At 38.8% G+C, this 60,948-nt stretch overlaps 5 protein-coding genes and 1 non-coding gene across 6 annotated transcripts; 3 read left to right on the plus strand and 3 right to left on the minus strand.

Moving 5' to 3' along the window:
- The first annotated feature begins 3,289 nt into the window (after positions 1-3,289).
- On the plus strand, positions 3,290-4,617 carry LOC149816357 (protein PHOSPHATE-INDUCED 1-like). The gene has a single exon (XM_089987533.1). It carries the CDS (start codon positions 3,377-3,379, stop codon positions 4,295-4,297), a length of 921 nt encoding a protein of 306 aa, XP_089843659.1. The 5' UTR covers positions 3,290-3,376; the 3' UTR covers positions 4,298-4,617.
- Positions 4,618-22,684: 18,067 nt separating this feature from the next.
- LOC149816358 (small nucleolar RNA SNORD24) lies at positions 22,685-22,766 on the plus strand. The gene has a single exon (XR_016427776.1). It is a non-coding gene; the product is annotated as a small nucleolar RNA SNORD24 (small nucleolar RNA).
- Positions 22,767-23,834: 1,068 nt separating this feature from the next.
- On the plus strand, positions 23,835-24,897 carry LOC149816359 (small ribosomal subunit protein eS6-like). Its single transcript, XM_089987690.1, has 3 exons — positions 23,835-23,931; positions 24,010-24,282; positions 24,620-24,897. The coding sequence occupies exons 1-3, from the start codon at positions 23,850-23,852 to the stop codon at positions 24,856-24,858; spliced, it is 594 nt and encodes a 197-aa protein (XP_089843816.1). The 5' UTR covers positions 23,835-23,849; the 3' UTR covers positions 24,859-24,897.
- A 304-nt stretch (positions 24,898-25,201) lies between these two features.
- On the minus strand, positions 25,202-27,125 carry LOC149816360 (peroxidase 17-like). Its single transcript, XM_089987191.1, has 3 exons — positions 26,871-27,125; positions 26,583-26,774; positions 25,202-26,041 (listed from the first exon to the last, which is right to left on the minus strand). Exons 1-3 carry the CDS (start codon positions 27,093-27,095, stop codon positions 25,442-25,444), a joined length of 1,017 nt encoding a protein of 338 aa, XP_089843317.1. The 5' UTR covers positions 27,096-27,125; the 3' UTR covers positions 25,202-25,441.
- An 8,877-nt stretch (positions 27,126-36,002) lies between these two features.
- On the minus strand, positions 36,003-41,248 carry LOC149816361 (2-carboxy-1,4-naphthoquinone phytyltransferase, chloroplastic-like). Its single transcript, XM_089987954.1, has 11 exons — positions 40,753-41,248; positions 40,571-40,674; positions 40,404-40,475; positions 40,153-40,291; positions 37,274-37,380; positions 37,081-37,180; positions 36,959-36,997; positions 36,750-36,860; positions 36,594-36,659; positions 36,418-36,516; positions 36,003-36,144 (listed from the first exon to the last, which is right to left on the minus strand). Exons 1-11 carry the CDS (start codon positions 41,113-41,115, stop codon positions 36,025-36,027), a joined length of 1,320 nt encoding a protein of 439 aa, XP_089844080.1. The 5' UTR covers positions 41,116-41,248; the 3' UTR covers positions 36,003-36,024.
- A 1,112-nt stretch (positions 41,249-42,360) lies between these two features.
- On the minus strand, positions 42,361-54,120 carry LOC149816362 (ras-related protein Rab11A). Its single transcript, XM_089986746.1, has 2 exons — positions 53,750-54,120; positions 42,361-43,052 (listed from the first exon to the last, which is right to left on the minus strand). The coding sequence occupies exons 1-2, from the start codon at positions 53,977-53,979 to the stop codon at positions 42,608-42,610; spliced, it is 675 nt and encodes a 224-aa protein (XP_089842872.1). The 5' UTR covers positions 53,980-54,120; the 3' UTR covers positions 42,361-42,607.
- Positions 54,121-60,948: the final 6,828 nt, after the last annotated feature.

Consider the following 60,948-nt stretch of genomic DNA (forward strand, 5'->3'; position numbering starts at 1 on the left):
GCGAAAATGCCCGAAGCTCATCTACACACAGATGGATCTAAGACATTTGGGAGCCACCTGAAGAAAATGGTAATTCATCAATATATAATATTAATTTTATAAGTATTGTTGCAAACTTGTGAACTAAATCTTTTGTCCTTTAACTTCGCACGAAGCAGAAAAAGGAGGCATTGCACCATATAAGGATGTGTTTGTTGAAACACATAAATGGAAGACCACGGGAGTCTTCGTATCAGAGAAGGCAAAAACGACAACGGTATGTATTTATTCTATTAATAATCATTGTAATATGTAAGTTATGATAATGTTATCATTAATTATTAATGTATACTTTAAACATTATTTTGTAGGAGGCATATGAGCAACAGATAGTAGAGCGATATGGCGATGACGCTACTCAGCATCCATCATTTGATCTTGCAGCATGATTGGCTGCAGCAGGTGAACCCAAAAAAAGTCGCGTGTTCGGGTTTGGGAGTAATCTGAACAATTCACCAGTTGTTGCTTCTTCCAGTTACGGCTCACAGACTTCTTTCGCCGACATAAGCTCCATGCAGCAACCTATTCTTTCCGATGATGATGTACGCTAGATCATTAAGGACACAATGAATGACTACTTCCATGACACTGTCGCCTCCTTTCTTCGAGATGAGATCAACAATCTTGTGCTGAACAGAAGATCTTCGATTGTAGATCCCTCTCAGGTATAATCACATATTCAGTTTTTTGTCTGCCTTATAACACATATGAGCATAATCGAATCACATATATAACTTTTTGCCTGTCTTAGAGCACATATGAGCATGATAGAATCACATATAGAGTTTTTTGCCTGCCTTAGAGCACATATGAGCATGCTATAATCACATATAAAGTTTTTTGCCTGCCTTACAGCACATATGAGCATGATAGAATCATATATAAAGTTTTTTGACTGCCTTAGAACACATATTAGCATGCTATAATCACATATTCAGTTTTTTGACTGCCTGAGAATACATATGAGCATGTTATAATCACATATTCAGTTTTTTTACTACCTTAAAACACATATGAGCATGCCAAAATCACATATAGAGTTTTTTTACTGCCTTAGAACATATATCATTCATGATAGAATCACATATAAAGTTTTTTGCTTTGCCTGCCTTAGTGCATATATGAGCATGATAGAATCACATATAGAGTTTTTCTGTCTGCCTTAGAACACATATGAGCGTGCTATAATCACATATTCAATTTTTTGACTGCCTTAGCACACATACGAGCATGATCGAATCCCATATATATCTTTTTGCATGCCTTAAAGCACATCTGAGCATGGTAGAATCACATATAGAGTTTTTCTAGCTGCCTTAGAACTCATATGAACATGATATAATCGCATATAAATTTTTTTAATGCCTTAAAACACATATAATTCATGATAGAATCAGATATAAAGTTTTTTTATTGCCTTAGAACACATATGATCACATGATAGAATCACATATAGTGTGTAATTTATTTCATTATATTTTATTTATCAATATTGACTGTTCTTTTCTTGTGTAGGTTGCTAGCGATAATCAGCGTAGCGGAGCTGAAGGGACAGATAAAGGCAATGAACAAAAAGACACACAAAATCTTGGCGATGATTAGAGAACTGTGTTGAAGAAGTTCTATTTTTTTTTGTTTCCTAATTGTAATTGTTGAATTGTAAATAATTAAACTTGTTAATTTTAAGGTGGAACGATTAATTGTTGTAGATTCCTTTTATATGGAATTTTTTATTGTAGTTTGTTTTTTATTTACAGGAAATATAAATTATACAGAAAATATAAATTGCACCGTTCTCGGTATTTAATTTCCAAATAATTTTTTTAAGTTTTTTTTGTGTTTTCGACGGATTAGCGACGGAAACATCTGTCGCTATGCATATAAATCTAGCGACGGCGTAGCGACGGACGTAAATCTGTCGCCAAGCCGAGGTTTCCGTTTAATATCGGCGGATTGGCGACAGAATATGTCGCTCGTTATTCCATCGCAATTAGCGACGGACCGGACGACGAATTTATTCCGTTGCCAGTTAGCGGCAAAAAATTTGTGACGTAAGCATACCGTCACCTCATCATCGCTAATCTGTCGCTAAGCCTGTTAACGATGGATTAGCGACGGAATGTGATCGTCGCTAATCCACTGCTTTGTTGTGGTGGTTGGCCAATTTGAGAATGGATTGAGTCTATCCAATGACTAATGCAACGACTTAATTTTACAGAGAGGTTAACTTTTGACTCAGTATTTTCTGTAATGAGATTGCCTAATACTAGCACTCACAACCCTTATTAAATAGCTTGAATCATGTGGGTTTTTCTTAAATCTTATTCTGGCAGATTATTTTTTTTTGTAAAGAATAAATAATATGAATAAAAACTTCGAGTACAAAGGCTGAGGATGAGATATCCTCAAAGCTGATCAGATGTGGTTGGTATCTACAGATCATTTAAAACTGAAAGATGCTCGATCAAGTCCAGCTAGGTGCATTATCAGTATTGATGAACCAAGGATGGTCTGCATGAGTATGCACCCAAGATTGACCAAAGTTTGACCACGAGACACGTAGAGGACTTCACTTCTGATTACATGAGCAACTTTGCAAGGCGTTGCTGACGTACCTCTGAATACCCTGTTTAAATCTTATTCTGACAGAATTAAAATGCAATTTCTGTGGATCAAGGAGACACTTTTAGGCAAGTAAGATAAACATCAAACCATTGATTAGGGAATTTATATTGACACTAAAAATCAAAATCATTAAACAAGTAATTTAATGAGTACAACCACAATGGCTGTTATAAAAAGAAGGGTAGGCTGTCCACTTGATCTTATCTGCAAGCAAGCAATAAATGTTACTAATATAGGTTATATTTTGTGAATCCTAAGCTAGCGTGTTAGAGCAACTCTAGCCTCTAGGTGATGCTTAGAACAAATGTTGGGGAGGTTCCATCCGCACGAGTTTGTGTTATGAATTATTAAAGATCATTTTCAATGGGTTCACGCCTGCCAGCAATGAAATGAAGATGACAGTTTCTGTCTTTTATTTGGATATTAATAAAGATATTTTGGACGAGAGAAAACTGTGTGCCAGGCTGCCAAGTGGGTCCCATACCATCTGCGCCTAACAAGGAAGACCAAACCCTGTGAAGGGTCTAGTCACTAGTGTACCTTCAAGGAAAAGAGCTGTAGGCCTGCATCCTCCAGAACTTCTATTTAAGGGCCCTTCACTTACACTCAAACTCAACCCATCCCATCTTTCCAATAGTCTGTCTCCCAAACTTCTATTAGTATCCAGACTCTCTCATCCCTCATCTCAGAAGAAGCAAAAGAAAGGCAAGAAATGACTCTCATAGTAAAGATTGCTCTTCTTCTTTGTTTGGTTGATCTATGTCTTGGAGGGAGGAAGCTCGCTGCTTTAGTGCAGCAAACCCCCCTTGTTCTCACCTACCACAAGGGTGCTCTGCTCCAAGGTAACCTCCCCATCAACATTGTTTGGTATGGGGAGTTCACCCCAGTTCAGAGGTCCATTGTTGGTGATTTCCTGACCTCTCTCAACCAACAGAAGCAAGGGATTAACCCTTCTGTGTCATCATGGTGGAAGCTTATAGAAGGGTACATGGTCAAGGCAGGCAAAACAGGTACCGGTACAGTGGTGCTAGGAAAACAGGCCTTTGATGACAAGTACTCATTAGGGAAGTCACTCAAGAGGACACAAATAGGTGAGCTGGCGGCTAAGGCTGCCTCCCCTAATGGAATCACTCTTGTCCTCACATCCAAGGATGTTGCAGTGGAGGGATTCTGTATGAGCAGCTGTGGCCTCCATGACTCTGCTCCACTGGCTAAAGGTTTGAAGGAGAAGTTTGCCTACATTTGGGTAGGTAACTCTGAGACCCAATGTCCAGGGCAGTGTGCCTGGCCCTTCCATCAGCCCCTCTATGGGCCTCAGACCCCACCATTGGTGGCACCAAATGGTGATGTTGGTGTGGATGGTATGATCATAAACATTGCTAGCATGTTGGCTGGTACAGTCACCAACCCCTATAAGAATGGCTACTTCCAAGGGCCAGCTGCTGCTCCTCTGGAAGCAGCATCTGCCTGTCCAGGGATATATGGCAAGAATGCATACCCTGGGTATGCAGGGGAATTGCTGGTGGATTCGGTCACTGGTTCAAGCTACAATGCAAATGGGATTAATGGGCGTCGGTATCTCCTGCCAGCATTGTGGGATCCCAAGACCTCTACTTGTTCAACTCTTGTGTGACGTTTCCTGTGAATGAACAGCTCTTGTACATAAACCGTACATTGTCCTTTTGCAGCTTTTCCCTACCTGTAGTAGTCCTCAGGCAGATGCTGCCTTGTTTAATATTGAATAACTTTACCTTTCAAATTTCTCCTGTGAACTTCACGGTTCAGTTGGCAAAATCCTTGACTACTGCTAACATTATGTGTTGGATCAGTTTATGGAAGAAGTTGATGCATTGTTAGCTCCAAATTGCAGAAAAATTTGATGGGTTGTTAGCTCCAAATTGAAGAGCTTAGAGGATATGATCCATATTAAACTGAGATTGTTTTTCATGCATATATTTGTTCACCATGCCTCAGTTTTCTTGTTAAAATTGGCTACCCATCAATCTTGATAAGATATACTATAAAAACTGATTAATGGTCTAAGCTATCCCAATGCCATGTTCCTGATCATTCACAGACACATGCTAGAGCTTCTAATGAAACTAGAACCGATTGGGTCTTTGTTTGCCATGGATATAACAATGATACTGCTTAATATCCTTTATCTATCTTGCTTCCTTAGACCATTTGCTGTAATTCTTTGGGCAGTGCCAACTTGAGCATATGTACTGACATAGCAAATAGCAAAAGAAGAGTGTTTGTTCCATATATTGGGAGCTGATCTTGGGACTATTAATCTTCTCATTCAAGTTTACAATAAGAAGCTCTCGAGGGTCTTGTTGATGGAACAGTATGCTTCATAATTTTTTATTATGTTTTCTCTCTTCTTGTACAATAATTTATTGCTCGCTTGGTTTTCACTTTTCTCAAGCTTCTGTAGTTGTTACTTTTCCTCTTATCAAGGACAGATATTTCACACTCGTGCTTCCCACATCATATACGCTCGCAGCTTTCTTTTGCAACTTTATTCACTTTATTCTCTGTGAGCTCTAGCCACAGGGCTTTTTTCTGCTGTCCTGTTAGATGCAAATGGTAGAGGATGAAATTCCTGTTACATACTGGTTGATGTCTTGATGAAACATGTCAAGTACAGTAACTGTAAACAGTAGGAAAGGGTGTTTAAACGAAGGCAACAGAGGAAAAAAAATCTTTGACAAGCTGATCTGCTCGGAAGACAGTATAGTAGTGCTGCGTATGCCCCAGTTAATCATTAAGGCTCTGTTTTGGTTGTGGTCTCCCCGTGCTCTTATGCTCCCTCTGTTTGGGAGTTGTTGGCAAAACACTGCAGTGGGATTGAAGTACAGTAGGAACACCACATTTCAACACCATGCATTTCCAAGAGGATGTTTTTGTCCATTCCATCCTTATTAGGGATGGCAGTGGACCGGGGGAAAGCGGGGGCCCGCCCCTCCTCACCCCGTTTGGACCGGGGATGAAGGGTATGAAATGGGGATGGAGGCGGGGACGAAGGTTAAAATCCATCCCCGCCCGGGGGTGGAGGCGGGGATGGACATGCACTTTTCCCCGCCCCGATCCCCTCCTCGTCCCTGCCCCGACCACTTTTTCCCGCAATATCCCTGCCCCGCCCCGCCTCATCCCCGTTTGAACCGGGGATGGAGGACATGAAACGGGGATGAAGGCGGGGATGGAGGATAAAATTCATTCCCCGCCGGGGATGGAGGCGGGGGTGGAGGATAAAATCTTGAGGTGGGGCGGGGGTGGAGACCTTGTCCCCCGCCCCACTGCCATCCCTAGATGGCAGTGGACTAAGTGAGGGGCGGGGGACAAGGTCTCCACCCTGCCCCGACCCAAAATCTTGCATCCATCCCCGCCTTGGTCCACTGCCATCCCTAGAGAAAGATTGCGGACGGCGTGGGGCAAGGAGGGGATTGGAGAGGATGAGGAGGGGTAAGTCCACCCCGCCTCCCTTCTCACATGGGTTTTGATTTTAACCTCCATCCCTGTTTCATGTCCTCCATCCCCGGTCTAAACAGAGTGAGGCAGTGCGGGCCGTTTTCCCTCTGTCCACTGGCATCCTCACCACGATATTGTGGCAAAACATATTTTGGCAACACATACAAATTGTGTTTCCATCTCAATACAAGTTTCCCAAACGGAGCCTAAGTTTGCATTATGCGCGTCTGGCATTGATCAAGACGATATTAAAGCGATAAAGCAACCGCAGAGGGCACGTGATAAGAACCAACCTCCATGGGACATTTAGTAAAATATCTTGGTATTTTGCCAAATGATAAGAACTTGAATGATATCATGATACATTAAAAAGTATCACACCATTATTGTTAAAACCAATGTTTCGTAGCAACACATCTACTTTCAATGGCAAACTCTTTTAATTTGAGAAATTATTGTTTTTATTTTTTATATTTTAATGCATTTAGCGATTTAATTTTTGTGAGATTTGTTTCTGAAAAACCTGAGAAAAAAAAATTGAAAATCTCCCTCCATGAAGAAATGCCATTTTTTTGTCATTTGGGAACTAACGATAATGCAACTCATCCGTAAAATTTCTATGGGAAAAAACGTAATAGTATATTCTAAAGTAGTTTACAAAAAGTGCCTCAAATTTTTTATTTATTATATTTTAGCCGCTCAATTTTTTCCATTTATGATTCAAAGACACTCTTGGACCAAACATCACACCGCCGATCTTTGCTTAGCTAATATAATGACAAATGCTCTTTATCCTTGATATCCTTGGGCGAGGCCCAAGTGAGTCTGGATCGGGTGCAATATGATTGCACAAAATTTTGTGCATTAAGCTCTCCATCGCCCTCCATCAGGTCTTGGATCCTACACCTGACGGACCCAAGACGGAGTGTGATCAGGTGCTTAATGCACAAATATTTATACAATCATATTGTACCTGATCTTTTCACGACCCAACTGGCGACTTCACTAAGGGGGGTGGACACATCAGCAGACATGGTCTCCCCTACTGTGGTCAAACCCACATGTCAGCGACTCCTCTTAATTCAACTCACTTCACCGGGATTTGTCACCTAACCTTACTCTTACGAAAGGGCGCATCAACATTTCAATTATATGTTATGGTTGTGTCTAACAAGAACATGAGTGTGGAGCCTGTTTCCTACTCGAATATAAATCTCTAGATTCTTTGTTATTTTCAAAAACACTAATAGACTCCTTGTAGAACAAGTACACTCCTTCTATTTAAAGGAGACAATCTAGCATATCTCAATCAATAAAGAAGAAGGCTTAGTTTGATCGTGAACGATAGGCAATTCTTATCGAACCATGCAAAATTCTTGTTTTTTTGTGTTTTTTTTTTGCTTTTCGTGCTTGTTTCTTCGACCCATCGGTAGGTCGAAGCATCGTTATCCAACAGAATAACCTCCTGAAAGGCATAAGTTTCGAAAATTCATCTCAGCAAAATATTGTCTCCAAATCCCATAGACATTATAAGGCTAGTGCATTTAAACGATCTCGTCCTCCCTTATGTGAAGTAGGATCCTCACAACCTTACGTCTATTATAAGAGACTACAACATCGATGTTGTGATTGGGGTCAATACTTTATTAGGTCAGGTTTCTCCCTCTTTTGATCAGTGATAACGCTCTAAAATCCCAAACTTATAAAATTGTAGAAAAAATTTGAAATTTTAATCACCAATTTTTTCAGAATTAAAAATGATAATTCAGAGAAAACAATATTTGAAAAGAACAAGTTGGTGAACCTTGGGCAAATTACAGGAGAAATTTTCAGCCAACAAATGGAGTCCCCAAAATGCCTTGGATTTGTGTTCGCATTTTTATACATCTATTCAAAACCATGAAGATTCAAAACAAGGTTTTAGATAGAAATAATGTTATGCAAAAGTCCTTATACAAAATTATAAAACATGCTCAGAAACAAACAACAAAGAGAGTGAATTCTTAATATCATCGTGTCATCACGCTATTACCTGCAACATCCGTCTATTCATCACTTGTATCCCATAAAACAGGTTAAAATAATAAAAACTTAGTAGGTGCAATGATATCGGACAAGAAAATAAAACTATCATATGCATTATCATATTTTATAACATTCAGTTTTGAAAAAGCAGAGTGAACATTATAATCTTGTTTCAATAATTATTGACCTGTGGGTACTCACAGGACAAAACGTAGAAACAACTAAGACCATTTGAGGGTTTATTATTTTATGTAAATTTATAACCTGGATGACTAATTGAGTCTTCTTCAAAGGGAATGGTTTTAGAGACTCAGAGAAAATTTTTCAGAGGCAGAAAATAAATGGAGGATGCATCTGAACTACTACAAAACCTATCTCCTAATTTCGATGACTGAGGACGTCGAGACATTGCCAATCGATGAGCGTAGTTGTTAATAACATTATCTTTCAAAGTTTGTACCTCTTATCCTCTATCTTGACAGAGCTAAAGGATGAATGTGTGTGTCAGGTCTTCTTTTATCCAACAACCCATGCATTATGCTCTAGTATTTTAAACTGAATTGAGTTTCTTGCCTGTGAAAGTGATCTTATATGTTTACATGATTTTCTCATAATATGGTGTATTATCATAAAATGAGATTTGTCATAAACCTTAAATTCATTCATCGGCGTACAAGCATATCTGATAGTACAAATATAATGAGAATATAATTGGTTTATTAGAAAGAAGATTAATCTCAACTCTAAAAATTTAGAGTTTCTTGCACCTTAGGCCAGGTGCATACACGGGTCATTCTAGATGCAGGATGAAAGGACCTGATATAAGTACGATCGAAGTCTACGCAGTTGAAGTCTTTGTGTTTTATTGGTTCGACGAGAAGATTAAATTATGAATACCTAAGTTATGCTAATCTCAACTTATTTTAAAGACTGAATTAGGTTGGAATGGTGTTTCAAAAGACATTCCAACACTTAAGAATTGTTCTATCAAAACGGACATAACAACTTTAATGCAGGCTAGCATGAAAGCCTTATTTTGTTTGTAGGATAAGCAATGCTTGTTTACACCGAATATCATGAACGTACAAACGTAAAATACTTATTTTATTTTACAAAACATCAGAAGCATGCGAACTTGAAATCTTGCATGAAATCTCTTTTAAAATTGAACTAAAACAAAGGTGCATAAATAAATCTATGACTTTAAATAAATACTCGCATAATTAAAATATAGTAAGAGTATGCAAAATTGCATACTCTGAATAAATTTTTATGTATATATATATATATAAATTTATATATATATATATATATATATATATATATATATATATGTATATATAAAAGTAGCATCCGCCAAAAGACCATCATAAATAAAGCAAAAGTACGTGAAACCATGTACTTAAAATAAATCATAATTTAAATAAGACAAAAATATATAAAACTGCATATTTTGAATAGTTATATACGTATCTCTAATACATATATATTAAAGCAGCATCTTTAAAAAGGCTATCGTAAATAAAATAAAAGTAGGTGAAATCACATACTTAAAATAAATTATAATTTAAATAGAATACACAAACAACAATCTTGAGTTAAATGCATAATTTAAATGTGACAAGAATACACAAAACTATATTCTTGAGTTAAATGTGTGTGTGTGTGTGTGTGTATATAATGTTCAGCATTAGTTAAAACAGTAGTTATAATTATTGTTCTTGGGATATTCTTGGCAAAGTAGTACCTCATGAAATAAAGAGAATGTTTTTTTTCTTAAAAAATGTTAGCAAGAAAAGAAAACTTCCTCGTATCAAAACATAAAAATCATAAAAAAATACACATAAAAATAAAAAATGACTGTATTGTATGACAAAAATGACGTCTTTTCAGAAAAACCCTATAATTTTAAAAATATGCCCCATGTCCAAAAGTATAACTTTTCAGATGTAAAATGACTTTTACACCCTCACACACATGAATTTCCTTCAAATACACAAACTTTCCGCTTAAATATCTAAATATGAGAATTTTCTCTTTTATTTGTGATTTTTCTCCCAAATATGTGAATTTTCTCTCACACATTTGCAAATTTGTTCTCAAAATATGAAAATATGTGAATGTCGTACTTTTGCGATTTTTCCCTTCAAATATGTGCTTTTGAATGCTAAAGGCCCATTGCATTTTTGAAGCGTCACTTAAGGTTTATCAGGCTATTAAAGTGTATGTTTTTTCAACAAACTCTTTTTTACTAAAAATCACATAAAGGGCATAGACAGAAGGACGTTCACAAATGTGGAAGCATGCAGGAAGACATTTGCAAATGTGTGAGAAAAATCACATATTTGGGAGAAAATTCACAAATACAGGAGAAATTTACATATTTGAATATTTGAGAGAAAAGTTCACATATTTGAAAAAAATTTGCATGTGTAAAGGGTGAAAAGGTTCTTTTACAACCTAAAAGTTACGATTTTGGGCATCAGATTGTAGGGTTTTTCGAAAAACACATCAGTTTTGCATTGTTAGAGCATTGAATCTTGAATGCTCGTCCATCAAGTCATCTTCAGATACTGGCTTGGATGCAACAACCAATTGGTGCAAAATTATTTTCACACGTTGGATGTATTTCTCGATATTTTGAGAACATTTCTTCTAACTCAAACAATTGATTTTTCAATTGCGTAATTCTGGCCCGAGACTAAGCCACATAAGTAAATTTCAACAAATTCCAAACCTTATAAGAAGTCAAAAGCCCAACAACATGGGTATGAATAGATTCAGACAAAGATGAGAGAATCCAACTAAGTAAAAGTTGGTCTTAACGTTGCCATAATGTGAAGTCAAAGTTAATTTCATTTGAGTCCATGATCATAAAAATCAGTATGTTAAGGCTATATACCTTTTTAACATTCAAAAGTTTATCGATTTATTCTTGGTTAATGAATTCTTTATAGAAATACCAAGAATAATCTCGAAACATTTTCAGAAAAAACCTAAAAAAGTTGAGGACTTGACATCAGACATAGGAAGTCGTTCTGATGGCTTCAAACACTCCAAGCATCGTGTTTCTTAATGAAACTCATTAGCTGGAATGTTCGTGGGCTTGGGCGATCATGGGCATGTTGCCATATCGCTGACACTCTCTCCCGCCATCAATCAGACATGATTTTCTTGTTGAAAACAAAAATTACAATGGATTCAATGCAAACCATTCATGGAAATTTCTCCAGTTACGAAATTGTCAACAATTTTTTAAAGTGTTAGCTCTTGCAAGCAGGATATTATGCCTGTGGCATAAGAACAGTGTTCAGGTGGAGGTTATATGGAGTTCAGACCAAGTTATGACTGTGATGATCGATCATGGCTATGACATTATCCTAGTCTAGAGAGTTTGTGATTGTAATAGCTACCTTGAATGACACTCCCTTTGTCAGTCCCTCCCCCAATATTTAGCCGATTCTCCATGACTGGTCTTTTGAGATTGGAATGTCACCTGTTTCCTAACCGATTGATGAGGATCTTCATCTCATCTTATAGGAGTTGAGGATTTTAGTCAATTTATTAGTGAGGCAGGTCTGATGGAGGTGGACGATCCCTCATGTAAATTCATTTGGCATACAAGCAGTTGGGTACTCACTATGGGGCTAACAAGTTGGATTTGTGTTTCGTTAACAATCACTGGCTTTTGAAATTTCCTGCCACTACTATTGTGGCCCTACCTAAGGCTATTTCAGATCACAATGCTCTCATTGCGGCAAACTTTCGTACTTTTGCTCTTACCAGAATCCATCAAGTTCTGAGTGTGACGATGCATGGACAGAATGTTGGCCAAAAACATGAATAAACACAACTTATCGGAATCTGTCATGATTGATCCGGTCGAAACTTGCGTAGACGTGAGTGGTCGGTGTTTTCCCTTGATGAGCCTAGGCCGGTAAGGTGAGCAGGACCCTTGAACCTAAAGAGAGAGATCACCTTGATAGTTTTATAAATTTATGCACGCCCACCTCAAAGAGTGGAGGTGATGAGTTGTGGAGCCTGATTCAAAGTTTTTGCCCTTGCAAAAAGGGGGGTCCGGGGGCTCCCCCGGCGGAAGATTTTTTTTGGAGGGCTTATGTTTGAGATCTGGTTTTTTATAGGATCAGACACGATTTGTTTAGGTTTAGGGTTGTCGCTCTTTGCCTTGTATAAATTCTTTCTTTTCTTTTTCTCTTGTAACAATCGAAAAAGAGCAATAAAGTTTTCTTCTGGGCGGTTGTGGTTTTTTACTCTCTCTCGGATTTGAGGAGAGGTTTTTCCATGTAAACTTGTGTGTTCTTGTTGTGTTTGGTTTGATCTTTCTTGTTTATTATTTCTTTCAGTTGTTTCTTGCTTGTGATTTTCCTAACAGGAGGAAGTTCGCAGTCGGGGACTTGCAAACTCGAAAGGACTATTAATAATGTGATTGTGAACTCACAACCCCAGGTAGATATCGAAAACATTGCAGCCATTGAAAAAGAATCAATCCTCCAAGATGAACCAACGAATATTTTACTTCTAGGGGAAGCTAATTAGTGCCAAAAATCTCGTTGTCGATGGCTCAAAGAGGGAGACCAGAACTCCCATTTCTTTAATCTCTTGGCGAACAAGAACATGCAGCGCAAACAAATTCAATGGTTGCAAAGGGAGGATGGGTCAAATATGTCGGACAAGGAGTTTATTTTCAAATAAGCATTTGATTTTTTCTCCAAACTTTTCAAAATAACCAATGTGATCACTAATAGTTTTGATGGTCCAGCAGAGCCAGGAGTGAGCACAAAGGAGAACTTGCTACTTCTCAAGTCTGTCACAGATGAGGAAGTCTCCAAAGTTGTATTTGATCTCGATGGCAATAGTGATCCTGGGCTAGATGGTTTGCTAGGTAGTTTCTTTACTTCCTTTTGATCCATTTTAGCCATGGATGTATGTGTGGCGATTAAAGTCTTCTTTAACAAAGAGAAAATTCTTTCTAGTATCAATGACATGCATATCATTCTTATCCCTAAAGGAGAGGGGCCTACACTCTTTCTAAATACAGACCCATTAGCTTGTGTAACGTTATTTGTAAAATTATTACTAAGATAATGGTGAACCGTATGACTCTCATTCTTCAATGTATAATTTTCCAGAATCAAAGAGTCTTTTTGAAGTTGCATAATATTCAGAAAAACATTCTTATATCCCAAGAGTTGTTGAGTTTGATGGCTCATAGCAAATCCTCTTCTATCATTTTCAAAATGGATCTTGCTAAAGCCTGGCGTTTATTGGAGGACACTTTGTGAGGATTTGGCTTTGCAGAGGCATGGATTCAGCGTATTATGCATTGTATATCCTCTTTAAAATTTGTAGTGGTGATTAATGGGGAACCAGACCTTGAGTTTTTCAGCAGTAGAGGGGTTCATCAGGGAGACCCTCTCCATTTTTGCCTGTTTGTTGTGGAATGGTTAAGTCGTAGACTGCATTAAGCGAAACATGATCAGTCTCATAACCCTGATCTCATGTATGGGCTTCTACTGGAGTCACTCGTTATTTGCAGATGATGCACCATTTTTTTACATGATAGAGGACATTGATTCAAAATTTTCTGAGCATCATTCAGGATTTTGAAGCCAAATCAAGACTCTTTTAGTCCAGAAAAATCAGTGTACATTCCTTTCAATTTGTCCAGTGACCGTATTTACCAAATAAGAATTCAGAGTGGTTGGCAAAGGGGTTCTCTTCCCATCACTTACTTGGGCTTGCCTCTTTTCAAAGGCCAAGAAGAAAGCGCATTGTGACTTTTTGGTGACAAAATTTGGCAAGAGAGTTGGAGTTGCAGAATGTTATGTATGGCAGAAAAATTAACTCTCATCAAGTCAGTCATCAACTCCTTTTCCATATATTGGATGTCATGCTTTTTATTGCCAAGCTCACTGACATCTCAATTGGAGTGCATTATGAATCTGTTTTTATGGTTTGATTCTCCTTCAAATTGTCATGTCTATTTAGTTGCCACAGACATAGTATGCAGACCCAAAGAGGAGGGAAGGTTGGAGATTAAACCCTTGTGAGAGCACAATGCGGATTGTGCGGTGTGCCTTGCTAAACTAGGTTGGGTGATCCTCTAGAGAAACACAAATCCCTAGGTTAACATCATTCACAACAAATATCTACAGATGAATTCTATCTGGTTTCCCAAATTCATTATTGGTTCTCATGGATGGAAGTCTCATCCATGGATTGCACACAATCCTAAATGATATCAAGTGGAGTTTGGGCAATGGTCAACACACATCTTTCTGGTTAGACCCCTGGCTATCCCCAACTCCTTTGATAGAATACCTTAACTTGCTGATTTCCAGAATCCCTGAGTGTGGCAGATGTTCTCACTAGGGATGAACCGCAGCCAAATATAACATTGGTTATATACTGTCACAGGCCTAATTCTTTCAATAGGCTAGCGTGGTGCGACGGTCCTTCCTCACCGCCACAAGCCTACTTGCCAGCTCGCTTGCCAATTGCAGAAGCTTGTAATCAGAGTGCAAGAGAGAATAGAGGGAGAAGAATTGCAATCACAAGACACAACGAAGGTGAACAAAAGAAAGCTTAATGCATTTAATTCATTTACAATTTTGCCCGCAGGTTATTACAGTTCAAGTATATGAGCTTTCCCTTAGGAGTATTGATTCACTTGAATCGGGCAGCTTACATCAAACTCAACAAAAGTAAAACAGATTCTAGACTCAACTTTACAATGTAAGTCACAAGGGAACACATACAATCTATTAGGTGATGCATGAATAGGTGAGAATTCTCTCATTGATAGGGTATACACATTTGCACTCAAGACCCCTCTCTCTTTCTCTCATGTGTGCAGCCGAGCGATCATTCTCATATGAGCCATAGCCCATACATCAATCTCCATAATGATTTGCATCTAAAAAAAAAATTTGGTTTGGTTTCATATCAAAATCTTGTGATGTAGTTCATATTGAATGTCTGATGTGAAAGGGGACACACCCAAACGTCCCTTATATAACAAGGTCAAGATCTTTGCACCTCCATGCTTTGAATTTTAAGTAACAACGTCCCTTTGAATTTTACATTGCCAATAATGCACTGTGGTCCCTAAGGGTCACCTTATGACACAATAATTTAGTAGAGCCTAGGGCATAGAGATCCATTACCCTCATTGTTTTCAAAATGTTGGTCTTTACCAGTGAGGAAAGGCCAGACGAATCATTTTATTTTGGAGGCACAAAAGGACCAAAGTTGGCCTTATGAATAATTTTGAGTAGTCTTAGCCTCCGTTGGGTGCATGTCTTTGGCTTCAAGATAAGGACTAAGTGGCATTTTCTATACATGGATGGAGAAGAATATTGTGAATCACTTTGGACCCACAAAACCTAACCATATGACTAGACAATAATCACAGAAAAGTTTAGTGTTCAAAGATAAGCAAATTCATGAACTCCAACGTTCACAGGAGAGAAAAACACCAGATTCCTGAACTTGGTTATATTTCCCTCAGCCTTCAAACATGGCCTTATAAGTTGTCTGTTTAAATTTCTGAGTCCACCAGGAGCCATGGGAATGAGTAGCAGTTCACTCAGTTTCCCCTCAAGAAGCAAAATGACATCGAGAAAAAACCAAAGTGTTTATGCTTCAAATCATGAACTCCAATGTGTGTACTAACTAGTGGGATATTTTGCTTATTATGAGTTGCAACGTGTGGATTAAGTAGTATGAGACCTCGTGTCATGGGCATAGAATTTTTTGCAAACTCGCGACGTGCCAAATTACTCAGTTTGACCAACATAACGGTCAAAGGTCACGCACCAACACTTTTTCATGTACTGAACAATTTTATTGGCCCTACGCACCACCTCGTGCTCAACTGTCTACCGAAAGCTGATCAAGTGCATCTCCAAATGCGTATTCTATCTGGTCCATATCACTTTGTGTATAATCATTTCATACCAGCTATGACTTCAAAAAATGACACCGACTTGCCTTAGCCTTGCGTGCCATAGAGCATATTGTGACTCCATGCGCACATTACAACAAAACCTCACAACTGAAGGAACAAGACCTTTTGACCTACAGTTCGAAAATCAATTGATGATTGAACACCATAACGAAGAGTGTCACCCAAACTCATTCATCGACGCCTAGGCATTCACGCGCCTAGCCCCGAGTACCCATACTCGGTTGGAATCACCCAAGGTGATCTTTAGGAGAATTATCTCTAACCCACACGCACCTCTATGCGTTCAAATGTTATGCGTAGGAGATTCCTCTAAGTCGAGAGGTCCTTAACCAAATCTCCAAAGAAAATATCTTCTGATCCGCTGACACTACTTAACCAAACAACGCTCCATGTTTGTGCCACCACACACTGACGCATTAACAATGATATTGTTGCATATCGTGTGTCAGGCTATCACCTTATGTCACCGATCAAGCCAATGCATATTTTACGTTTCTACACTCGATGCATTTCTCACTCGGTAGAACTTCGTACTACACATGCCCCATTCTGAAGGCTCAATCCTAAACACCTTGGTTCCTATAAGTTAATGCCCTAGGCAGTCTAAAACCTCCTCTTTCAATCAACTAAATCTACCACTGTTTCTTTGGTTCTCTCCGTGCTTTTGCTGTGACTTGTGAACATATCTTAGAATCTACACATGGCCCTACAAATAAACAACATACTTGTCCTTTTACAAACGGACCTGCTTTTAACATTATCTTTGGATACAACAATACTCGAACCCAACAACATTATGTTTACTCGATATTGTTCAAATCCAATCCCAAATATGGTCTCAACTTTCTGTTTTTGTTTTCTTGTTTTTACATCAAATAATCCGATGGCAACATTCAATAACATGAACATTTGAGCTCATGTTTTGCTTAAGACAAAATTAAGCTCAAGTTTAACAAATAAAAAAAAATGCTCTGATTCTGTATGTCGATTATTGGCTGTTAAATTTATCCAACTCTAGGCCAAACCAGTCCCATGTCAGCTCCTTCTCTTCAAACTCCAATAGAACTGATAGTTTTGCAATAAAATTTATTAAAAAAACAATGATCAACCAAAATCTTGCAATTTATGAGCTTGGCTATGCTTCATGTGACGCCTAGCCCACCCTGATTAGCAGACAAGAAATTGGACATAATCCCCCCACCGAACAAAAACTAGAAGACTACAACAAGCCCATTCACAATAAGTGAAACTTGAAGACCCTTGTTTTGTCTTGCTTGGTGATCTATATAGAATACATTTTTCCTTGTAACTTTGTGATCCATCCATAACTTATCAACTTTGTGGGCTATTGGGTAGGTTCCGGGTGTTCTTGATTAGTACAAAGCAGCCCTTGGACAGGTAAAAGAGCCAAGGCTGTTTTGAAGATCTTGAGAGTAGAAAAAATGGGGCCCCGTGTTAGGAAAAACCACGAGCAAGAGACAATCAAAAGGAAACAAAGAACAAGAACGATCAAACAAAACACAAAAAAAACACAGATTTACGTGGAAAAACCTCTCCTCAAATCCGAGAGAGAGTAAAAAACCACGGCCGCCCAAAGAGAAATTTTATTACTCTTAACAGACAGTTACAAGTTCGGGAAAGAAAAGCGAGAATATAAACAAGGCAAGGGCGACAACCCTAACCCTAACCAAATCGGGTCGGATCCACTGAAAACCGGGTCCCAAACATAAGCTCCAGAAAAAATTTCTTCTGGGGTGGCGCTGCCCACCTATAACCCCCCGCCAGGGGCGGCCCCCCCTGACCCCCGCGCAGCGGGACCCGCGCCGGGGGGAGCCCCCGGACCCCCCTTCCCGCAGGGGCAAAAACAGTGAATCAGGCTCCACAACTCATCACCCCGTCCTGCCTTGTCCCGTTTGGACGGAGGATGAAGGTGGTGATGAACATTAAAATCAAAACCCATGCAAAAAATGAAGGTAGGGATAGAAGATAGGATTTTGAGACGGGGTTGGAACGGAGACCTTGTTCCTGCCCCGGTCCACTGCCATCCCTACTTAAAAGTTGAAGCTAAAAGTTGGTGAACCACGTAGCAGCACATCAACTTTTCAATCACCTTTCATCATCATGCCTTCAAAAGATAATAATGAGAAAATTTTACAAATACCCGGCTAACTTTTGATCTATTTACAAACTCAGCCTAATTTTTAGAATTTTACAGATACCCCCCACCTGAGTTAAAAAAACAATGCAAAAATACCCGCCTGCCTTAACATGGTTGAGTCTACCAAAGCATAGTTAGTCATGACAATTACGAAATTGGCCTTTCTCCCTTTTTTTTATCACTAAACAAATTTTAAAGAACCCCATGTGTTTCCAAAATGGGTTTATTATTCCCAAGGCATGTGCTTTTGGACGTAAGTAATGAGAAGAGTTGGGAAATTCTTTCAAGGCATCATTGGTTGTCATGACCGTCTCCTCTCTAGCATCAATCACATCCCAAGTGCCCAAGACCCACTGTTTAAATGAATAAAAAGCAAAAAAAAAAATGATAAATCCGTTTAAAATTTAGTAATGAAATTATATTTTCTTCTTCCCCAACAATTCAATAGACCGTTTAAAGAAATTCTCAAATTTCTTTTACTTGAAAAATCTACTTAAAGGGTTCATATTAAAATTGAAATTTTCAATAAAATTTTGGCTATGAACACAGACGTTAAAAGCAAAGAAACTTATCATGGAAATCTTCACCATGAAAGCAAAAATCCGTGGAGACTAGCCAAACAAGTTAAATAATATAAGACGGGTAATCTAGTGGTTTTATATGACTGACCATGATTTTTTGACCAATGTTATCAGTTTCGGTGTGTATCTTATCAGCCAATACACATAGTATCAGCAGAAAATCAATACAATTCACCTTGAATAGGTTATTTTTAAACAAATGCAAAATTATACTAAAATTTGTTTTTTTTATTAATATTATTTTAATAGTTTTAACACGTGCCACGTATGATTATCACACAATATTTTTTATTATTATTTTCTAGCCAATAAGAATGATTCACTTGAGTATCGATATCAACCTATACAGATGAATCGGTGGCCCAACGATTCAAGGTAAGTTAATGTTCTCATTATCGGAATCGAAACTGTATAGTTTGGCCAACGATTCAAGTGAATAGGCCGATACCGATTCTCAAGTGAATTGTTTTGAATTGGCTAAAAAATAATTAAAAAAATATTATGTAAGCCATTAAAATAATATTAAAATTTTAATTTTAAGCTATTTTTTATATTTATTAAAAAATAGCCGATTCAGGTCAGTATCGTATACAGATCGGCTGTAAACCCAAACAAGTTAAGGTAGTAGGCGGTGTTTGTGAATTATTTTCTTAACTCTAGGAGGTAATTGTAAAATTTTAAAAGTTAGGCATGTGTTTTAAATAGGTCAAAAAATAAGTGTGTAATTGTAAAATTTTCTAATAACAATAATAATAATTTAAATGAAAACTTACCACATTACCCGTGTCTTGACTGATATGACTTGTGTTCGGATGCAAATAGATCGGATCCGGGGCAGCTAAATACATAAACCAGACAGATTTGGATAGGATCAAAACAGCTAAAAATTACAAAACCGATCTATTTGCATCCCTAGCCTTGATACAGTGATTTGGTGGGGGTTTAGGAGTAGAAAGAGTGACATAGAGGACCGAGATATTGTAATTAAAAAATATACAGTTTATATTATAATAAAATTATTAAAAAAGGGTAGCTAGTAAGGATTAAAAATAAATAAAAGTTTTGTTTTCAGTTAAATGCATTTTTAAGTAATTTTAATAAAAAAAAACTCATTATATATGTAGGTACAGTAATAGAAACATAATTTTTAAAAAGAAAATAGGATTCTTCATGAATGGTGCATTTTCAACATTAAGGTTGCCCAGATCTATAATGAAAAAGCAAGATTTCTATTCTTTGCTAACAAGCTTATCATAGGGTTATGAAAACATGAAAGGAGTGTGTGCATTAGCATTGTCAAAGCAAGTTTCATCAGAAGGTTTTTAGAATCTTTCAGTTTTACTGTGTGATCTAATATTAGCTTCTTGTGTCCACCAGCCCCAGGACACCAGTTTTGACCCGTATTGCGTTTGCCAAAATATGTCCTTGATTCCAACTATTCATTAGGCAAATCGTTAACTTGAGGTGTAGGGATGTCAGTGGAAATGGGGCTTGCCCCGCTTCGCCCTCGTTTGGATGGGGAATGGAGGACATGAAACGGGGATGAAGGCCGGGATGGAGGTTAAAATCAAAACCCATGCGGGGATGGACTTAGGCTTTCCTCCGCCCGTCTTGTCCCCGTCTCGATCCCTGCCCTGTCCCTGTCCCTGTCCCAAACTTCTCCTTGCCCCACCCTGCCTCGCCCCGTCCCGTCCCCAATCCTTCTTTAGTGATGGCAATGGACCGAGGGAAAATGGAGCCCCACCCTGTTTAAACCGGTGATGGAGGACATGAAGCGGGGATGGAGATTAAAATCAAAACCCGTGTGGGGATGGAGGCGAGAATGGAGGGCAGGATTTTGAGATGGGGCGAGGATGAAGACCTTGTCCCCCGCCCCCGCCCCACTGCCATCCCTATTGAGGTATTATGGATAAACATATGCAGCAACCATTAGTGGGCCTGCTGCTCTAGGTCATTGGACCCGGTTACTATCTTTGGGTGCGCAGCCCCGAGATGCAGTGCCAGGCAAGTGCACCTAGCCATTCCAAAGGCTCGCCTATGTGCTGTAGATCTGGCACTTAGCCGAGCCAATGTGGATGTGAGCTTGGACGGCATGGTCATTGACGTGGCCACTTTGTTAGCAAGACCTTAATTAACCAACCTCTTTGTTAGCAAGTACTTCTAGGTCGGGATGCAAATGGGTCAGATACAGGTTGGAGGTTTTGCAGTTTTTGGCTGTTTCAGATCCGATGTGGATCCAACTCCTCATATGTTTTGCTGTTTCAATTGGGATCCGACTCATTTGCATCTATTTATAGGGTCTAACCATTGCCACTTGGGGCGGTCTTATTTTTCACCAAGTATCGAAGGGCATATTCTTGTGCTACCTTGAGCTTTTTTTTGGATAATGGGAAAAAAGCTCATCTCTCACCAAGTACATTGTCAAAAATGTGATTAATTTGACAAAAAAAAATAGGAATTCATATTTTTTTATATACAAATGCTTTAATGGGTATCACATTGGATTCAATTATGAAAATATGTAAAAAAAAAAAAAATTATGCATCTCTCTTAGGTTCTTATCAGCAAAATTTTGAGAAAATGAAAAATAAATAATTTATCAATAAAATCTTGAAAAAAAATAATCATAAAAACCCTAATCAAATCAAACCCTAATTCAAAATCCCTAATCAATCAAACCCTAATTTTAAAACCTTGATTCCAAAGCCCTAATTAATCAAACCCTAATTCAAAAGCCTTAATCAATTAAACCCTAACCAACCACATATACACCTAAAGAAACAAAAGACAAAAAGAGAGAGATGAATGAGGGAATAAGTTGAGGAAATAACCCCTTCCCTACCCGGGCTTACTTTTTGTTTACCATGAAAATCGTCCATGCTCCTATCATTTCAGGGGGGTGTTACAGTGTTTTCACGTACCAAAGGACATGTGAACGCACAATAGACACATCCACAACATCCAATATTTGATTACAGGACCGTCACGCACGTCTGGTGCAATCAAACACACCCTAAGGATTACACTCAACTTCTGCTTCATGACAAAAGTTGTCTGCTACTGGAACTGGATTCGTGAACTCACGATGTCCTCTCAACCTCCTTGAGTCTTCATCGATTAAGATGTGCAAAAAACCAAGACCTGAGTTTGCCTTTTGCTAGAAAGGCAGGCATCAAGCTAGGGATGGTAGTGGATCAGGGTGGGTGCGGGAGACAAGCTCATCTCAAAAGTTAATGCATGCTGCTGCCACTGGGTTAGACTTGTTAGAGGAAGGGGAGAGGAGAGAAAGGGGTCAGTTCGGATCAGGGTTGAAACTGGAACCGACCCGTAGGTAACCCCAAAAAGATCTCGGGTCCTTTGCTATGTGCTTCTTCTTCTTCTTCTTCTTCTTCTTCTTCTTCTTCTTCTTCTTCTTCTTCTTCTTCTCTGAGCAGACACAAGGCAGGTGACAACCAACTCTCTGCTGATCTGGTCTTAGAAATCGAAATCGAAAGCGATATGAAGGTATCTATCTGCTTCTGCAACTCTGCAATTCCCCTTCTTTTTTTGTTTTGCAGTTGCTTCTTTTTCTTCTCACTTGGGTCTCTTCCTCATCGTTGTTTCCTCTCAGTTCAACAACGCCAATCCGACGACCGGGTGCCAGAAGAAGCTCGAGGTCGACGATGACCGGAAACTGTGAGTTCTCTTTCGCTTTTGATGTTCTCTCGTTCAACCTGCATTTTCTTTTCTGCTCTTTTGCTGCTTCTGTTGAAGTTGTCTTGTTAATCTACGTGTTTTTTTTTTTTCATTTTGGGCCTGTGATGTGAAGGTAATTTGCTACTTCTGATGGACACGTTCCATCTGATGATCATTACCCACCAAGATCTCTGAGGCCTTGAATTTGATATGATCCCTTCGGGGGAAAGAAAAGGTCATCGATTTTGTGTATTTGAGAACGAGAATTTCATGAATGAAATCAAAGCCTTGATATATCATGCGGAGACCAATATCGGTGACTGAAATTAAAATTTGGTGAATTTTTTTTTATCAGTATACTGAAAAAGGTCAAAACATGAAATTTATTTAAATATAAATGCTGAATTTCTCTTGAAATTACCATTGCAAATATAGCAGATGTCTTTTAATTGTGATTATAATGCTTTTGCCCAAAAAGAAAAGAGCCTTAAGATATTGTAGAAGTGGTGCAATAAATTGAAAACATTGCCTATAATGGTGACTACTTCGTGTGCATATGTGTTTGTGTCTACACTGATTAGACTATTTTATTCCTTTCCGTGAGCTCAAAAGCATTCTTTAATATATGGGTCATCCGAGGCTTCTTCATGAATAGACATGTTTAGTGCACCGCTAATGTCTCTCTTGTGGAAAAGTTTGGTAATTCTTGAGTAGGCTGTGCGACTTATGAGAGGACGCTGCATCTTTAAGATAGAGGCACTGAAATATCTTTATGACGATTAGCAAAGCTGCATCATCTGTGATCAGTGTTGCAACTGCCTGATCCTTGGATTTATGCTTTTTTTTTCACTCTAATGTATATTTTTTGATGCCAGATGCACTGAAGTGCGTTGAGAGATTATTATGCGGTTAATATCTTTGGCATTATTGTCTTTTTTTGTTCACATCACTCTCATTTTGCTTTGATGTATTGTGGCTGGTAACTCATCGACTTGAATAACCAAGCAATGCCTACTGATATACCACAGACTCAATGCGAAAGCACCTGAGTTTTGTAACTTCTTTTAGGAGTTTTAATGATTCTGTCTCTGTATTTATGTTTTGCTGATGTAATTTTGCAGCCGTGCATTCTTTGACAAGAGAATTTCATAGGAGGTTAGTGGTGATGCTCTCGGAGAGGTGTTAATACTTCAATGGCCCTTTTGCATGTTAGTTTTTGCTTATGTGGTAGGGTCTCAATTTTTTTTTGCTTTCCTCTATTTCTCAGGAGTTCAAGGGAATAATGGGAGGATGTGACAAGCAAGGATTTCCAATGGAGCAAGGAGTACTAACTCCAGGCCGTGTTCGTTTGCTATTGTACAAATGTAGGTCTCAATCTGCTTGCACTGTGGTGGATGTCACCCTTGCCAATTTGTTACAATTCATTGTTAATTTATTCGCAGGGACATCTTGCTTCCGTGGGTATGGCAGACGCAATGGCGAGCGTAGAAGGAAATCTGTTCGTGGCTGCGTTGTCAGCCCTGACTTATCTGTGCTGAACTTAGTCATTGTGAAAAAGGGTGACAATGATCTTCCAGGATTAACTGACACCGAGAAGCCAAGATTGAGGGGTCCAAAGAGGGCATCAAAGATCAGGAAGCTTTTCAACCTATCTAAAGAAGATGATGTCCGGAAGTATGTCAACACTTACCGCAGGACTTTCACTACAAAATCAGGTGTCTTTCTTCCCATGGTCATATTTTTATCTTCAAAATAGCGGGAACACTTATCCCTTAAACAAAGAGCAGTTATGTCTGGAAATCCAATAAATCAGCAGTTTGTGGTATAACAGTTAATAATGGAATTTTCAGTTTTGTTATGTGGCTATTTCTTATATGGAGGTTTGGTACACGTAGTGAAGCTTCCAGATTTTCATGTCCAAGTGATCTTTAAACAATGGATGGGTGGGGATTATATATGATTCACATACGCAGTGGGAGGGTTCCTCATTCATGTATGAACTTTTCTTATTACTCAAACTATGTTTCTCATGTTCTGGTTATGCATTGACAGGCAAAAAGTGTAGCAAAGCTCCAAAGATACGAAGGCTGGTGACACCTTTGACACTGCAGAGAAAGAGAGCCAGGATTGCTGAGAAGAAGAAAAGAATTGCAAAGGCTATGGCTGAGGCGGCAGAGTATCAGAAGCTGCTTGCAACCAGGTTGAAGGAGCAGCGTCAGCGCAGAAGTGAGAGCTTAGCAAAGAGGAGAACCAGGCTTTCTGCTGCATCCAAGCCATCAGTTGCCGCTTAGGCATATCATGTTTCTTTAAAATTTTGATGAACCAGGAGTGTCTAAATGTTTTTGAGATGAAACCTAGTGTAGCTGTTACTGTAATTAGGTTGAAGTGGCACTTGATGTCACTTTCCTACTTAGTTTTGAGAATTTGTTCGAGAGGATATTTGCTGCTTGTTTTGTTTTTTGTTTTTTTTTTTTATTTCTGTGGAAAATAGTCATAAAGAAGATGGAGAACTATTTGTAATCGTGTGTTGCTGTATATCCATGTCTTCAATGATTTTGCTTGGGTCTCCCTGGAACTGATTAAGGATGCACCTTGTACCGTTGTTTTTTTTTCTTGAACATGCACAAGACTATATTAATCTTTACCATGTCAAGCCTTTCATTGCATATAAAGAACTAATTCTGGACACTAATAGCTTTGCTGCTTGTCTCCCTGGAACTGATCAAGGATGCACCTTGTACAGTTGCTTTTCTTCTTGAACATGCACAATACCATATTAATCTTTACCATGTCAAACCTTTCATTGCATATCAAGTATACTGCTTCTAAGAAGCATGCTTTTCCTATAATTATGTCATTTAACAATGCTTACCATTAAGATTCCAGCAAGGCTGCATCCACTGGCTGATTGGCACGCCTGCAGTTCCGACGAACTTCTCCATCTGTTGTCGAAGGCGGCAGGTTCCCGAGTTTAATCATCCCCTCTACAAAAGCCAAGAAAAACTGTTCCTGGTCCTGGCTGAATCGGATCACCCACTCACGGGTTTGGTTGCTCTCCGAGTACAACACTTGATCAGAATTAAGAAAGCCTCTTCCATTGACGAGGTCTGTGAAGTACTGGTTGTCGAAAACATGGGGAGTAGCATCAAGACCTCTGGTGACATTTCCATCACCACCCAGTGGGCACAGTTGGTCGAGTGTCTTCCGGAAGGATGGGTTAATGGTTGGATCAGGATGGCCGGAGCCGGACTGGTTGTATAGGCGGAAAACGATGGAAAAGCACCGCCCGTCGCCGATGGAGTGCGAACCCGAGAGCGCCACCATGTTTTCTATCGAGAGGTTGAATCGTTGGAAGAGTTGGATCAAGTAGGTGGCATTAGCGCGTGGGCTGGGCATGATCTTGTTTGATGCTTCTTGGCTTGCAAATAGGCTGTCTTTCCTCCCCAACAGAACATCCCATCTTGGTCCTCTGCTCTGATTAGTTTAAACCATGATCAACCATTAGCCAGAAGTGTTTTGAAAAGGATAATAATGCATCATGGGTCCTGCAATGTATTAATTATCTATTCATGATTTTCTATATGGCTCATAAAGAGTATCAGTTTGAAGATATCCGGTGCAAAAATATTTAATAGTATAAAAGGGTACGTGCCTGTTTAATATTAAAAATAAAACTAAATCTAATTAAAAGATTGGATAATGATATATGCTGCTCTTCCTTTTGGGAATGCTTTAATCCCGGAAGAGATAAACGCTCATGAGCAAATATATGGCATGCGTGCAAAAGGTTTTCCTTTATTTTTTCCTCCATTGGTCTTTTTAAAAAGTTGTAAAAAGAAACAGAGACGGATATTGGTGAAGAAAAAAATATATATCTGATCACCAATGGATGTATCTATAGTTCACAGTTCAAAATAATGCTTACAGACAATAATAGCATAAAATAGGTTTTCCATTTTTTTTTCGATTTTTGGGTACACAAAAATCAAACCTGTAGTGCAATCAGTCAACTCACCAAAGCAACAGCATCCCTTGCTGCCATGATGATGATATCCGCACAAGAGACCACACCAGGGCAAATCTGCTCCAACTCTTCCTTGATTTCATCAATGACTTCATAGGATCTCAGTGAGTTTATGTTTGAGAGTGCTAACTTCTCTCCCAGCATGGTGGGGGTGTCATCCAGTAAAAGAGATGCATCACAGCCCTGAAATATAGGAGACCCAAAAGCAAAACACACATACTAGACGTGTGAGTAACAAAATTTAAACCCAAAAGCTTTCCAGTTTTTGGAACTACTAACATTGACAAAGCAGTCATGGAACTGCAGCCTCATGACAGAGGCTCCACTCCTGGCCTCCCTTCTCATGGCTCTGGCCATCACCTCCCTCACTGTGGTCTCTGCTTGAGGGCATGTCCCTGAGTAATAGCCAACCTGCAGGCCCATCGCCATGGTTGATGAGAGGAGGAAGAAGAGGAGATGATTGGCCATTTGGTGGGTGCTTGCTGCTGCTGCAGAGAATGGCATATGGCTTTCTGAGGTTGTGGGGAAAGGAAGCAGAAGAAAAGGTGCTCTCGGTGGGGGTGGATGGTAGCGTCTGACTATTGAGGACCACTTTTTCATGCCAAAGAAACGGAGGGCAAGTGGTAAATTGCAGCTAATGGCTTCTGTGGCCTTTCCTTTGCCGTCCTTTTATTTTACATTAATGATTTTCCTTTTTTGGTTTTCTTTTGCCCCCTTTTAGGGGAAAATATCCTCCTAGTCCTTTGTCACATGAATTTTTCTGCATGTTCTGAGGGGGTGGGGGATGTAAGATGTAAGCTTGCAGTAAAATATTGCAATTTTACCAATACTAGATTTCATCTTCTTTGAACTTGCTTGGTAGTAGTGATAAGTTGACAACAAAACAACCGTGGGTCAGGCTCATTTCATTTCTTGTTGCCAATTTTGCAAAATCAATGTATAGATGCAATCAGGAGAGAAAGGCAGCAGGTATCTGTGGGGACATTACATCTTCTTTTTCCTAATGTTCATAAAATTGTATAAAAAGTAGCCTTCGCCTGCATGCATGTGTGTGTATGTGTGTTCCACAAACACCTTCTCTAGGGTCAGTACGAAACAGAGACCGCCATGAGATTGGATAAACTTTGCGAAAAAGTCCATTGTCTTTGAAAGGGAAATGAAATTGACCCAATTCCTCAAAAGCTTCAAAACGGCTAGGGTTTCGGATAGGTTGTGGCCAGTACCATATTGGACTAAATGTTGGCTAAAAAGATTAGAGTTCAGATTTGGATTCAGATGGTGAAAAGCTCATATCAGATCCGCTTTTTTACATGTAAACGGATTCGGATGTCCTTCAAATTCAGATATTTCTTGGATTTGGTAGCAAAAAATCAAAACCATATCCGCATCTGATTTTAATCTGATATAGTTTTGGTAATCTGATATAGTTTTGGCTTACCAATTGCAATAAACATAATCAAATTCAGCTAGATATCAGATAAAATCAGATTCATTGACATCCCTACTCTCTCTCTCTCTCTCTCTCTCTCTCTCTAATACGATGTTGGCTTCAAGAGAATGATTTTACAAATAGGCCCATCCTCATATTTGGTTTAAGAGGTGGGACTGTGAAAGCGGTCCATGAGTTCTTATTTGCTTAAAACCTAGGCAATGCGTGGTTCTCTGCGCCTTGAATAAGCATGGGAAAACAGGCCCTAGCAATTTCAAGATATGCTAATTCTTTGTGGAATTCCAGAGACCTAGTAACTTTTTGGAAATAACAGACGCCTCCCCATCTTTCCATACAATGCTGAGAAAAAAAAAAAAACCGTGATGCCTTCTTGACCCAAGTTGCAAATTTGGAAAAAATAAAATGCCTTTGTTCTCTGCCATTTATTCACTGTGCTCTAGCTGCTGTTGGTTGTCAGCATAAGCTGCTCTAGCAATTTTAGGTGGGGACTATCTGGGAAATAAGAACCTGATCATGTTGGTTGTATGCCGCTCATCACAAGGATAAACGGCAGCCGAGGGACCCCTAACCTGATCCTCTCTCTTGCTCTTCTTCAAGATACGTCACCTAACTGTTACTCCAAACGTGTACTTTATTCTTTTGTTTAGCAGTGCCATTTACGTACTTCTTTATCATTTTTTGTTTAGCAGAAACTCACCTGGTAACAAGTTAACTGCTGCTAGATATTTTCATTTTCCAAAATTTTCTTCATCTTGTTAATTTTTTAAAAACCAACTTGATTTTGTAGAATTGGCCGGCATGACATGACAAGCATGGCATCCTTTTCTCCTGTCATCCCTGTAACATGTCATCGTCATTTAAACGATAACGTTAAAAATATTAATGCAGTAACCACCTCCCCAATGGCCAGCAGGGTGGTTATGTTAAGCATTGAGTTGAAGATGCAGGATCAAACCCCACTAGCATACTGGTGTGTCCGTGGCTTTCAAAAGTAAGCAGGGTGGTCATGGGACCTCACCTACGGTTTTCCTTGCTTAAACGAGGGTTCCTTGTCAAAAAAAAAAAACCCACCAATCAAATAATATGTGTCAAAATTCTTTAATTTCTTTTTTAAAAGTGAGCTGTTGTTTTTCCCATCTTTTTCTTTTGTCTTTTCATTTATTTGTCATCAATATTTTTTCACTTATGATGAACAAAATTTCTGTCTTTTTTAATTCTTGCTTGTTTTGCCAATAAATTTCCGTGATGCCCAATTCATTTTGTCTCTCATTTTCTTTGGTCAAGCTGGGAGATAATGACTAAACATTGCAAGACTTTATCAGTCAAGCAGTCACGTTCAACCCTGTGCTTTTGCGCAGGGAGGGTTCACCTAGGGCTGGTAAACCCAGCTGAGCAACTTGTGGCTCGGCCCGGTTCGGGTCGTCCCAAACTGGTTGATGTTCAGTTCTTTTGGATGGCGATCCGAACACCAGCTTGTTCGTTGTACATAGCTGAGTCGATCACGAAAACGGGATGTTCGTCTCGGCTTGACTCATATAAGCTTGTTTAAATAGCTTATGTAGAATTTATTGCACCATAAATGTCAAAAAGGCATGTTAGCTCAACTGGTGGTTGGACTTACTTGCATGTAGGGGTGGCAATCGGGTCGGGTTGGCAGGTCAGCATACCTCAACCCGACCCGTTTATTAAACGGGTCGGCTGTGGCAAACACTAACCCGACCCATTTAATAAACGGGTAACCCGACATGACCCGCCAACCCGTTTAATAAATGGGTTGGGTCGGGAAAACGGGTTGGCGGGTCGGGTTGGTGGGCGGGTTGGCAGGTCGGGTTGGCGGGTTGACCCGCCCGCCTAACCCGTTTATTAAATGGGTCAGCCGGGTTGGCAGGTCGGGTTAGTGGGTTGGCGGGTTGACCCGCCCGCCTAACCCGTTTATTAAATGGGTCAGCCGGGTTGGCATACCCCCAACCCGAACCCGACCCGTTTAATAAACGGATTAGGCGGGTCGACCCGTTTATTAAACGGGTTGGCTTAAGCCCAACTCGAACCCGCCTAAGAGGCGGGTTGGCGGGTCGGGTTGGCAGGTCGTGTCAGGTTTTGCCACCCCTACTTGCATGTAACAGTAAGTTCCATTTATGCTATGAACCCTTTCAAAACAAATAATTTTTATTTAGGCAAGCCAGCTTGGATTCGGCTTGTTTGGCTCTGGCCTATATGAGCTGAGCTTGTCTGGGTTGCACCGAGCGATATGAGCCGAGCCCGAACACTATAGGCTGTAAACGAACCGAGCCCGAACAGCCCCAGTTCAGTTTGTTCGGCTAAACCTAGCTGTCAACAGGTCAGGTACTCGACCCATCAGAGACCCGTCTAAATAACAAAGTAATGGATTTGAGTTTTGTGGGATCACGAAAATGAAATCTAAAATTCAGGTCCTTATAATTTTAGAAGTTTGTTTTCACTTAAAATACATAGAAAATACTCTTCAGGTTGGATACTTGGCAAAAAAACCGGATCAAGTGAGGTACCCAACAAAATTCATAGCACAAGTCTGCCTGGCATATTGCTTAGGTCGACCCAAATATTATTCAAGTCTGCACTTTTTATGCTCATACCTAAAATTTGAATCAAGTATCCAGCCCAAGCCCCGTCGACGACATCCCTAGGTTCACCACTCTCTTTCTCTTTCTAAAGGCTAGGGGTGTCAATGGGTCGGGTTTGATTTGGACTCAGTTGGAACCAGACTAATTGGACCCAATTTTCAGCTATGGTTTCGGGTCTGGACTTGGGTCTAATCAGGTCCATTATAAGAAAACCATACCTGGACCCGATAAAAACTACATGAACCAGACCCAGACCATACTGGGTAAAACCATATTTTTTACCATTTTTACATTGAAAAATTGTGGGTCTTAATCAGAACTCAGGTCACAAACTATACCCGAGTCCATGTATTAATCGGATCTTTGGGTCCGGACCTGAGTCTTAATCAGGTTTTCTTATTTATGACCATACCTAGACCCTATAATGTTTGGTTTGGGTCGGATCCAGGTACACCCCCTACTAAAGGCCAGTGTGGTGTTCCTCTCTTGCATCCGTTTTTTTGAATTGAAAAACTTTCTTGTCTTTTCATGAAATAAAAATAACTATCTTTTTTTTATCACTTTGTTTCTATGGTGCTGAGATCTTGTCCTTTTCCCCTTTTATGAACCTAGGCACAGCAAAATTTATGGTGGATGAGACAAACCTAAGTTGCAACCTTCATAAAATATAGGGCTTAACCAAGCAGACACTGGCTGTGATACTAGTACGTAAAGGGGACCCACCTGGTTTTCTTTCGCTTCAAGACGAATAAAGAATGTGATGGCTGAACGAGTCAGGATCATGTGCCAACACATGGCTGCACCAGGTGCCCTCCATCTGGCCCAAAAGCTGATGGAGGGCAGCCAGGTACGGAGGCACACTCAGTGTGCCATGTGATGCTATCTCTGGCTGAACTAGTATCATGGTAGAATGAAACATAGTTACCGGAAGCACTTTTGAAGGGAGATTTTCAACTTTTTGAATATTTTTCGAGTTTTTTTTTTTGGCAAAATTTTGGGAAAAAAATAAAAAAAAATCAAATAAATTTTCAAAAAAAAATCTAAAAAATAAAATAAAATAAACTAATTTAATTTTACATGCAAAAAAAGTATAAAATCTATTTTCAATCCTATTAACCATATCTAAAAAGTATCAAACATCAAATAAGTATCAAACATTTGCATCAAATAAGTATCATAGCTTCTTTAACTGGGGATAATGGGTCTTTCAAAATATTGTATCTTTGATCATTCATATTTGAGCCTGAGTACTTGTATAGGAAGTGTACTGTTTCACAGTTCCCTTCCATGGATGTAACCATCTTCTGTATTCAGAACTTGCTAAAGGTCATATAGTCCAAGCCCATATTTTGTTTCAATGGCCTTCAGTTGACATACCTGTTTCTCTGCAAGAAACTGCCACATAGTAATTGCTGTAAAGTAGTTTTAAACAGGAGTTAACTTTTGTTTGGTGCCTTTAGAGTTGGTTGGTTGTGTCCAACAATTTTTGTAATATCAAGTTGATTGATAATTGATACTTTTTCTTTTCATTTAATAAATTCGAACTTTTAAGCAAATTATGCCTTGATATAGTGTTTAACCATGGGAGTGGACCTCTTCCCTTTTCACTTGTTAATAAAAACGAACCTTTTTATCTTATTCAGAATGTAGTTATTGGTATTATGTTAGAATTGAAAGGCTTTTGAGAGAAGTTGATCGACTTGCTCCAACTTAATTCTGTCGGCCAATTAGGGCACATTTAGATGTGTTGTAATTCATCCTACATTTGGTTATTGGAATATATAATGCCGACATTTTGTGAAGTAAAATATAAGTGGAATAACAATGTGATAACCCTTTTATGAAAGTCTTAATATTTAGAAGTCTAAAAAGTATTGTCATGAGTCCACATTTTGCCCAAATATGAATTTTACTCAAAGAAAGCTGGATCCAAAATGGCAGCATTTTAGATGGTCAGTCATGGCATGAAACTTTTTAAGGAGAAAAAGTCCAAATAATTGTAACAGGAAAAAACAAAAAAGTTTTAGGTTTGCTTATAGCCTTCAAGAGGATTTGAGGGAAAAACAAAAAAGTTTTCCCTCAAATCTTCTTCAAGGCTATAAGCAATCAACCACTTTTCCCTCAAATATGAATGTGTGTGTGTGTGTGGAGAGAGAGAGATGAACTTGTTGGCTATTGCAGTCAGACTCGTCGGTTGTTGCCTCTCTCACAGGCAGAGCCGCTATTTTTTTTTTTGCAAACAAGTGGAGACTCTAGGAGTGGAGACCTAGGGTTTCAAGGGTTAAGAATCGTGGAAAAAAAATACAATGTGACAAAAAAATGCAATATTATCGCAAGATTTAGTAAATCTTGCAATAATATCATGAGAAAATGTCACAAAACAAAAATCTCACGAGATTTAACCGTTTAAAATGTTTATGGTTTATGTCATGTTTTTTTCACAAGATTTTCATAAATATCACGATATTTGTCACCATGGTTGGAGCCTAGGAAAAAAACCCTGAAAAAGATTAGTTTGAGCTTAAGTGAGACAAAAAATATCAAGAAAAAAAAAATACTATAATAAATAATTAAATTTAGTAACAAACATATAATTATAATTATGAATGAAATATGTAATCCAGTGTACCATATTGCAAAATTCAATAAATTGCATAATATTAAACATACAACAAAACTTGGGACACATCATCTATATATATATATATATAGAGAGAGAGAGAGAGAGAATTTCCTCCGTTTTGTTAGGTCTTTGTTATGACCTTCTAAAAATCATAGTTTTTAGATGTTTTATTCTTGATCTGTTACATGTGTTTATGATTGTTGTTGAATAAAAAATATGTAATTAATTAAGCATCTTTATGCTCGTATGTGTATTTTAAAGAGGTAAAAAAAATCACTGGTTGATATCGTATTAAAATTTCATGATAAAATTTCATATTTTTGCATCAAGCCAATTTGAAACAAAGCTTATTTCTCAATAAATAAGTATTGATAAACACATATAATAATTTAAATTAAGCATAAAACACTTAAAACTTTGATATTTGAAGGGTCTTAAAAAAGTGATAGGATGAACCTTGTTCTCATATATATATATATATATATATATATATATATATATATATATATATATATATATATATATATATATATATATATATATATATATATATATATATATATAACTGAAAAGACAGATTATATATGTGTGTGTCAAAAACACATGCATGCATGTAAACAAAAAGAAAAAAGAAAAAAAAAAGAACATAGTGGATGGGTGAGAGAAATAAGAAAAAAGAAAAAAGAGAATAAAAAGAGAAAAATGAAGAAGAAGACGAGGTGGAGGGGAGAAAGGAGGAAGAAAAAAGAAAAAGAGAAGAGATAAATAAAAATAAAAAGGTAAAAAAAATGTGATAACAAATTGTTTTTTGAGCGAGAGGGAAAAAAGGAAGGAGATAAAAAAAAATAACTATATCTCTACAACTTAGACCAGCCAAAGTGAAAAATAGGGCCCTACCACCTAGACCCATAAACCTAAGCAATGGCCCCGTGCCTAGCTCGCCTAGACGCTGCTTTTGACAACTAAGCAGGAAAGTGTCATGCTTTCCCAAAAAGAAAGAAGGGTGTGCGGGAAACTTGCTTCCCATTTATGAAAAGCATATTTCCCACTTGCTTTTCAAATCATTTCCCTCTTACAACCTTTTCATTACCCCCTCGATTCCTGCTTACTTTCCCCTCAATTCTGCCTCACTTCTCTCTTGTTTTTTGTGTTGTCATGTTATTATTTATTTTTTTGCTTCTCCCTTGCTTTCCTTTTTTATGTTTTGTTTTTCTCTTCTCCCACACTTCCACAATTGTTTTCGGATCAAATCTGGTTTCATGCTTCATACTACTTTTTAACACTTCTCTGCTTTCACTTCTCGCATAGCTTCCCGTATCCATTTTGCTTCCTTTTTTATGAAAGACAAGCTAGGGTTAGGCATAGACCCCTGCCAGTTATACAATGATATCATCTTGATTTGAACTTGCAACATCCCAACACAAGGTGACGTGCACTAGCACCCGTTGGTAGTATCCATTTTGCTTCCTGGTAAGAGAGAGAGAGAGAGAGAGAGAGAGAGAGAGAGAGAGAGAGAGAAGTCTGTGTATGCTGCCTATTTGTCATGTTCCGCGACGTCACGGTTCCAGACCAGAAGTTCAAGAAACCTCATGGCACCGATTTTTCCTTCTTTTTTCTGGGCCATGAGATGCCCTCTCCCTTCTCCCCCACCCCCACCCCAATCACTGACCGCCCTCTCCCTTCTCCCCCACCCCCACCCCAATCACTGACCGCGCTTTGGCAAGGTTACAACTAGTAAAACTCTTGAAGCCCTCCTTGCTCACCAGGGAGCACACCCAGCTTCGATCTTATTATAGCAAGGGACTTTTCTAGTGGGTTTTGAACTGTGGTCACCCCATGTCAGTGACAAACCAGCCGCCCTACAAAGTAAAGCAGGGCCTCGTGGGCAAGGGATGATACTAATGGGCTTGTTTATTTGCCAGTTTCAGTTATGGTAAATTGGTGCTTGCTTAGGCACTAGCGGACCATCGATACGCTGGTTTCTATCCAAGTTATGGTGAACTTGCCCAGGTCATAAGCTAGCTTTTTCACACCTGTGAATTCCACTTCGCGGTTGCCTTTTTCTTTCCGGTACTTTGTAAAGTGGCATTGACATCATGACACTGAACTTCCCATCTTTGAAGATATGTTTCTTTGCGAGGTTAAGGGGAACTGGCTTGCTTTGGTGAGGCCACTGTTTGGTCCAGGGCAAGCAGGAGCACAGCTATCAGAGGCCTGCTTTTAAGCTTCCTTCCAAGCCATGGTGGGAGGTGGGACCCACCATCCGCTCGACCATAGTGGTCTTAACGGACCTTTACATTATTTATAGATGGCCTGTTTAAGACCTTGCCATGCTGACTCCCTTGGAGCAGTACATCAATTATTACAGAACCAACAGTTTGGGTAATGGAAAAACGGGGAGCCACCCACATACAAGGAAGAAAATGGCTAAGATTAATATGGTGCAGAGAAATTGGTACTAGGGTTGGAGATGTTCTGAGAACTGCTCACATAATATAAGGAAGAAGATGGTTAAGGTTTTTAACACAATTCAAGGTGCCACGCCGTAGCAACAAACCATGATGAACACAACTATGAGGTCAGATTGAGTTTACAGCCTACACCCATGATCTTCAGCTAGAACGGATGGTCAGGATGACACGAGGATATATTATTCTTATGCGACAAAATGCAAAGTTAAAATCAGCATAACTCCATGTAAAGAGGCTGAGACCATGAAAACACTTCCTCTGTCGTTCTCTCAAAGCCAAAAGCTCTGATTCATTGGAATAAGACCATGCTTAGAATTGTTCCTTTGCATTCATCCATGTCAGTAACTAGAACAATGTAACAATATTCAGGATGTTTGGCATTTGTGTGACCTTTTAACACGGCATTCTCCTGAAAATTAATGAATGAAAATCACATAACAATTAATGCACACACACACACACAAGACCTATAAAAGGCACCCCAAAGCCACAATATTGGAATTCTTCCACACAGTTCTACACAGCAGGCTCCAAAAGAAAACCAGCTTTGGACTACTGTCATTCAGTGCTGCTTGTTGAGTAAAAAAGGGGGCTTAACAGACTGGCTCCTCAAAAGAAATAAGCTCTCATGCATTAGTCCCAGTTTGCCCATTAATCATCATTAAAAAATTGAAACACCCACCATCTTCCTCGCAAGAACCATCCCAACAGCCAGTGCAGCTCCAAACAAAGTATGAAGCCGGACACAGTAATATTTTGCCATAAAGATCTTTATCTTATTCTGCAAAAGAATTGTCTTTGATGCAGTGCCACCACCGAGTAATAGAAAGAGAAATATGGGAAGTTTTGGATACTCACATTGTGATTTTGCTCAACAAAATTAATAACCATTCTCCCCATTGGTAGAGTAAGCATGCATAGAAACTGGAATCAATACCATTCTGAGCAGAATAAGAATGGATAGAAACACAACACTAAGTTGCCAAAATAAACATTGAAATTGCGAAGACTTACTAAGCAAGACAAAGGAAGAGCCTTCAGTATACACATAGTTAATAAAACCAAATATAGGATCATGACCAGACCCTTCACCACATCAGCTCCCTTAGTTGTCCCCATTCTAACCTGCGATAGGGTTGAGTAGATGCATGAGCAAGTTCTTCTCAGACTCCTCACAAGACTAATCAGCAATTCTATTCTCAATTCATGGAATTATGAGTTACCAGAGGAGACATTTTGCCAACAGCATGGTCTTCATCAACCTGAAATTTTCACAATTAAATTAAACACATTCAGAAGCTTAAAACAAACTCGCAATAGGAAAAAGATTGGCCTACAACAGCACCTGATGAAAATGACTGCAGAGAAGAATCAATGTGGTTGTCAAGCCCACAAGGACTGATGCAGATGTGATTGTACCTGTGACTGGGAGCTGCATAGCCCCACTGAAAACCCAAGGGCGTAATCATAATAGCACATGCACACATAGAAATATGCAAATAAAAGGTGGAAAACATAGAAATAATTAGAATTTCTACCTCTTGCTACCCTGTGAGAGGTAAAAGGCAGTAGTTGAAAGTGGACCAAATGCTAGAAAACAAAGTGGCTCTCCCAGTCCCTTGTAACTAAGCCGGAACGGAGGGCACTGCAAAAAAAGAGGCTTGAACAAAATGCAACTTGAAGACCCACAGCATAACAATTATGGCATTCATCACTTCAGAGTGATGTCCAAACTCAAAAAGGTCTAATTTGTTGTATTTTAACCAGTTAAAGATTCATGCACCTAAATTTTTAGCTACAAACGTGTAAAATAAAAGATCATTATGAATTCTACCATGTTGCATGGATGTGCATTCATACTATAGGGCCATAAAGCTTCAATATATTGATGTATTCAAAGCAAAAAAATGTATTATCAAATACTAACCACGGAAGGAAGCTACAGAGTACAGAATATCTGACGAGTTGAATATAATTAGCATGATGTGGTCAGTTCGTTCATTGGCAAAGAGAACCTCATGTCCACCACTAACATCACACTACACAGATTGCAGATTGTAAGCCAGCTATAGAATATCTCCCAGAGACTATCTGAAAACTCCAAATATACTTAGTTGTCATACTTGAGGATTCCTCATATCCCATTATCAGACGTCACACAAAATACTGTTATAGCTCAATATGATAAAATATAGAAGTCCTTAGACTGGTGACTTGTGGTCGGAGAGAAAGCAAATGCAATGCCAAACAAATGGACTACAGATGGGAAGTGACTAAGAAAAAGAGAACATATCGAGGAAATCAACTAGATGGAGAGGACTGAAGTTTTGCCAATGGTCTCATTTTGGTAAGTCACAACACAAATTATTACCAATTACTACAAACATCATTGATTGGAAATTTGGAATATTATCTTTGAGCTGTGGACATCGGCCGGTATTGGTCACAGAACAAGGGAAATATGACCAAATTAAAATTGACTAAAGCTCACACAGTAGCAGGAATACAAGAAGGAAGAACTCCTATACTGAAAATCATGAATGACATTCTGAGAAGTACAACCCAAGGAAAAGAACATGATGTTAAGTGTCAGTTCTACAAAAGTCAGAGAATTTTTTTAGTAGTTTCATTTTACATTCTAATGCCATACTTTTATTGAACCAACTAAGGACCAGTCACGTCAATTGGAGCTTAGAATTCGGATGGCCCAGCCGCACGAAAATTTACAAACTTGTTTCAACTGTAGGACAATAGAGTTAAGCTAATAGACATAACTTGCAAACATGGAACCTGAAAAAAATAAAACTTCTTTTTACTAATGAACCGCAGAGAAAAGGTTAAACAATGGCACATGCATTTTCTTTCTAGGAAAATTTTTAACATTTTCACTTTTTTCTCAGAATTACATCAGGAAATTTTGCCAAAAAATATGCAACTTGAAAAACACTAAGAAATACAGGGAAAAGAAATAAAAATTTATAAAAATAACACGTGGAAATAATTTATGAAAATATTGTGACGTGAGTATTACAAGTCAAAATAAGGATAATATTGCAACATTAAAGGCTCAATTAGCTAAAGAATTTGAAATGAAAAAAATTGAGAGCAATAAATCGATCTCTTGGGATGACATACTTAGAGACAGAAAGAACAACAAAATCTGGTTAACTCAAAAGGCTTATATAGGGGGACTGTTATAGCACTTCAACATGCAAGATGCTAAACTAGTAAATATCCAATTTCCTATGCATATAAAATTGTCTTTAAAACAATTTCTTAGCACTAAAGCACAAAAGACACAGATATCGTGAGTAAGATTTTCATCAGAACAAGACATCAGTACATCACGTACTTGTTATGGTTGACACCTATGTCACACGGACTCTTCTAACAGGGCACCGCACCCGCGCACCCGCACCCATGGGGGTGCAACACTTGGACACAACTTCCTTTGTGTTTGGCAAAGTCAACCACACTAAGGTCCATTTCTATCCAAAAGTAGATTCAGTTAACCCTAATCAAGTCCATTTTTATCTATATTATATATACAAATACATAAATGCACACAAATACACGTAGTGTTAAACTTAAAAATGTTAAAAATTATATATATATATATATATATATACTCCCCGCACCCCTTCACCCAAGTTATTTTACAGTGCCACATCGCCGCATCCGCACCCGCACCTATGTGAGATAGGTTGACACATGGAATTGGAGTTATGCTAAATTCTAAACATGATCATTGAACAGCTATAAAGTATATTGCATCATACTTGAAGGTAATCAATAATGTTGGAACTTGTTATAGTAAAAAAGACTTTAAAATTTATCGGCTATATTGATTCAGAATCTCAGATTATGTAGGTGACTTGGACAAAAGATCTATTATTAAATGTGTTTAATATCAAATATCTTCAACACTTTCCAAAAAGAAAAGAATTCTCAATATCTGTCACCATGTAAATGACCTTGCCGACCAGAAATAGAAGGAGAAACATCAAAGGAAACAAGTCGAGCATGATAATTTGGATAGATAAATGAAAGGCACAGACAACAGTGGCTCCAATGATTGAAATGATGCATAGAAGCACCAACTAATCGGATGCGTTCAAATCATTTGAACAAATATTCTTGCACTAGACTGACACAAAGGTAGTGTAAGATACAGAAAAGCACACACCATCAGGACCACATTGATCCAGTAATGGATACTTCATGAATCCCACAAAAAAAAAACTAAGAGAAGCAGAACGCAATATAAAACACATAAAATCAATAAGAGAAGCCCGTTGTAAGCAAAATTGGTAAAAGAGGAATGATCATTATAACAATATAAACTCACACTGCATGCTGAAAACTGCACCAGGGGGTTTGCAATCAGAATAAAATTGCCCAGTTAGCGAGTCTGTACCTGATAAACATAACCACAAATTATGGCACCAATTAACAATGTGATAGCGCGGAGATCGCCCCCTTGCACGCAAGCGCAAACAAGGCCCATGAATCCAGCAACAAGAAACACATTGGCAGCATAAAGTGTTGCATCACGGCTTCAATTCGAACAACCAGCGACGCCAACCATCAGCATTCGCTTCATCATTCAAAAAGAACACACACAAGAAAACACAATCACAAGCACGGATTTAAGTGAAGCATCGATACCTGCCAACAATGTTCACCACGGACTCTTTCTTCTTCTCATCCACGCCGGTGTCCGAATCGAAAACGTCATTGCTATCAGTAACAAACAATCCTTCTCAACTAAACACGCTGAATTTCTCATCCAAAATCAATACCCGAACCGACATTAACAACCGAAACACAAGTACCTCAAATTGAGCCAAGAGATAATGGAGACAGACGCGAGCAAGAGCACGAAGTACCGCCCGGCGTGAAAAATCCCCGTCTGGAGATATGCCGCCGAGCTCCCGACCTGCAACCATGCCCAATTTTTTTTCAGAATTTGTGCAAACCAAACAAGGAGAAGAAGAAGAAGTATCAACAAACTAACACTGAGAGGAATCAGTGCGACGGTATAAATGGGGAGTTTAACCGCTCTCCATATCAAAGTTGCCCTAGAAATCTGTTCCACTTCCTCGTTTCCATCGCCTTCCTCGCGCGACTGCAAATCGAAACCGTCACTCCGGTGGGATTCCCCGGAGCCGAGAGCTCTCCGGCTACGCCGGAGCAGGGTTTCCGGCGAGTGATCCCAGCCGAGCATGAGGCTTCTGAAGGAGAGCACCGTGGGGTTGGTGGTGAGGAAGGAAACCGATGATGGGCCCCGCAAGGGTAGGAATTGGGGGGCAACAGGAGAGTTGGTAAGGCCAACAGTGGACTGGAGGTGGAGGACGCCATTGCTGCAGGACATGGCCATACGGACATGTGATCCTGCAGACCGCCTCGCTCCATTACGAGTCCCGAGCGCCAATCTTTGAAACTGCAGACCACCCGCTTCCCTTCTCGTCCACTCGTTTCACTGCCGGCGGATAATCATGATGCCCCACCCCACCTCCGGCCGTAGAGGGGCCCGTTTTGAGGCTGCCTCGGGTTATCCAATCGAACCGAATTCCCTCCCTGGTAGAGAGGATTTAGGTACTACGTGGAGAGTCTAGAGACTCCTCTAAAGCAATGTTGTCACTAGTCAGTGTCGTTGCGAATCAGCCTGAGTCGGTCGATTCGTATCAGATCGGTCCAAAATCGATATGAAACAAGGCTGAATCCGGTGTCAACGGGTCGGATCTGGTCCAGACCCAGGTGATCCCAAACCCAAATCTGTCTTTGAGGTGCTGGTACCGGGTCTTATCAGGTCTGCTATAAAACAAAAAATAAAAAGCATTTATGGATTACATAACCCCGTCCACAACCAATAAAATAATATTTTTTACATTTTTATATTGAAAAATCATGGGCAGGTCGGGCCCGTCTTTGGTATGAAATTTCACAAATCATGCCCTGCTCTATATACTAATCAGACCTTTTGGGTTCGACCCGGTTTCTAATCAGACCTCATTTTTTAACACCAAACCCTGACCTTATAATACTGGTCAAACCCAACGAACACATTGCCACCCCCTAGTGATTATTTTACAATAGAGATTAAAAATAGTTTTTAAATTTTTTTCTAACAAGTCATCTTCCAGCTGAAATCTGTCCTATTCAAATCGATTTAGATCCTAACCAAAATCAGGCTGATTCCATGAATCATTTTCAAAATCGATTCAGAGTCCATACCAATAATGACAACATTAGCAGCCATCTCTGAACCCGCTTGGTTCAGGACCATTCTGATCAACGTCCAACCCAATTTGAGGTTTTACATTTTTTTTTTTTATAATCCAAGAAAAACCCTCTCCAAATTCATAAAACCCTTAAGGTCCCCCTGGCAACGGGGAGTACACCCAGGTTCGACCATACGGAAAACCCTTCTCATCCATGGGTTCGAACTTGTGACATCTCATCAACTTGGTGACATTCACAAATGCCCCCTACCAGTTAAGCCGTGCACCAACAATATCGTGTTGTTTAATTTGGCTGACCTCCGATAGTACTCTTTACCCTTTTTATCATTTGCCACACCAAGAAGCCCCGACTCATCCCCACGAAATTGTACTAGTAATGAGAAAACCATACTCTTTACTTCACCACAAATCAACATCCTCAGGCCACATTTAAAAACTAGCAGAGTTTCAACCACAATTGTTTTTTTTTTGTCCAGTATTTTCCCTCCAAGTTCAAATTGATGCCTCAAACATACGTACAAGAAATAGAAATATACATAAGATACAATAACTACTCAAATATTCTAACGAACATTACTGCAAAACCGACGACAAACCACAGAGAGAGAGAGAGAGCGAGAGAGAGATTTATGACCTACAGCACATATTGCTCTTGACGGGAATCTCCTGTGCCGGGCCAGGGATAACAATCTTCTTTCCGGCGAGGGATGCAGGGTTCCCATTTGCTTGATCCTCTCCACCAGCCAAGGTTTTCTTGTTGACGATGTTGAAAATCTCGGTCAGGACAGTTATGAAGGCAGGCTCGACGTTTGTTGCATCTAGTGCAGATGTCTCCAGAAAGAAGAGGCCTTCCTTCTGTGCAAACTCCTTGGCATCTTCTGCAGGTACGATTCTCTCATCTTCAAGATCACATTTGTTGCCAATCAGTATTATGACGATGTTCTTGTCGGCATGGCTTCGCAGTTCTTCCAGCCACCTTGGTATGTGATCAAAAGTTTGGCGTTTGGTTATATCATAAACTAACATGGCCCCAACAGCGCCCCTGTAGTATGCACTTGTGACAGCTCGGTATCTGTAGGCAGAAGGGAAAATAAGCTGTCAGAGTTGCATAGCATACTTCAAATGGGTTTGTGAATGATGAAGTTTTATGGTTAACAAGGCTACTGCATAATTAAAATCAGAATGGCAACCTCAGTGTCCCATATCAGAAAGCAAATGCACAAGCTTTTGGCTCAGTAAATAAACATTTTCATTTGATAGTCAACCAAAACATACCCTTCCTACCAAGAGGAAAAAAAAAAGTTCTTTGGTTGCATGATATGGAGAGCACATCTTTAGTTACTTTTCATAATCTAGGGGTCATTATGTAGTCGATGCACACGACTACTGAGTATGAGAAGTATTACTTTCAATTTTCCTTGTAATATCCATTATATATGAGAAATACAAAGTCATTAAGAAAAAAATAAAAAAGAATGCAGAGAATTTTTAAATATTATAAGTACTGCAAGTTATTATATCTGTCAAACAATCAACAAGTTATTATCAATTAAACAACAGGAAGCACTGAAAATTTGCTTATTCAGATCCCTAGGGGTGTGTTTGTATCACAGGACAAATGCTGTGCGTCCTGCGCAGATGCTTTATAAAGCTTTGCACAGGACACGCTTTGTCCTGTCCTGGACACAGAGCGCCCAGCGTATCAAATACAGAACAGCGCCCAGGCAGGACCCGTCTGTCCCCCCGCACGGTTGTGTCCCGCATATCAAACATGTACTATAAGTACTCTAAATGGTCCTGTTGCCAAGACTAGAAAAGATCACTACTAGACATAGAAAGGGTAGCCTGAGAGAACCATTACTTGACCACTCATAATGGTGACAAATTAAATAGCAAAAAAAAAAAAAGAAATTATGAAGAAAAATACAAAGAGAACATGGAAGAATCATTCTTAAATAGAAGTTTGTACCAAGGATTATATTGTTTATGCACGTGATCACGTGAATCATTTCTATATATCAAGAATCTGTTCTCAGAGAAGTAGGTACGGTATATCTTCTATTGATTAATACTGCACAAATCTCAGTATAAAATTGGAGTGGTCCACTCAATCGGGTCTGGTTTTAGCCTCCCAATTTTCACATTCAGAATTAGTAGGTTACCAGATTCACTTTCTTTCTAACACTATTATTCCTTTGTTGAGAAAGTCGAGAGGTTGGCTTAGTGGTCTCATGAAGATGAAAACTAAGCATACGAGGAAGTAGAAATAGCTTGTGAAGCATGTTTAAAGAAGCCAAACAATGCCAAATACCAAACAGAAAATTCTTAGACAGAAAGGTGGCAAAGAAATGAGAGAAAGAAAAATTAAGAGAAAAAGGAAAGGAGAAGAAATAATAATTTGAGGCAATAGAAACTTTTTTTTCTCAATACAAATCAGCCCATGTAGTGGAATAAACAGTACACTGCAGAAGACTGGTACGTGATGAGGATCAGGTCAACCGACACATGTACTGAATATCAACAAGAAACACCAATTTGAATGTTCATAGGGGATGTCATTCTGAAGAACGTATTAGTGGTAGGTTATCATGTGAATAGATGAGGCAGAAGATGATTTCCATCTGTCAAACTAATGTAATATAGAAGCTGATTATAAATAAAAAGAAAAGAAAATAGTGAGCACTGGAGAGAGTTTGAAACTTCATACAAGGATAGATAATAAGCTTGAAAAATGATTCTGTCAGTGTGGTCATGACTCATGGCACAAAGAACACATCTGGTCTATATGGGGGAGGGACCGGTCCATCTACCAGAATGAGAAGTGGGATTGCGGTTTTGAAAGTGAGAGAAGCATGAAAAAAGGAGAGGGAGGACAGAATTTGCGGTTTTGAAAGTGAGCATGGGTAGTCTCCTTAATTTAAGAGATAATAGAGCGCGATCCAGCGTTTAGCACAAGATTAAATTGAAAGTAATTTCATCTAAAACTCATTGTAGTTGTTTGCTGAAAGTAATTTTCTGCTGAGTTTGTTGCATGTGTTTGCTAGAGAAAATCTAGAAATTGATCTACCGATTGTTGCTGCTTCAGTTATATTTTTTTTATCTTGTTAAAGGTTTAAGAATCGGGAAAAGAATTTTATTCTAAATAAATTTGGCTGAACTGCATAGTGTTGTATTGCTTTATTTTCATTTCTAAAAATCAATATAGCAAAGGAAAATGCTAGTATCAAATTATTTTTATTTTATACGCGTTTGCGAACCGACCCCAAGTAGTCAGTTGCATCATTTTGCTCTGATACCAAAACGATGCAACTAGCTACTTGGGGTCGGTTCGCAAACGCTCCTAAATAGCTAATTTGGAATGTGGAAGTGATTTGATTTCAAAACAGGATGTAATTTTGAAAACAAGTTCAAATTTAATGGGTGGGTACAAATCAGATTGAGTATATGCCAGAGTTACCGGAAGAGCCATACAATATAGGGAAGCGTGAAACGTAGCGCTTCCAAAACGTGCAGGGAAGCACCAAAAAAATTTGGGAAGCGCACTTCCCAATTTAGGGGAAGCACGCTTCCCCTTATTTTTTCATTTTTTTGTGTTTTTTGTGTTTTTTTATTTTTCTTACTTTTTTTTCTTTTTTTGCCTTCCCCCGCTTCCGAGACGATTTCTGGTCCGTTTCTAAGTCGTTCTGTGCTTCCTGCTTCCTAAAATTTTGGAAGTGCCTCGCTTCCCGCTCCGGCTTTGCGCAACTCTGGTATATGCAGTTTGCTCGCTATATATATACATATAATAAATATGATGCGACCTGCACCAAACACTCTGAACTATATCCTCCAACTTTCATCAAACACCAAGAACCAAAATAAAATGCACTTCAATTTCACTCACCAAATATTATATGCTCAACAACAATAATAACAATCAACAATATGACAACAGCAAGTAAACACACAGCGGACAACAAACACTTGATGTGTGCAATTTGGTCAGGTACGATTAGGGATGGCAGTGGACCAGGGCGGGGGCGGGGGACAAGGTCTCCACCCTTGCCCCGTTTCAAAATCCGAACCTCCACCCCTGCCTCCATCCCCGTTTCATGTCCTCCATCCCCGGTCCAAACGGGGGTGAGGCGGGGTGGAGCCCTGTTTCCCCTTAGTTTTAGTAATCCCTTGAAGGATTGGGGACGGGGACAGGGTGGGGCAGGAAAAACGTAAGTCCATCCCCGCACGGGGATAGATTTTAACCTTCATCCTCGCCTCCATCCCCGTTTCATGCACTTCATCCCCGATCTAAACAGGGCGAGGCGGGGCGGGGCACCGTTGTCCCCCGGTCCACTGCCATCCCTAGGTATGATGATGACCTCAGAAAATACCTAGCAACGTGCTGGGAATTTCGGATCAAGTTTTGTCAACACCAACCAATTTCAAAAAGATGTTGAACCCACGTATTCAAATTGTGTCAGAACTCACCTAACAGAGCCTTCGTAGCGGCCAAGGTGGACATTCAGCGACTCCACCAACTGACGTCACTTAGCTGGACGTCACTGCAGACCTATGTCACATGGGTGCGGGTGCGGGTGCGGGGATGCGGCACTTCCAAAAAACCCGGGTGCGGGGTTGTGGCAAAAATTAATATATATATATATATATATATATATATATATATATATATATATATATATATATATATATATATATATATAAAGTCCAAAAGTTGGATATAAATGACCCTGGGTGCGTTGACTGCACCCAGGGTCAGGTTGACCGCATCGGGTGCAGCACCTAGTTGGAGAATCCCTGTGATATATATTAAAAAAAATTCTTGGCAAATTTTTTTAAGTCTGAAAAATTGGACCAAAATGACCCTGGGTGCGTAGACCGCATCGAATCGCATCGACGCGGGTGCGGCACCCAGCTAGCCGAATCCCTGTGACATAGGTGCAGACCCAACAGAATGGGCTATGCTGCGATTCGTAGAAAAAAAATGCTATCATAGTTTTCCTCTGCTATATCGATTTTTAGAAATGAAAATAAAGCAGTGCAACACTATGCAGTTCAGCCAAATTTATTCAGAATAAAATTCTTTTCCCGATTCTTAAACCTTTAACAAAATCAGGAAAATATAACTGAACCAGCAATAATCGATAGAACAGTTTCCAGATCCTCAATAGCAAACGCATGCAACAAACTCAGCAGGAAATTACTTTCAGCAAACAACTACGATGCGATTTAGATGGGATTCAAACTTTCAACAACAACTACGCCTTCATCCCAAAACAATTGGGGTTGGTGATATGAACCAAAAAAGAAAATCATTCTGGGTCTTCCACATGAATCCTTCTCCTCCAATCATTTTTATCCAATGCCATGTCCTCGGTGAGGTTCAAAGCATTCATATCCTTTGCAATCATCTCCACCCAAGTCTTCTTAGGCCTACCCCGACCTCTTTTAACTAATATATTTTCCCATTTCTCCATCCTTCTAACTGGAGCATCATTAGGCCTTTGCCGAATATGTCCAAACCACCGTAAACGATTCTCTCTCATCTTATTTTCAATGGATGCAACGCCTACCTTCTTATGTATATCCTCATTTCGAATCTTATCTATTATTGTATTTCCACACATCCATCTAAGCATACGCATCTCAGCTACACTCATTTTTTGAATATGATGTCTCTTGGCAGCCTAACATTCTGTACCATATAGTAAAGCGGGCCTAATTGTCGTCCTATAAAACTTTTCCTTCAACCACAATGGCATTCTACGATCCCACAACACTCTAGTTGCACTTTTCCATTTCATTCACCCAATCTTTATCCTATGATTTACATCTCCATCAATTTCTCCATACTTTTGAATGATAGATCCTAAATATTTGAAACAGTCATCCACCGGTATTTCTTGCTCACCAAGCTTCACTACACTCCCATCACTACTTCGTTGCTTACTAAACCGACATTCCATATATATTGTCTTACTCTTAAAACCTCTTGCTTCCAATGTCTGTCTTCATAATTCTAATTTAGCATTAACCCCAGCTCTAGACTCATCAATCAAAACAATATCATCAGTAAACAACATACACCACTGCACATTTTCTTGAATTGATCTCGTAAGCTCATCCATCACTATAGCAAATAGGAAACGACTTAATGCAGATCCTTGATGTAACCCAACCGTTATAGGAAAATTGGTTGTCACCCCTCCACAAGTGTGGACATTGGTTACTACTCCTTCGTACATATCTTTAATTATACTAATGTACTTGAGAGAAACACATTTCTTCATCATTAAGTTCAGGAAATCGGTTGCAACCATTAAGATTCACAAAAGGGTATCCCAACATAAAAACACACATAGTTCTACTATAGTTATATTCAACAACAACAGTTCACAGAATTTCAGCACAAAAGAGATTAAACTAGAACAGTTTTAAGTATGCAAATTGTGATTGGGAAAGGAACTATTGTGGGCAACAACTTCTGATTTGTTTGACAACCATCAATGTTCAATCGAGGTGATCGAACAACAAACTGACAATGGATTAAATAAGAAATTCACTGGTCTGCACCCTTGACGTTCATCAAGTTCTGCAACAACCTGGTTCACGCCCAATGCTGGTCGAATGGAAGGGGATCATGCCTAGCAAATTCGCACCAGCAGCAACTCCTCACGATTTCCTTTGGCAGCTTCTCAAGCCTTCAAACAAGGGTAGTTACAACAGCAAATTTGCAATGGTCCGAAGCTTTACAAAATTTTCACGATTTCAAGTTCACAACACACTCAAGCTCACAGTTTTCAGATTCAAGTCACAAAGTAACCCAAGCTTCAAATTCACGTTTTTCTTCAATGGAGAAGACAACCAAATTTTCGAAAATTCCATAATAGAGGCAAAAAGTCCCTGCACCATTTTCTGCATTCCTTTTAAAAAGAAATAATGATATCACTTGGCTCTCATTGGGCTCTTGGAAGGTCACCTTTAAAGAGGCCAATGAGAGATCAATATTTGAATTCCTTGCTTCTTTCTCTTCTTGGCTGGCCAGTGGAGAGCCACCAAGAGTGAGAAGAGAGCTCAAGTTGGGCGGCACTTCTAGAGACCTCCAATGGGCTTAAGATGAAGTGGTTGGCTCATAGTTGGTCACTTAAATAGCCACCTCACTCAAGACCTAATCATTATCATCCATATGGCATGTGGGTCTTCATACAAAAAATGGACCCAGATCTGGATCAAAATAAAAAAAATACCCAAAAACCCACTACACCCTCTAGTACCTCAAAAGAAATCCTACTGGATACTAAAACTATCTGGATTTGTAAGATCCGGCTCCTATAAAAAAATAAAAAAATAAAAAATGCAAATGTTTTTATGTGTGGTTCCAAAAGTCAAACAAAAAAATGTTTCTTCTGAAATGTATAAGACAAAAATATCCGGGAAATCAATGCATGTAAAATAACAAAACTACCCTTGAAATCCGTTTGGACCCACATGTGTCGAATTTGGCTTGGATCTTCTTGAATATGTTTTCCCGTATCGGGTTGTCAATGGCGGATCATCCTCCAGCTCCTCGCATATGTTGGGTTGATCTGGATGCTCTGCATCACTTTGACTCATCCTACATCATAACATATCAGAAGCAGAGATCTCTAATAATTTTTTCACCCTTGACTCCTGTAATTCACCTAATCACAATACCTGCATTTGGAGTTTCTTCTTGCTAAAATTTATGCTCTTTTTGGAAGCTAGGTGGTAAGGGAGTTTGAATTAGAAAAGTGGGAGCCCTTAATTCCTGGAATTGACAAATGTATCTCCAAAGGTGGCATTTGCCAATTTGCGTGCAAATAAAGAGGAGGAAACACTCCAAACACCTCCTCAATTCCTCAAATGCCTTCTCATTTTCTTTCTCCCAAACAACCATTGCTAGATTAGTTTGATGAAACTCCAACAAAATTCCTCACTCCTACCTCAACTACTACCTCCAAAACAGAGCTTTATAAGTACCAAGTTGCAGAAGATTCAGTCAGATATTGAAAAACCAGAAAGTTGACCAAGTTACAGACTACATAAGTAGGGATGTAACCAGTTCGGACTTGGATCAGATGTGGCCAATACCACATTCAACTAATCGGATGTTGGCTAAATGATTCGAACTCATATTTGGGTTTGGATTGTGAAAAGCTCATACAATCTAAACAAATTAATATATCTGTCAAATTCAGATATTTGTCAGATTCGGTAGCAAAAATTCAAAACCATATCCACATCTGATTATAATTGGATATAGTTTTGGCTTACCAAATGCAACTAAATGGAATCAAATTCAGTTGGATATTGGATAGAATCCGATTCACTGACATCCCTACACAAGGAAAAACATGTAAAATAGAGATTTAATAAATTCCCATGGATGGAGATTGTCCCTCCAAACAGATTCCGTTGGACAGGCTTCTGATCTTGTAAAAATTGTACAACTTCAAACAAAGGCTACAATCCTTTTTTTCTGTAGTACTGTAAAGAATCATCTATCAAGAACAACTGAATCATGCTCATTGCTTTTAAATCAATGTCTCCTCTATCTTCGATGTCCACACTTGAAGGCTTCTTTTCTTTTCCCACAAATGTTGTTTAAGACATTTTGATAAATAGTAATCTCAAGTGTCAATTTTGAAAGCTCAATGTTATTCCTTGAGGGAGTTTTCTTCACCTCAAACTCTAAGTGAATTGGTAGGGGTCTGTCTAACCACAGGTTGCCTATCAAAACAAAAAATGGTTGCATCTATCACCAATCTTAATAATTAAAGAAGTATCCAACCCCCATAACACTTATAATTTGTCACAGATATTGAAGCACCATTCCAACTTCATGGGATTGGTTTTATGAGTCTTGATTCTCCATTCCTTCCTCTCAAGAGATACAACTTGAATCACCTAGAATACTTCATATTCTTCATTGGTATACTTTTTTACCTAATTCCTTTTACTTCATCTCATAAGGTTTGCTCATTGGCACTACAACAGGTCGCTGTCCAACATTTCCAAACCATCATAGACAATATTTTAGCTTCTATTTCTGCTAAAATTTTGTTTAAGTAGCTTTAGTCAATTAGAAAGATGACTATTTGGTGTTTAAGCAGAAAAAAAGGAAGGTAATATTTGGTATTAAGTGGGAGTTTTGGCAGTTGCCTAATTGAGCAGTAAGAGATTTACAATTTTCTCAACTGGGTTAGAGTTTTAGAATCTTTTAAGATAGATGAAATCAGTCATCATTGTCTTGAAGCTTCCGTATTATTTTCTTGGCTCTCCTCTTGACTGGAAAGAATCTCGAAATTCTTTCCCCTTCACTCCGCTATTGTGGCGTTGGACTTTTGCCTGAGGAATGACTCTTCCATGTCTAAACGAAAGCCTTTGAAAGTGGAAAGCACAAGTTCCTTTTTGTCTCTGCAAGGCCAACATCATCGGGATGGATTGCTGGAAAAGCCGAAACTCTGGACAGAGCCTCCCTTAGGAAGTTACTCAAGGAGCTGATCAATGCTATATCAAACCCTCGAAGGCATCATTCGGGGTACCAGTGCTGTTTCAGAAGAAGCATGTGCAAGTCTCCGTCTATGTATCGACTATCGGGCCCCAAACAACATTAAAAAGAAAAAACAGCTCATGGATTGAGAGGGTCCTAAGCTAAGGCAATTGTTGAAGACCCAACCTGATTGTTTAATCTTTCGCAATGAGCCTTTTTGGATGAGACTGTTTGTTTGAGGAAATTCCATTTGTAGCAGCTTCGATATAGATGTAGGTAATATGGAAAAAGGGGAGCAGTCAAGTTTGATTTCATGATCAATAAATATCAGAAAATTTATTTTGGACTCTTATATTTTTCCTAGCCATCTTGTGGATTTGGACTCAACTAAGAAGAGAATGGAGAGTGAATTTTTATCTCCTTAACTCCTGCTATGCCAAAATAGCAAAAATTAGGACACGTTTGGAAGCAGGAAAATAGTAGGAAAAGTTAAAGAAAGACAATTTTGTAATTTTTCCATTCATTCCAAACATTTATTTTTACACTCCCCACCACCCATCTCGCCACCACCCTCCTCCTCCTCTCTCTCATTTTTTCACATTTTCCCACTTTGTTTTTCTCATGCTACACAAACAAGTGAAAAACTTTCTTTTGGAAAACTTCTCGTATCAAAAACTCTCATAGGCAAGACTTTCTTTTCCTATGAGAGTGTTTTTCTCTTCCAAACGTGCCCATAAGCAAAATGTTCTCTTCCTATGATATTTTTTCTTGCTTTCAAATGTGCCTAAGGGCATTAATGCATTCCTTAGAAAAGACAAGGAATGACAAAATCTCTAACTTGCAGCCAACCAATAATCACAGAGTCCCCAAAACTCACTTGGTTTAATTTTTTATTAAAACATGTTGCCTAGCAGATTATCAAACAAATCATGAGATAAACAGAGAAATACAGCCCTATATACAACACCAAATGTTAAAAAAAAATACTAAAGAAATTCAAGAGACAACTGACTGCATTTTGGTTTCTATTCATCATAGTCACCTATATTCCCGATATTTTCAAAATATCTCAATATTATCGGTATTTCAAGGTCAGCCAATATTTTTGCGAGATTTTCCTGATATTTTAAAAATACAGCATGAACACAAAACATCATGATATTTTCTTGAGATTTTCAAAAAACATTTTTTCTCATATATTTTAAGTATTAGTTTTCTATTGTTTGTCTCTTTTACATTTTAAAACCCTTCTAATTGCTTTTTTACATTTTTGCAAGAAAAACCTATTATTTCTTATCATTTTTATTATTCTTTATATTTTTTCAAAATTTAAAACTTCAAATATTTTCCCAAGAAAAAAAAACTTTAAAAAAAACTGCAGAGAAAAACCTTGCCGAGAACAATATTGGTGACCATGCTATTCATGAGGTCCCACAATTCCACAATGTAAACTTCAAATACTACACGAGTTAAAAGGATTCATGCTCATACATTGGTTTTTTAGTAGGTCAAGACTAATACGATAATCAAAGAAAGAAGAACTGCAGACAACAGTACGAAGGAAAATTCTCAACAGAACCTAAGCACATTATTCAATGAAGAGGTCAGCTCTTATGCAGCACGCTGACGAACCGTCCATCTTAAGCAGGATGAACTATGCTGGCTGAAAAATAGTACTACATTGAAATGAAGACTTCAACAGAAACGCAATGTAATAGAAGTTCAATAAACCCAAAGAACATAGAAACAGAGTCTCGACTCTCCGTCATCCATGCGGTAATTGTACTTCCATGAATGCAATGCAAACACAATCTTTTAAAAATTCAACTAATTATATGAGAAATATAAGATCGTAGCAGATCTATCATCACTAATTTTCGTTAGGAAACATTCAGAAAAGCATAAAAATACTCCATGGATCAACAATGCACAAAATATCCGGCATGCAACATCACGAGAAGAACTTCTATAAGCACAACGCAATCATCAAATCTTCGCAACCTCCACTCATTGACCCGGAAAATCTACCTCGACGATCTATCTAGACCCATTTCCACCAGAAATAACTCCGAAACAGAAATGAGACCATCAATCCACAACCGGAAAACAGTAATACAAGCCAGATCAAACAAAACGCAGCCAAAAACACGCCAGGAAATGGCCAGATCTGAGCTTTAACCCAGCATTTCTCCACTCTAGGTCATCTCAAGAAAAATAAAAGGGAAGCAATGAGAGAGAGAGAGAGGAAGGAGAATCGCTACCTCTCCTGGCCAGCGGTGTCCCAGATTTGTGCCTTGACGCTCTTGTGCTGAATGACGAGCGTCCTGGTCTGGAACTCGACGCCGATGGTGGACTTGGACTCGAGGGTGAACTCGTTGCGGGCGAACCGAGAGAGGATCTGCGATTTCCCGACGGCCGAGTCGCCGATGAGTACGACCTTGAACACGTAGTCGATCTTCTGGCTGGGGTCTCCGTAGCCACTTCCCGCCATCTTTCTCCGCACTAGTACCCCTACTAAAAGCAGAATCCGAAGACAACGAAGAAGAAGAAGGTCACAGTACAGCAGAGAACACCGGGGACTTCTGTCGTTAGTTAGAAGGCCCAAAAGAAATGCCCTAAGATTTAGGGAGAGAGAGAGAGAGAAAGGCGTCGACCGGAATCAAAGCTCTCTCCCGCTGATCGATAATTGTAGGACACTCTTTGACATTAAACACATTATAATATTATATAATGGTTAAAAAGGAGTGACCCGCTCAAGAACGTGAAGCCAACGCCTTCTTTGGGTTTGACCCATGTTGTCTGTATTGGAATCGGACCTGTATCGTTTGCCCAACCATTCAGTTGTATCGTCCGATACTCAAATGTATCGTCTTGAATCGGTAAAAAAATAATTAAAAATATTAGGTATCAATCGGAATGTGACACGTGTTAAAACTATTAAAAAAATAATTGTAAGTTAACTTTTATATTTATTAAAAATAACTGATTTAAGTCAATATCGTATCAATTTTTTGACAATACGATACGTATCGACTGGTATAGGTCGATACGCACCGATACTGACAACATTGGGTTTGACTATGCGATGCCCAAACCTTAAAGCCTACTTTTCATGGATTTGACCACCACCGGGTGGGGCTACTTTCCTGCACCGCATCAATGACAAAGCTCCGATTGTTTTGGCAGGAGCTGTTAGTGCTATAGTGACAAATGTTAAAACGGCAAAATCTAGTTTTTTCAAAAAGCTTGTGAGAAATTGAAAATTTTGTATAAAATGTGGCATTTTTTTCGCAAAATCTTGGCAATAGAAAATAAATTAAAAAATATAAAAAAATTTATTTTTTAATAAAATATTAATAAAAATTATTTAAAAATAAAAATACACAGTTTTTCATGATAAATAGCCGTTTAAAACGTAAATATCATGTTTAAATCGTGGTATTTATGTTTTTCATAAATCTCGTGATATTTTGAAAATCTCACGAAAATTTGTTATTTTAAACTTTTAAGCAATTTCCCATGATATTATCGCATAAAATCTTGCAATATTTGTCACTATGGTTAGTGCATGTCACCATGTGTTGTTGGGATATTGCAAGTTCAAAACCCAATATAGTATGTTGATTTTTTTGTAGTGAGTGGATCTTACCCCTTTAGTAGGGGAATCAGATCCAATCATTCCCTAACATCTGTGACTTTTCAATCCAAGAATCACATTGTGGCAAGTTATTTTGATTAAATCTTGCCTCATAGATGGACTTCTTGTGGTCAATTAAATTGAGATCATGGCCGTTGACTGAAAAATAAAAAAAGTTTTAAATCATCAAATCTTGGTGTTTTTATCATTTTAACAATTTTTTTAATTGCAAAAAATCCTGCATACAGGTCAGATTTTGGTGTTCTAAACATTCATCTCCACTAAACAGACTATACAGATTACAACTTTGGGAGTCAGATTTAAACCAAACTGCTTGCAACAATGTGATCCCAAGGTGGGTATGACTTCAGTGTAGGACGTTAGGATGACTGGAACCGTTTTGGGGGAACCGGTGTCACCATGTAGCACAACGTAGTAAATAGGCTTGTACCTGACTCAAACTGGTCTTGGATAGGCCAGTTTCAACCCTAATTTTTTTTTTTTTGTTTTTGATTGACTACAAACTAGGGGTGGCAATCGGGTCAGGTTGGCGGGTCGGGTTGGCGGGTTGGCGTGTCAGCATACCTCAACCCGAACCCGACCCGTTTATTAAATGGGTCAGCTGTGGCAAACACGAACCCGACCCGTTTAATAAACGGGTAACCCGACACGACCCGCCAACCCATTTAATAAATGGGTTGGGTCGGGTAAACGGGTTTTCAGGTTGGCGGGTCAGGTTGGCGGGTTGGCAGGTTGGCGGGTCGGGTTGGCGGGTTGACGGGTCGGGTTGGCAGACGGGTTGGCGGGTTGACCCACCCGCCTAACCCGTTTATTAAACGGGTCAGCCGGGTTGGCGGGTTGGCATACCCCCAACCCGAACCCGACCTGTTTAATAAACGGGTTACGCGGGTCCACCCGTTTATTAAACGGGTTGGCTTAAGCCCAACCCCAACCCGCCTAAGAGGCGGGTTGGCGGGTGGTGTCAGAAATTGCCACCCCTACTACAAACCCTAGCTGAGAACCGGGTCACTTAATGGGCTGCCTCGTCTCGGCACTGGGTAAACTCTGGGTGGGGTCCCTGACAGTCAAGCCTTTACTTCTATTAATTCATGAATGAGAGAACCACCACAGTGTTGCTTTCATTTGGATGAATCTCTGCAGCCATTACCAACAGGGGCTCCACTTGTCGGGTAGGAGCAGTTAGTGTACGTCACCTTGTGTTGGGATGTTGAAGGTTCAAAACCCAATGGTATAGTTGTATAACTGGTAGGGGTCGCCTAATCCCAACTTGTCTTTTAAAAAAAAAAAAAATCTCTGCACCGTTCCAAACAAGAATTTGCAGGAAACCGGCAATTTAAAACAGTTCTGCTAAGTCACAGGGACACTCCAATATAATGCTCTAGCGTCTTTTCAGGCGTGTCTATGTGATAGTTCTGGTTTTTACCATGACTCGATGAGATTTTGGAAAATGGGAGAGAGATGTTTACAGAGACAGCCTAGCGTTTTGAACAATTTGTAAGTGATTCAAAGTGAATGAGCTTATCATATTGCTGAGGCACATCATGCAGATGGTTGGTTAAGAAAGAAATCAAACGATTGGTGCAGCAAAAAGTAAAGATTAAGGTTATGCATGATATAATAAACTTTTACAGTAAAATGTAAAGTGTTCACATAATATGTAGCGACGCTGCATCATGCATCACCCACACAGCCACCCATCTTGCATTTTTAGAGAAGGGCTCGGTCTCCATCTCAAGAAATGTTGAGATGGGTGGCTGTCAGTGGCAGCAGCGGCTCTGCATCATTAGGGATGGCAGTGGACCGGGGCGGGAGTGGGGGACAAAGGCTGGATTTGTCAAATCCAAATCCCAAATGCATATAGTAGATCCAAAAATGGATCAAATCTGTTGATAAGGTCGAATATGAATCAAGCATCACCCACACAATCGGGTTATGTGCCAAGTTGAAGGCTTGGGTTTGAATCCCTCTGCCACATGGAAAATGTCCACGGGCCCTTTTTATCACCCGTACAAAACCATCCATGCTCACTAAAACAAAGATATAGACAGCTTGACAGTGCAGTAGCTATCTTATAGGCAGAGAAGTCTTGCCTGGTCTGAAGACTAAGCTAGTTTTATAAAGGCTTTTCTTTGAATATGGTGATGTGAGCAAAAAGTTTTGGCTGAGCAAGCTTTGTTACTTGGAATAACATGAAACACGACTGATGATTTTGACATAAACAAAGTTTTTTTTTTTTTAAAGACAAAAAAAAAACAAGTTTTTGGAGCAAAATGAAGGGTTTTGGGCTAGAATGACACTTCTTGGACGGCAACCTAAGTTGTTATTATATTGGATGGCAACCTAGGTTGCCATCTAACCTTAACAAGTCCAGATTTCCAGATATTAGGATATTAATTTGGCTTTTTGTGTAACAATTGGATATGAACCTAATCCAGATCCAAATAGTTCAGACAACAACTTAGACTGTATTGGGTTTGGATACACACAATATGGACAACAACTTGGCTTGGATCAGATCCAAATTCATTCAATTCATATGGCAAATTTGGGTAGAGATCCATATACTTAAAATGGCAAGTGGGTTTCCATGAAAATCCAAGGACGATAATTGAGATTGGGTGGCAAGATGGAATTGATCTGGATCTAGAACCAAATCCAAGAAAATAAACCATTGTTTTAGCCATGATTTTTGGTGTGTTGGAAAGATTATGATGTCTTCTTCTATTACTCTTTTGAGTGAAATTTTGAAAAACATTGTTTTCTAGGCAAAAATATATAAAAAGTTGATTGAAACAATTTAGGCAAGAAAAAATTGTGTTTTAAGAAACCGACATTTAAGTAAAATCCATAATATTATGATTGGTCAAAATTGGCGCATTTACAATATGATGTCAAATATATCCAAAATATACTTACTACTTAATTTGCAAATACAAGTTGAATTGAGCTGAGTATTTATTATTCATGTTGATTAGCTTGCTAAGTGTTTTACTAGTTTGAACTACCTCTTTATTACACTACAAGAAAAACATTAATTAGCAACAAAAATTTATGATGGATTAGTTAGAGAAAACTAGTCATCCCAACATGAAACAAGGCTCCACCCGAAGGGGACCATAAGCAAATTTTGCAACGGATTAGGGATGGCGGGGGGAGGGGGATTGGAAAACGGGCGATCCACCCTAACATGAAACGGGGATGGAGGTTAAAATTAAAACCTATGTGAGATGGACTTACGCTTTCCCCGTCCCTGTCCCTGTCCCCGTCCTTGATCTCCACCCCTCTCCGTTCTCGATTCTTTTTTAGAGATGGCACCCTCCGTTTGGATCAGGGATGAAGGTTAAAATCAAAGCTTGGGCTGGTAAACGAACCGAACCGCTAGTGGTTCAGCTCATCCCACGCTCGTGCTCATTTAGCTGATGACCATGACATGATCTTGCTCGGCATGTCTAACCAAGACAAATTCGAGCATTGAATGTTCATCTCAGCTATACTCTTTTAGGCTCGTCATCTTAACTAGTGATTTATGAGCTATTCGGCTCCTCCTAAACTGTCAAACTTGTTCCAGTTGGATTGCTCGTTTATATAATATAATTGTAATTCATAAATATATAATACAATATTATATATAATGTAACATAATATAAAATCTCATACATTTTATAAATATGAAATGACACCTCCGTTCTCTTTTTTGAATTTCAAAAGTGAATACTTATGGCCTTTCTGTAATATTTTAATTTTATATTTATAATTTATTTGAAATGATTAAAGAAAAACTATCGCCATCCTTAAGTAATAAAATATCTTTTGTAATCACAGTTATAACCTCAATTAAATATAATAATTACAGATTTTTTTCATATACTACAAGCATACTGTTTTGTAGGCAAATTTGTAACTTCAATTACACTTTTTTTTACATTTCTTTCTTTTCAGTCAAATCGTTCCGATGAGCAATTGACAAATCTATATTTGCACTCACCACAGGTTGAGAAAGAAAGGGTATTTGCAAAAAAATAAAAGAAAAAAAAAATCTGGATAAAAAAATGAAAAAATGAAAAAAAAAATCAAGAGATTTACAAAATCTCAGGATATTTTTGTGGGATATTGTCACAAACTAAAAAATCGTGATATTTGTTAATCTCACAACAAATGCCATTTTTAACTTTCAAAATATAATTCATGAAAAAATCATGAGATTTTTTTTAAATCTCGTGATATTTGTTAATCTGGCAAAAAATGTCATTTTTAACTTTCAAAATATAATTCATGAAAAAATCATGAGATTTTTTAAATCTCATGATATTTGTCACTATGCGCTTTGGATACAATGAGTGTTTGACAAATATTTGGTTGAACTGGATCCAGATTTTGCTGTAAAAGATATGAGATATTCACTTGCAAGTCGAGTGTCATTCTTTTTTATGTGAGAAGGAATCAATCTCGCCAGAAATGTAAGCTCCTCTTAATCCATGATTTGACGTGCAAATCAATGTAGCTCGTATGCAGTCCTATAAAAAAGTTGACCTTGATGGCACAGAGACACCACTAAGACTCGAAAAGATAAAAAAAAAATTGATATGAATTAGACAAATTCACACTTAAATTGAATAAAATAGTAAATAAAATAAAATAAAATAAAAAAAACACATGGATATGAGTCTCACCTTGGGCTTAGGTAACCATTTCTAAGTAAGGGCTTTGTAAGGTTGGGTGAGTTAAGAATCTGGTAAGGTCTAGGCTCTATATATGAGTGCACTAGGCTAAGGGCTTTGTTATTTTTTCTAAGTAAGGGCTTTGTTATTTTTTCATCTCTAAATTTTATTTTTTAAATAGCCATATAATCGTCAACGCTATGATGTTGTAAAATTCTTTAGGGTAAAATATATGTAAATGTTGATCATTAAATATTGAGAATTCTTTTGTTTACCATCATGAGATGTCAGGTCAGCCAAAGTTTTTATTAACTTGCAAAATTTTGCAAGTGTTTCAACTTTCACAAGCTCACCACACTTGATTAACTTTTTTTTTTCCAAGTTTTTCTTGGAGAAACCGCCCCAGGTACATAGACCTAGCTGCGCTGGCTCAGCCTGCCAGCCATACTTCGGTCACTGTCCATGTTGGCGTAAAACTCCGAGGGCTTACCCCTCGATTAACTTGTTATACACAAACATGTCATGACGTAATTGATCGAGCGAGCTTGGCCAACCTACCTTCACAGCAGATTTTCAAGCAAGCCTAAATACATTTGTTTGGTCTGTGTTTAAAAAAGCTAAATCATTCAAATCATTCTTTGAAAATCATACCATTATGTAGATTTTCACATGAAACTTAAACAGATTTTTGCATAAAATTTCTGTTAGATTTTGATCAAGCTGACACCACTTTCACATGTGCAAGGGAGGAGTGTCCCATTAAATGTTCACAAAGTTCTCATGCATCCATTGACATATCTACGAAATCAATGTCTCTTAGATGGAAAGCTCCAAAATCAAGATCCAGAGTCTTACGCACCTTCATCATCGATTGATCATTTATCTGAAATGGAAAGAACAAGATTGTGTGAGCTTTTTATCAAAATATTTAAATAATAAAATTATATCAAAAATTAGATCAACCCCTTGCTGACCAGGCTCTAGATGGTTTGCCTAATGAATGTGACTATGACATAGGGTGTAGTCGCCTATAACTCGGTCCAAAACATAGCTGAACCATCTGGACCAGTCTGTATACTCATTTTCATAGGCCGTGGCTAATGTCTAATGTTCATTATGTTAAGAACATGATCTTTATCTTCAT

This window comes from Nuphar pumila, chromosome 14, assembly GCF_984573655.1.
Source record: "Nuphar pumila chromosome 14, dmNupPumi1.hap1.1, whole genome shotgun sequence".
Lineage (NCBI taxonomy): Eukaryota > Viridiplantae > Streptophyta > Magnoliopsida > Nymphaeales > Nymphaeaceae > Nuphar > Nuphar pumila.

Bases quoted from the DNA above. Each gene is read 5' to 3' on its own strand.
- LOC149816357 (XM_089987533.1), top strand. From the start codon at position 3,377: ATGACTCTCATAGTAAAGATTGCTCTTCTTCTTTGTTTGGTTGATCTA.
- LOC149816359 (XM_089987690.1), top strand. From the start codon at position 23,850: ATGGGAGGATGTGACAAGCAAGGATTTCCAATGGAGCAAGGAGTACTA. The intron at 23,932-24,009 runs GTAGGTCTCAAT...ATTTATTCGCAG, and splicing joins TCGTTTGCTATTGTACAAAT to GGACATCTTGCTTCCGTGGG. The intron at 24,283-24,619 runs GTGTCTTTCTTC...ATGCATTGACAG, and splicing joins GACTTTCACTACAAAATCAG to GCAAAAAGTGTAGCAAAGCT.
- LOC149816360 (XM_089987191.1), bottom strand. From the start codon at position 27,095: ATGCCATTCTCTGCAGCAGCAGCAAGCACCCACCAAATGGCCAATCAT. The intron at 26,775-26,870 runs GTTAGTAGTTCC...CCTATATTTCAG, and splicing joins TCCATGACTGCTTTGTCAAT to GGCTGTGATGCATCTCTTTT. The intron at 26,042-26,582 runs GTGAGTTGACTG...TAAACTAATCAG, and splicing joins CAAGGGATGCTGTTGCTTTG to AGCAGAGGACCAAGATGGGA.
- LOC149816361 (XM_089987954.1), bottom strand. From the start codon at position 41,115: ATGGCCATGTCCTGCAGCAATGGCGTCCTCCACCTCCAGTCCACTGTT. The intron at 36,998-37,080 runs GTGCTGTTGTAG...TGAAAATTTCAG, and splicing joins TCTGCAGTCATTTTCATCAG to GTTGATGAAGACCATGCTGT. The intron at 36,517-36,593 runs GTGAGTATCCAA...ATTCTTTTGCAG, and splicing joins TTGTTGAGCAAAATCACAAT to AATAAGATAAAGATCTTTAT.
- LOC149816362 (XM_089986746.1), bottom strand. From the start codon at position 53,979: ATGGCGGGAAGTGGCTACGGAGACCCCAGCCAGAAGATCGACTACGTG. The intron at 43,053-53,749 runs GTAGCGATTCTC...TTCTGCCTACAG, and splicing joins GACACCGCTGGCCAGGAGAG to ATACCGAGCTGTCACAAGTG.